Raw genomic sequence first — 57,425 nt, 5'->3', positions numbered from 1 at the left:
CGACACTGCTGACACTGCGGTTAAAATTCCGCAAAAGAATGCGAAGCCGTTAACACTAACTGTTAGTAAATCACAGTATTGATAGATAAGCTATCACTTCTGTTCCTCTCAACCTTAGAGCATTTAAGAACAGGAGCTGCCCAGAGTACAAATCTCTATACGAAAAGTCCGTCTGCCAGAAATTGCCACGCGGATGCGAGGCAACACAATTAATAGTGAGAGCCCACTATGCGTTTTCGATCACATTGTTACTAACGCGCAATGCACGATAAAATAGACAAACACAACCATAAACTGGATGCACACATCTATCTACATATGAGCGGGTCTCTCGTAACTGCCAGAGGGAAGGCACCGTAATGGCGTAGGTATCCAGTAGGTTCAATTCTCTAAGCTTTCAGCTAATCCTTTCCCCACTTCACAAAACGGTAATTATAAGGAATTCTTCTTAAGATCGTTTTCCACGGAACTGTGCCGTCTATAGGTAATTGATCCAGCACATTCTAGCCACTTTTAAAAGGTCAGCTACGCCTAGCATTCCTTTAGTATCTAGTTTGCGATCATTTGTATAAATATCTGTTATTTTGTGGAGCAATAGAAAAAGGAATAGGCGTATTGCGTCATATAGGATCTAAAGTCGGAAAAGATTAGCGATAGACCAGAAATACCTCAAATCGGGCAGTCTTGTCTTCCTTCATAGATCTTTCCACTTCTTTGATCCTAATTCATAGGTACTACCTAGCAAAAACAAAACGGATAAATTGTTTTTTTTTTATTGTCATCAGCTGATATTTTAAGTGCCACTTTCATCTTTCCGTAAAATGTTAATACATTATCTATAGTCTATACCAAACCTAATATAGATAGATAGGTACTCTAGCTAAGTGTGTAGTTCTAAATATAACTTCTTAAAACAAGTAAAAAGATTTTAACAATATAATTTTAAAATTCGCAAGCACCCATTTATTACCAAAACAAAATTACAATCCGAAACCTCATTGAGATGCAGCGCGCGCACTCCCCGGCCTTGAGCCCCACAGCATACAGATGAGGGGAAACGACTCCAGATCCTGGCCAACACAAGTGAGCTCTCGCATCAAGGTCAAAGAAACTTCAGGAGAAACTAGTGAAGTCATCAGGATGTGTCCAACACTGAGGAATGTTAGAGAAATTCGTAAAACGAGGCCTTATCTGCAATCTGATGAAGATACACCTTGACGTATGTGTACATAAGTGCAGTTTTTGAACTTTTTTTAGAGGTATGACACAAATTGGAAAATTAAATCTTAATCTCATCTACAAAACGAGCCATTTGCCCATTCAAAACAAGAATGAAAAGTTTTTGTTTCGATTGGACGTTACATGGTAATGCACAAAACATTTTCTGACAAATGCTAAATGGCATTAAAATAAGAAGACTTTTATCGTAAGACCGTTACTAACTCAAACGAACACTACCGTATAAAATACTACAAAAACGTACTGAAAAAGACATTTATTTCGACCATATTCGGTAAGGCACCCCGTGACTTCGGTCACGTTCAAAATTGGGTATTTTTGAAAAAGCTCTCGTTTGTTCGTCACGGCTATAGATCCGTTTTTGATTTATCATTTTCAGTGGACGGAGTACAGTTTTTTGGATTAAAAACTTTGTGTTTTTGTATTTCAGCTCTTTATTGTGGCATAGGTAATGGAAACGATTTTCATTGTCTCCTGCTAAATCAATCAAAGAATAAAGATCTAGTACCTAATATCTCTGAGCAGCGTAATCGTAAATCTACCGCCTTCTCTACTTCATCTTCAAATTGGTCACCATTCACCAACAATACGCATACAAAAATCTTCCAGGATTTTATCGTAATAACCCTTTAAAGTTATAAAAACAATCAAATAAAACCGACTCCTTAGATGGGCGATACGTTAATACTCTCGTATAAGATTACCTACAAAAGCTGCCTTATCAAGATGTAAATAACATTTGCATTACATTACAATACAGATAAGAAACTATGTGGCACTACTTACTTCATAAATACACTTCGATAATGATATTTAGGGTACCAAGCCGCGTGGGACGCGCTTCATAGCCTGACTCAGTCGAAAATGTTCACTTTACATTCAGTACCATCAACAGTAATGAGATAAAACAGGAAAAACAACATATTCGAAGTAATCGCTCCTTAAAAGGATTCTGGTAAAATTCTTGGCTAGGTTTCGTAAACATTATAACGTGTTTTTAGGAGATTAGCCTATTTCCCGTAGTGTTAGGTAAGGCTTTCGTAAATGCATCGAATCGCCTGTAAGTGTCGCACGCTGATATTTTTCTTTTACGATTACATGTGGCACAATTAATTTACCTATACCTATAAATAAACATGGAAAAGAAAATAGTAATTTTGAAAAATTTGTGATTAAGTTCCTACAGTAGACATTGTATACCTATACTTGTAAAATCGCGTGAAAAACCTAGTAAGTATTTAAAAATTCATGTAATATCTTATTTGGAGAGACCAAGCCTGGACATGAAGCATGTGATAGCGGGTCAATGGTCGACTACAGTGAATCAAAGGGTATTAAAATCATTTCATTTAGACTCAGGTCACTTCACCACAGATTTTGGGATAATAATGGTACTTTTGTAATCGGATTACAGACTCACATCGCATCTTACATTCGAACTATTCTCACCAATTAAGAATGTAATAAATACTTCTAAACGCTATGATAAGTGCGTTTAATGAAGGCTTTATGTTAATAAATACAGATTTATCATTATAATCCTGTAAGCCTAAACTTACTTCATTCTTGATGTGTAAGAGAAACTTTTGATGAAGTTCGTATGAAGGTCGAATCTTGGGTTATAATCCCAAGTATCTCATGGCCTGTAACTTTCACATAGATCAATGAACTATTATTTCGGGATCATTTTCGGATTTAAATATGTTCTAAGCCAATCATAACCTTCAGACAATACACCAAGTTACTATGTTTTGGCCCACAAACATTTCTGCACAAGAAAGAGGTTTTGCAGTCATTTGCATTTTTTTCTAAAAAAAAAGTTTTTTCCAATAACGGTATTCCAATTACCAACAGAACAAAATTAGCGTTGCACTTTCTGCTCAGCCATGCTTGTCATAATTTAAACCAGACAATAGCCAGACGAATAATTCCGAAATAACTAGATCTACCTAGTAAAGCTCTGCCCTCCTACTTAATGATTGTAGTGTAACTTGACCTCTGCCACCCCTATCAACGTCTAATTGGCATCGATCTCAAATTACCGTTAAGTCTTAAAAACATTTCCTGCAGCATCGTTTGTCTTCCAGACCATTTGGCTTCAGTGTTAATTGGCATAGCATAAAGTGATCGTTATTATAACATCGGCGCAAGAGTCGATTGCGTCACCGCGCCGTTTCCGCGAGATACCGCTAGGGCTGCTAGCTGCATAATTAATAACGGCATGCTCTTGTTTCTTATTCAACTCTGACTTAACTTGCAAATGCGACGGAAAACTTCATCAACAACAACATTTTACTTTGGAACTATAGTTTTATTCCCAAAATTGGAAGAACTCTTTAAAAGTTTGCCTCAACAAAGTCCTTGACCCATCGAAATGCCTCAGTTGATTAAACAGCTACTTCTTATTGTAAACTTAACTATAGCTACTCCAGGTCCAGTCAGCCAACCCTGAGGATATGACAGTAGACACCCACATAGTCGATAGCCGATCTGTCGCCCGATGTCTAAATACGGAGCGACCAGATCAACAATAAAAATAAAATATCCTTTATAGCACTGTTTGTGGGTGACAACTTGTACGCTATGGCGTCTTCTCAATTTCTTGATCAATCGCTTCCTCACTGCTTTGGGCTTCGCGGGATGAGATAGGACGAAGATGGGTTTATAGTTGTGAAATGGAAATTAGTGCCATCAATGCCCTACCAAGGTTCTTGTTGAACTCGGGGCTTAGAAAATGTCGAGTAAGCTTATAAAATCTTCTTGTCTTGCCAGCTATGAATATAATAGGTACTGCAGCATTATAGGTTCTAAAGTAGTGTCAGCATTAGCTTTTAAAAAGTCCTCTGAGGAACCAATAGTCTCTCTCTGCATATCAAAGGCTTTTGAAAGAGCTATAAGAAATGTATCTTCTGTAAGCAAAAAGGTCACATTACCATCGTAATATTTACATTACAACGTTCCGTTTACGCGATGCATTTCTCTGAAACGTTACCCGATGTTACACCGTCCTTACATCACGGATTACCAATACTGGTGCATAAACGTAACGTTACTCGTCACTGCTAATCAGACGCACCGTAATAACTGCATTTTAACATGCATAGTTGATGACGTAGGAGATGGGATAGGATGGTTCATTAGATGCGAACTTTCACCACACTTGCACAAATAGAGGTTTGCGTTCAGTGAGAAAGACAGATCCTTTGGCAAGAAGGACGCGAAACATTGCCTACTAAGAAATAACTTACCATAATACACAATTTACTAATCAGCATAAAAAACAAAAAAACATCTAGTACACATTACAAAACAATTTCTTAAGTCAACAAGCAGAACACATGAGCCAATTTCCTTAGAGCCAGCCAACATAACTAGCCACTAAATAAGCCGCGTATCTCTAACAAAATGTTGAAATTCCTGCAAGTTAGAACAGTAGAATTTTTCCCCTACATCCATAACTCGGGTTGCCTGCACAATTATGTTTATGAAGGTCTGGGAACAAAGGCCCAGATTATCAGGCGGGCGTAAACGGCCGAATTATATAGTTAAAGGAGTTAGGAATGTTAGGAATGCGCCGCGTCGCGGATGGTATGTGTGCATGAACGGGTACACACTCCGGATAGATACGGAGGATTTGATGCACTAGGATAGAAACATTTGCAGTTCAATTATTTGAAACATTATGAATAGAGTCAGAAAACCCATATGTCGCATAAGTTCGAAGATTAACCAATTTTAGACCAGACAGGTTGTTTAGATGGAGTCGCAACGGATGAAACTTAGTTGCATTTTAGATTTAGATAGGTACCTATGTTGATGGACCGTGGGTTGCCTAGCTAATTGCGCACTGTGGAATGTAGCTTCTTCAAATGTGTAGAAATATGTCCGTCCATCCCAGTATACCTCAATTCTCATCGCGTCTGTCGCAATACCTGCAATCTGCTTTACCTTTTCTAGGGCATCGATCCATTTGCTTGCTTTACTCATTAATATTGCCCACACCGTTCTCAAGCAACGATTATAATCACAATTTGGGAATAAACTTGCTTCATAATGGGAAAACGTAATACCCATTACAAGTATTACAATACAATACATTGGTTCATTCTGTACACGAAAGTATTTACCAATACCGACCTCACAGTTTGCGCATAACTGCGCATAATTTTTTGTCAACTTTCCATTTGTATAGGTTATATTTCCTAATGTCTTTTGCATCGTTAATATGTACTAGATCTTCATAACTTCGATCAAATGTCTTTTACCTCAATACCCAGATACAATCTAAATAAAAAGCCCATAAATATTCGTTGCGATTTATTATCTCAGTTATGAAGAGTTTGACCGTTTCCATGTCACAGATCTCGTTCTCACATAATCCGTAGCATGCATTTCACAATCTAGATAATTTTGTAGAACATCATTACCTAATGTTTTAATAACTTACAAAAACGTCAATTAGCACGAGATTAAATGTGAGAATGATCTCATCGCATCCAATTTGATAAAATCTGCAAAAATGTGTAATTCTTTTAACACTTTGCCTCTTAGTCGGAATTTAACACTTTCGATAAAAGAGTCCGAAATGTCATAATAGGATATGGGATTGTATGAATATTTTCGCTATGGGTGCAAATTGAGAGTGGCGTGTGGTCGAATGCGCAGGCGTTAATGAAAGGTGAAATTCCGTGTGTGCGCCTGCTCAGTGTAGAGCGCGCTAAGTTACGCCGCGCCGCCATTATCGAGGATCTGCGCGGGAGTGTCGCAGATGCTCATTGTTCATCACACCATCACACATTACATCGCCGGTGCTAATTGGCACCACGGACCCCAATCGAATTTTTTAGATAGTTGAGATATTTTTTTCTGTTTTGTTGAACCGAGTAAATAAGGCTTTACGGTGAAATAAATTAGATTGCTTTATGGGGGCTGTTTATAAGTATTTATGAGGTAAACTTTATTTAAGAGCTCTAATGCAATCATCGACGCATTCTTTTAATTTTTAACAACATGTATGATGAAAACATCAATTAAGTAAGTATACAAGAAAAGATACGAATCTAATGAATATTTCATGAACAGCAAAGCTACTATCTGAATTACTGTTGAGTCAGTTTTATCAAGAAGTGCTAAATCTCCAACAATCATAAACAGCTGAACACTGGCATCTTTCATGTTCAGACAAGCAATAACGCCAATAAATCTAAGAGCAATCGACAAACGGTACATTGAACATTATAAAACCAATAGTTAGTTACAAACAATCGGAGATCAGACAAGCAATGCAGCATGAAGTGAAACAATGAATTTGAGCTATCTGAGTTAATGAGTGCGAGCTGCGCACGCGTCGCCGCGTCTGCGTCGTATCGCACTCGGCACCCGGTGAGTGGAACCACGCGACGCGAGATTTATTTGCCGCGATTTTCCATTAGCCGGCCAGCTGCGGCCAATTTAATTAGCCGATCACACGGAAGGATGCAATGGCAACAACAAACTGAAATTTTTCGATAAGGTTGTATTCATGTTGGAGGGTGAGCTTTCTGCAAAGGCAGCAACACAAAGCTTTAATTTTTAGTAAAGAAAGTGTGGTTCTGTTTATAATACGACAGCTTGATACGATTCTTTAAAGATACGCGTCTTCTGTAGGTACTAACTTTCAGCTGCTACTATTTCTACTACTAATCATCTGTTTCAGAGACTAAAAAATCTATTCAAGACTTCTGTCCCTCCCATGGCTCTAATATTATGCTATAGTCAACCATATACTTACCGGCAGATCTGCCGGGTTGGTGTGTTTGAATTATTTTTATTAAAGAGGTATATTATGGATCGTCGTTTGACTGATACATCTGACCATATATACCTACATGAATACTATCTCAAAGAGAACAATGTATCACTAAGCCATATCGGTAACTTTTCTGTTGGAAATGCAGACCCTGTAGTTAGAAAATTTAGATGAACTAAATCTCAGTCCGTGTCCACTATGAACCCATCCTAATCTAACAAACAACACACAGCATTACCTGTGTTATCAGCGAACAAATGGTGCTTCTAAATTAATTGTCGGTCGTCGGCGCGGGCGCTCCCGCCGAAAGCGATAGCAATGCTGTATCGATCATCGTGCCGGCCCGCGCACCTGCGCGCGCGCCGCTGTAAATACAACGTTCACGATTCTTATAAATTAAACTGTATAGTGTTAGATTTGTTAGCTGAAGTTACATGCAATGGCTTATACTGTTATTGGTTTCTTTTTATCGGAACAGGTACGAAGCTAGGAAATCTGATACTTTTAAGTGATCGTTTTGTCTTCGGCTTGGTCGTAAATAATATTGCAATGATTGGTAGTCGAAGGAAGATCTATACATTTTTGCGTGAGCTTGTATTATACGGTTATGCTTCAATATAAGTATTCGCAATACTTCTAAAGTCAGGCACTTAGATTAAAAAAAAATCGAAATGACCAAGTTCTCCAGAAAGGTGACCTAAACACTAACATAAATTCTGGTAATGATTGCGTTAATATTTTAGCAATTACAAGCATAACAAAACTCTTGAAAGTATTACACTGCGTCGATAAAATTTTCGCAAACAATGTCATTCCTAAAACCGATACGGTTTCGTTTCAGGTGGACATTGCAATGTGAATGTAATAAGTATTGAAACACGAGACTTGCAAAGCTGTCAGTTGACACAATGTCGCTATATGATCGTCAGCCGAGGTATTTACGACTTGAGCGAGAAATGATTATCGGCCAGCTGAGAAACTAATATGCTAATTAATTGGGTGGGTAGACATCACATGAGCAGTGCTATTAAATAACATTCTAGAAGCTCGAAGGCTCTATAAAATTGCCTAAGGGCATTCTTGACCAGTTTTTGCACTTTCTAACTAGTTAGTAATGACAACAAGGATATAATGTGTGTATGATGTAATCAAGGAAAATAAATAAGTACAAAAATAAGAAATGAAATGAATTCCCAAAAAGTAAGGTGTCTCAGAAAAACATACACGAAAACGTACCTATAGGTATTTTGTCAGTTTGAACAAGATATAAGTTTTTTTTTGGAAAATTGGAAAACTAAAATATTCGTAAAGGAAGGAATTCTAAAACTCGATTTCTACAGAAGTGGCTGAACTCTTGAAGTTGGCAGATCGTGGGGTGGGTGGTTCTTAATATTTGTGTTTATGTAACATGAAGTTTTAGTATAGCTTCCGTTGGCATTATTCAATCGATGTGGAGATCAATACAAACAACTCGACTTAACTCGAGGCATGCAGGCGGAGGAGTAGCCGAGAGGCTAATTCCGCAATGTGAGTGGACTTATAGCGTATAGTCAATACTTACCTATTACTAATACTAGTCAATAGTGGCATAAGATTTTTTTGTAAAGTAAGTCTAGATCAGTTGCAGATATACCGTTGTGAGCACTGTCATGTGGACATGCAACAACCCTGAATTTGTGACGTCACACATCATAGTTTTGCTCTAAACTGTAGCTAGCTATAAATACTTCCCTTATACCTCTAATATAAATATACCTCTATATATACCTCCAACATAAATATCCTTAATTATTACCATTTGTAAGTACTCCCTTATTTTCTACCTATATGTACTCCATTATGTACCTACTGCCATGGCCCTATGTATTTATAATCAATCATTTTTTAACTCACTTTTTAGTGCCAGTAGCGGCTAGTGCAAGTAAAGCCAGGGAAGTAAGTCGGGTAACCTATGGGTTTTTTTCTTTGCTTATTAGTAATTGCTTATCCTGGCAAACGTATGTAATTTATTATTAAAACACTGACCTGTATACGTTCTGCTTATTCTTTTGAGACATTATTGTCGTTATAATAGAACTGTTCGGCATGAAAATACCATACCTGTAGGGAACAATTCCTTCGCTACTATTGGCTGCTTAAATATCTAAGGCATTTGTTTACCAATAGAATTTAAGTGCAATGACCGAACACATTTTTTTCTGCAATGGAGAACATACTGCCGCTTGGCGCGATCCAGACAGTTTGATCGCCATTAAGCGCTCTGTTCTTCTGTCTTTATCTAACCGCAACCAAACTTCATCGATCTTTCTCTGTCATATGCAGTAATCATGTATGTATTTGTGAAAAACTGGAATGCATCTGACACTTGATTTAGGAAGATGTCTACTAGTTGTTTAGACATTAAATTTGTTAAATTTATTAGAATTTATCAATAAATACGGCTTTGTATAACTTAAAATAGGTGCAGATTGTTCAAAACAATCTCCCTAAAATGGATGATATAGAAAAATTAAGTTGTAGTGAGTAAAACATACCGCCGCGTCGCGTTCTCGTAACTCAGTTTACTTACCATGCTAATACGAATTTCTGTTTTACAGAGGAAGAATTGGAAGCCAGTGATGTTGAAAACTCTGCCACTGACGACCACAAAGATATGGACGAGAAACCAAGTAATAAAAGGAAGCGGAGACGCCGTGAAATTGACATGGTAAGGATCGATACTTCCGCCAACGTAGTCCTCACTTTTGCAAACACATTTGTTTATTGATATTATTTATAAATAGTCTGTAATTCCACTAAAAGACCATTCGGTCTTAAAACTGTCCACTCATATAACATAGTTTCTATTTGGCTAGCCACATACATCACAGGCAACACAGTACCTATCTACTTCTTACACTAAAATTTTAACATCTGACAACAGCATTTATTCGGCTTCAATTAGAGCTAAGCTCCGATACATAACACCAGTGTGAGCTATCCAAATCCACTTTTCACCTATTAGTATTCTTTCTGTGACAGTATTCACATACATCTTTAAAAAAACACAATTTTTCACTTTTAAAATGCTACCTTTGTGATGGTCTCTTCAATCTGTGGGATTGTTCCAGATTAAAATGTCCGATGATGATGATACGGATGATGAGGGCCTGGCTAAGAAGCTCATTCGTCGGCTCAGTCCGGGCCCGGGGCCCAACTCTCCGGCTTCTCACAGGGAACCTCGCACTTGTGTGCTGAAGGTAACTGGTGAAACTATCAATTTTGTAAGGGTGATTTATTAGCATAGTTAAATATTTCCCTCTTCCTCGGAACTCTGTCTTTGAATGCTTGTCACAGTTCATGAATTTGTGCCTTTTTTATACTTTTCCTGCAAAGTGGCTTTTTATTTCCCTTGCTTATTTGTCAGATACATACTTATGTTCTGGTACCTACCTACTTCCAGAAAGTCTGCTAATCTTAAATCTCTTTGAATGCTGCAATAATTTTGTTGTGTGTAAATTTAGACAAAACTCAAACAGAAATAAGGAATTTAAAAACCAGAATTCTAATTTAAAACATAATTTTGGTCCATAGAAATTATTTATCATCTAATTCCATTATAATTAATACAAGAATCTCTCCTCACAGGCAAGTCAAAAGAGAAGACCACTATCCCGCCTCCTCGAGCAGCTTCTCCGCAACTTAGAAAAGAGGGATCCTAATCAGTTCTTCGCCTGGCCAGTGAATGATAACTTTGCTCCCGGGTACTCAGACATCATCAGGCGACCAATGGACTTCTCCACCATGAAACAAAAGATTGATGATAATGAGTACAAATCACTCAATTGTTTTATTGTAAGTGATCTTTTATAGACCATTGTTTATACTCATTTTTAACCCCAACTCAAGCAATGGGTTATTATGAATATTGTAAGTTTAATCTTTCATTACCACCAAAAAATCAGTTTTATATACTTATCTACATGAATTCCATAGAAATCAAAGTAAATAAATAAATGTAGGTCTTGAGATTTCACATTATATGCAGAATATATATGCTCTCAAATGTGCCTAACCTTTTCATTAACTATTAACTCACTGAAGGTCAACTGACCAATTGTATTCTGTGATCTTTACAATTTAATCCTTTACCAAATTAAAAATTACCAAATACAGAGTGACTTCAAACTAATGTGCAACAACGCAATGAAGTACAACAAGCCCGGCACGGTCTACCACAAGGCTGCCCGTCGTCTCCTCCACGCTGGCCTCAAGCAGCTCACTCCTCAGAAGCTCCGTCCCCTTGGCAATCTCCTCACGTACATGTATGAGATACCCATTAAGGAGCTGGGCTTTGATATCGGGAAAATGGATGTGGTAAGTGTGTTCTGTTGTTTGTTTTTTGTTGTGAACAGCCTCGCAAAGTAACATTGCAGGTTTAATTTTGGTATACCCAAAGAAGAAAAAAAAATAAAAGAATAATTCGGTGGTAGATTCTGTGCTAATATTGGAGTTTGGTTAATGAATTTTGACTTATTTTAAGTATGGGATTTATAACTAAAAAGTGTCTTAAATGTTTCATTGGTGAGTTTGGTGAATGATAAACATATACTGCAACTTTATTTTGCGAGGTAAAAATAAATGTTGTATCAAGCCAGTCCCAAACGCGCACATAAAATCCTCACGTAAAAACAAAAGAACAACATTTACCTGTCATTAGCTTAGTTCGTAAAAAAGCACAACTACCTTCTTTTTTATTATTTATATTGAAGTTGTAACTAAACATGTTGATAAAATGACTTTTTGCATCGCAGCCTCTTAGGACGTACGGCAGAAAGGTGATAATTTGTAATAATTAATAGTTTAATAGGAGCGTAGTCGTGTATTAGGCGTAGCGACATTTTGTTTGCTTCTGTCGGTCTGTTCGCGAGTGTTGTGTGTGGGTAGGACGATCGCGCGTGAGCATATGCATGAAATACGTCACAACGGGCCACTGACTAGGCGGAATGGAGACGAGAGTAAGTCATTATGAATCTTACGATGATAAAAAACCCTTGTTAATTCTTGATTAACATAGTTTTGATCCCCAAGAAATCCTTAATTTCCTATGTATTATATTCCTTCTTTATAATTCAAAGGCGTAGTATACATTTCAAAATAGAAACCGTTTTGCGTTAAAGCTAAAATAACTGAGAATGATGCTAATGACATTATATTTTTCTAAAATTGAGGAGCAAATGACTGCGAAAACATCACTATCAGTCCTAAAATAGATAATAAAACCAGAAAATGCCCTTTAACTTTCGTGATTCTCTCGTCTCCAATCCCCCCGACGTGGCCATCCCAGTCTCGGGTAGTAAGGCATGTGTGTGTTCAGCACAAGGTGCTGAAGCGGTCCAGCCCCATCAAGAGCGGCGGCTCCGAGGCCGAGGCTGCCTCGGACGGCGGCCACGACGCGGGACCAGATAGCTTGAAGATGCAGATGGAGGCAGCTAGGGAACAGCATAGGAGGAGGCTGGCTAAGAAAGGTATTGTACAAATGTGGTATTTTTTGTGTAGGGCTCAATCTTTATCTGATTTTGCTTTTTTTATGAACTTCTTGAAATTATTAAATTTTTGCATTTGACTATAGAATTGAATTTTAAATTTTACTATAGCACAAAATAGTATAACTTCTCAAATTCTTAAGTTTATGGTGAATGTAAATATTAATTTCGCACTTGACTCACTGCTAGATGAATTATTATTTGCAAAGATAAAGCAATTTCTTTTCCTTTAAAAATTAGTTCAAGAAACGCTCATTTCTAAACGTGTTTTTAATGAATTGTAATTAAGTTTATTTCCTTGTTCAGCGTTCCCGCGCATGGACTCAGAGGGCAAGACCACACTATGTTTGGTCACCAACACAGTGGAAGGCTCAGGGGAGGAGAAACCGCTCACTCTTGGCCGGTACATCGGCAAGCTCACACAGGGCAGTGGCACATTACACAGTAAGTATATACAGAACTTATAGCTTTTTTACGCATCATGTATTTTTTTATTTAATTTTAATTTAATTGTCAGTTTGACGCGGATATTTTGTCATAGACGATTTTTACTAATCTATATTGATATTCCAGTTCTACCTATGGCATTGCTTAAATGGTTAATACCTTTTAGTTTCTCTCATGCTACGTTTAGGGCTGTTTAAAGAGACTGTCAGATAGGTCACTCATTCTCGGTTTACCCAATTCTGTACCATTGTTCTACAAGTTGTCTAAACACACAGCTCATCTATATACCTACGTAGTAGTATATAGGTTATTATATGACCCCACAAACACGTATTTACTAATTGTTATTTATTTTCTTTCCCCAGCACCTCGCGAGGACCGTCGCAACGTGGCGAAGGGCGTGAAGCCGCTGAACTACGGCCCCTTCAGCTCGTACGCGCCTTCATACGACGGCACCTTCGCTACCCTCACCAAGGAGGAGTCACATCTGCTGTATCATACACTGCGTGAGTGTCTGTATCTGCATCGATATTGTGTGATGACTGTGACATTAAAAAGGGTGTCAAAAACGTAGATGTTTGTCTACAAAAGTCAGGTGGTTATTTTGGGACTACCGCAGGCCTAAAAATGTTGTGTGCATTGTGTCATGACGGATGTCTATCTATACTAATATTATAAAGCTGAAGAGTTTGTTTGTTTGTTTGAACGCGCTAATCTCAGGAACTACTGGTCCGATTTGAACAATTCTTTCGGTGTTAGATAGCCCATTTATCGAGGAAGGCTATAGGCTACTTTTATCCGGGTTCGTGCAGAGGTTCCCACGGGATGCGGGTGAAACCGCTGGCAGAAGCTAGTGTCAAATAAAGAAGCAGCAGCATATACATATATGTAAAACCAGATGGAGAAGAAAACAGTAGAAACGATTTCTATCTGCGCTCTCTATACTTCTATATATCTTCTACTTGCTCCATAGGAATTTCTTATAACCTGGATCTCAACAGGTATATAAATGATTGAAAACCTTAGTTAATGAAGCCTTTCTCACCTATCCAGCATATGAAACGGGTCAGTCTACAGAGGAGCCGCTCCGCTTCGCCCCCGACTCGCCGTGGTCGCTCATATACGACATGGAGGCGCTGTTTCCCGACAAGAAGCAGCAGGAACCACCGCCCTCGCCTGACAATGTAAGTTATTACATTATTACTAATATAATATACTAATAAAATAATAATGAGTATATTCCAACAGTCCCCCTCAAATATTCAAGTATTTTATACAATCATAAGCCAAAAATCTTGTATTCAAACTTAGCTGCAAAACAGCACTTTTTGAACCTCAGAACTTTACAAAAGACAGCCCCCAAAACGCCCACCCTTCAACACTTCCTATGTGTTTTTGATCGCCCAAGTTTAACAGCGACATAAATTACAGTTCTGCGAGCAACAACTGTTTACTTTGAAACAAAAAAGCTAAAGTTCATAGTACACAATAATTGTTTTAAAGAAAACTGGTGTTTGTTATGACAGTGAACTTGGGCCACAAGGTGGGCCTAAAAATGATCCAATAAGCAGTAAGTCTTGTAAATATAAATAAAACAAAGTTTTTACTTCCTGTACTTATTCTTTTGGTGATAAAACTTAAAAAACTTCTGGATAGAAGTGTTGGATCAAAGACTACAAAATTGTCTCTTATTGACTAAACGCCAATATTACCTTTGCAGGACCTATCAAAAGTGAAGGTGGATATAGACCAGCTCCGCACTCTCTCGGAGCTGGGCATCGACGTGGACTACCTGAACGACATCGAGGAGGAGGTGGCCGCCTCGCAGCATGACTACGGCATCTCCGCGCCGCTGAGGCATACGCATGAATTGCTGCTCAAACTAGAGAAGGAGCAGAAAGACAGGTATGTTATGTAGCCAACGGTAAAAGTATGTAAATATTACAATGTAAATATGACTATGGCATATTTATGATTTGCGGCATAAGCTAGGAGAACGAGTAAAGAGAGAAATATGTATTGAATAGCATTGAGATTGAGACTCATCTACATTTAATATGTACTTGTTCCAATCACATACACATCATCTGCCAAGCATTTTCCCAACTATCCTAAGGTCGGCTTCCAGTTTAACTGGATGCAGCTGAGTACTAGTTTAACCTCCTTTATCCAGTTACTGGGGCAACTCGGACTGCCAAAGTTGTTCAAATGACAGCCGTGACCCATCAATGTTATTTACTTCTTAAACACAACTCGTCATAACAAGATGGTCACCCATCCACGCGAAGCGTGTTTAATATAAAGATCTATTCGCGCGGCTTTGACTTAAGATGAGCTCTTCATCACCGTAATGTCATAACAACTCACATAATATACCATAATATCTAATTCTCTAACTTCCTCCTCCCCAGGTTATCAGCGCCGCCCCCCTGGCACCTGTCCCTCGCCGCTCGGGCAGGAGCCCAGGAGCGGGAGCTGGCGCGGCTGGTGACGTGCTGCCTGCGCGGCATGCTGCAGCGCGTGCCGCCCAGACACGTGGCGCCCGTGCCCGCGCTCAGGAAGGCCATGGGCGTCACGCTCGATCATTTAGGTGAGGATGTAAATGTATAGGAAATGGTTGGAGGATGGTCAAGTGAAGGGAAGACTAAATACCTAACAATATTGTTCACTGTAAACTAGTGACATAAACAATGCTGAGATTTGAAAACAAAATAGTAGAAAAGACTTACAAATAAAACCGAGCTTTGTAATATACCAGACATCTTCTACGTCTGACAATACTGTGATGAAAATCATATTAAAATCGATTTAATTAAATGTGAGATACTTAAGGTTTTTACATTTGTCCTTTAAATGCGTGAAAAAGGTCAAAATTACAAAATAACAACGGACGTATAAAAGAACTAGATATCATTTTATAGAACAAACACTTTACATAGTGACACTCTGTTATATATTTTTTTTGTAATATTGTTTTTCTTATTTCCATGGCTTCTATCAATTACAGACACCCCCATGGCCGTGGATGACTTCGAGCTAGAAATGAATGAGCATCGCGACGTGGCGTCGGACCCAGACTCGCGGTCCAGTCACGACAAGTGATAGCAGTACTTACTGATTGTTATACTAATACTAAGTAGGTTTAGGAAATATTAATAAATCATAAGACTTACTATTTTGTTGTTTTATTCCGAGTAGCTGTGTCTGCCTGCCGGTTTTGCTGACATTTCTTTCCTAGCTATTTTCTGGAGAAAACTTCTACCGTAACAAAATAGGTGAAATAATAAAGCCAATAATCCCAGCATCATCAAGAACGGTTTTTTGTAAAAAACGTATACTAATAATTGTGTGAATATGTTACTAGATGGCGTTATCATTGCATGACATCATACAAAAAGTTTAACGTAACAACGGCAGATGGCGCTTGTTTAGTTATAATAACTACATTAATGTGGCACTAGATGGCGAAACCGGTCTTTTTTCTTTCGGACGCTGTGTACCTACACCATTTTTTTATTTCTAATTGATATTTTACAAGCTTTTATTTAACTTGCAATGTATGTATGTATCTATGTGTGTTCGGGTGGAATTTTACAACTCAATTTTAAGGCATATATGTTATACTACCTACTGCAGGTTATATCAAGAATTTGCAATGGACGTACAACTAAGCACACTTAATAATTTGCTTTAATGAGACTCCGTAATAAATTATTTAGGTGTCATTCCTAGCTTATTCGAGTATACTTTTTCTGATTCAGGCAAAGCAAAAAAAAATTGTAAACACCAAATGGATTTCTCATAACTACCTACCTACCCAATGACTAAAACCAAAAATCCCAATACAAGAGAAATCACAAAACCTAAACACCAAAATCTAGCCTTCTAACCTTATCAAACAATAATCCACGTATCTATCTATATCCCCAATCCCGTATGCCCTCAACATTGAACCTGCATGACGTTACTTCCGATCATATCCGAACACTTCCGAGCGCTGGCGGCGCGTGCGACCGGCGGCGCGATGCCGCTCACACGCGCCGCACGCGACGCACTTGACGAGAGGAGGACGTCATAATATGCAATGGGTAATCGATCAGTGATTTGAAGGATTTTGGTGTAGGTGTGCTTTTTAGAGTTGTAGAACTATAGACAAAAGATATGAAAATCTTGGTAGGTAAACTCGTGAAAGATTTACTTAACATCGTAGATCGTTCATCGGTTGGAAAAACTTGTGAACTATCAGCACACAGAAAGAAGAGAAACCAATAGTAGATGTGATAAATCAAAACCTATGTAAACAAACTAACTTTAAAATGTTTTACATGCTAAAATCGTTGGAGCTCCTTTTTATGTGAGTAAATACCTAGATCTGTTGCATAATGTTATTTTGGCTTGCTTGTGTAGCTAAAATAAATTCAAATTAAAAGCACAACTTTAACATAATGTTCATAACCGAGTTTAGATCACTTATTGACTAATGCTAGCCAAGTTACGATGCTATAAGCTTAACGTAACTTCATGATCAATAAATAAACATTAGATAACAATAAAGTTACCCCCAAATCTCACCGGACTCGCCAAATTAAATCTATGAATACTAAACACTATGACAACTTGAGAAGTTAAATTGTGTCCCACGTTGGGCGCCAACACCACCCCCAACCATATTCACACGGGAACCAAACCTTACACAAAGTTACCCATGCAATCAAAACAAGGGGAATTGATCCTTATTGCTTTGTAATAAGGGTGGTGTGAGGGGTTCAGGTAAAGTGGTTGTAATTGTATACGGTAAATAAGTACGTAGCATAGTGCTTTTTATTGTGTTTGCTTTGTAAAATGTTAGTTATTGACTGTGTGTTATTGTATTGAAGTTGATTGATTAAACCAATGGATTCAATTTAATAAAACTCGAATATCGGTCGTCTAACTGGTGTTTAATGATTGCTCTGTAAACAGCCTGTCATGTCCAAGTATATATAGGTATTAAGGTACATAGGTACTCAAGAAATCACAAACTTTATAGAAATCGTAAAAGTAAAGTAAAAATGTAAAGAATACCTATCTACATTAACAACAAAAAATGTGCAATTATTATCTCTATCCAATAACATTTTCCAGCAAAAATACAAAACAAATACCCAGAGACAATAATGTCAAATAAATATGCCTTGAACAAATTGTTCATATCTCAGAAGACTTCGTTTAGAATCAATTTCCGTGGTTCAGAGAATAACAAGCCTACACAAACATTGTCAATTCTATCGTAAAACAAATGAGAATAAACTGGAATTGTATGAAGAAATAATATTTGATGATCCTTCATTTAATTTCTCATTTCTGTACTGTAAATGTGTAGGTAATTGTGTTTTTGCTCAAGTTAGTATAAAGATAATTGGATTTCAGAATAATTCTTGTAATGGATTAGTTTCTTATTTAAGTTTCATTGCATTTGCAGTGCAGGGCTAAGTACTTGTCGTAAAATGATTTTCATGTTAAACTTCTTATGAATCTAACCTACAACTTAGCAATTTGATTTTTAACCGACTTCCCAAAAGGAGGAGGTTCTCAATTCGGCCGGTATGTTTTTTTTTCTATGTATGTACATCGATTACTCCGAGGTTTATAGACCGATTTACGTGATTCTTTTTTTGTTCGACTCGGAATAGCTGCCAGTTGGTTCCATAGTCATTAGGTCAGGATCTGATGATGGAAACCCTGAGAAATCGAGGGCAACCTTCGAAAGTTGTAGGCATACATAGGGTACTATGTAGGGATACTGTACACTCAGGTGTACGCCTAAAAGCACTATTCAACCGTAAAGATTTGGAGCTGACCTAATGATGGAGACCAGAGAGGGCCGAGGGAACTCGACAACTGAATATGTAAACTACCTCGTGTTTGGGCTTAAATTATTTGTATTGACAAGACCTTTGCAACAGTGAAGGTTTGGAGCTGACCTGATGATGGAGACCAGAGAAAGTCGAGGGAACTCGACAACTGAATATGTAAAATACCTCGTATTTGGACTTATATTCTTTGTATTGATGAGAACTTCCCACTTATATGGATAGTGACAACTATTCGTATCACTGAAAACCTGAAAAAAAAACTTTTTTACTAAAAAATTAAACCGACTTCCCAAAACATTAAAAAGCAAAAAAGAATACTAATTTTAGGTGCATCGGCCTAGAAGTCGTTGTCTAATGGATGTTATTAAGTTAATTTTGCCAATTTTTGGGAAGTCGGTTTAATTTTTTTGTAAAAAAGTTTTTTTATATTGATCGAAATATGTATTTCTAACCATCATCATCCTCCAAGCCTTTTCCCAAACTATGTTGGGGTCGGCTTCCAGTCTAACCGGATGTAGCTGGATACCAGTGCTTTACAAGGAGAGACTGCTCTATCTGACCACCTCAACCCAGTTACCTGGGCAACCGTATACCCTTTGGTTAGACTATGTATTTCTAACCATTTCATATAAAAAACTGAACCCAGGAATCGATTTTCTTTGTAGTTAGCCGCACTTGAGACAAAGGAGATATTATACCAATAACAGTCTTATTATTCTTTTATTAAATCCTAGAGCACATAAAAAGAAAGGTCTCAATATTCTTGTAAATTCTCGCTAGGTATATGAAAACCAATAAAATATTATATTGTTTGAAGTAGGTTGTAGACTTTGTTTACTTTCTTGGCAATTACCTATAGGTAGGGATTTGCCGCGATTTCACAAATATTCCGAGGCTCAGACCACACATAAATAAAAAGTAGCCTATAGATAAGTTATTCTGATATACCTACCTACTATTAACCTTCAAAGTTCCTTCAAAATCTGTTGGTTAGATTTTGCATAAAAGAGGAGCAAATATCCATGCATACAAACAAACATCCATGTTTATAGTATTGTAGGATTTAAAATCCATTTGGTTATGAACATTTCCTGAAGTAGTTAACCCTGAGGCAATTCTTTAATATAATAAAACCTTAGAATGTAAGCACAATGCTACCTTAACCTGAAGCTTAGATTGACAACAACCATGAAAGGTTTAATACGTTATCAATGAGCTTCACATTTATGATAACTAACCACGGTATTTTCTGTTCTTTGTCAGCTACCAACATTTCTGTTTACCAATCCTTTGTGCAATTTTTATTGATGTTTGCGTATTCTTTGCGAAAATCGTGACTATAGGGTTTTATGTAAAAGGGAGCTCAAGTAAGCACGATTTGCTTAGTTTCATGGCAACGATAGATTCTATAATATAGAGACAGCATGCAAGGACGTATCCGTACCTTAATAAAGTTCCTAATCACTTTTAAATAAGTTTGTTTGTTTGTTTTTTCATTTCCGTGTTACATCGCGTGGGGTAAAACTTTTAGTGTCATTAAGGAAGGCATGGGTGGTTTTCCAGTTATTGGAATACCACCCATGTCTCGTACCAGGGAGAAATACCATGAAGTACTTATGTAGGTATAAAATATATGTAAGGTAAATATATTAGGGTTCTTTCCCAAAGTTCGCTTCCCAGATTCTTAGCTTTTATTGTGCGGACGTAAACAAACATTTCACATGACCATTTAATAAGCCAAAGCCCTACTGAATAAACTCTAAAATAAACAAATGACTGACAAGAGCGTACTTCCTAAACTGCCCCAAGGCTGACAAACAAAAATATTTGCCAAAACCGCAATGCAAACACGACCAAAATAGCACAAAAATAGTAGAAGGAACTAGGTACATCGATCTCATTGACAGTCAAACTTGCCTTGTAGCCCAACAATGGGATTACAGGCCACCAGCACCTGTCCAAAAGTCCCATGGTACCCCACGCCCACAAAAAACGGGTTAATACTCCAAAAACTAAAAAAAAACGACTCTCACAGTTTTTGCTTTGATTTTTTGAATTTAACAATGGCCGTGACGGTTCTTTGAAATTGTAGATACATGATCGTGCGTGGGCGCAGTTTAATATGTATGATTGTTGTACCTTATAGCTTAGAATTTGATATTTGTTCATGTTTTTGATGTAATAGATTGTCCCGTTATCATGTCAAGGAGAGAACAAGTTGATGTCCCAGATTATTTTCACCTGATCTCACAAAGCAAGGATTATTTTTGATTCTCATAAAAACCATTGCTGGTTAGTGGTTATTTAATTAAATCGAGCAAGAACTCATTGTAACTGATTTATTTAGAAATTACATTATGCACAATAGGTAAACATCAGTAACTTGGAAATAAAGATTGGACTTTTTGTAGGTCTGAAAAGATTTCTTTAAAATTAAAAAAATAATAATCATATTGGCAACATACTCTTCTAGATTTTTGCCTGATAGAAAGCTTTATAAACCTTCACAATACCCGTGCAATTGTAATTACAATTACCTCTCAAGGTTAAGTTCAGCAGTAAAACTTATTACGTTCGTGTTTACGTATTACACGGTAAGTATGACGGAAAGACGTCATGACATCGTGTTGTAAGTAATACTTTCACAGCGAGGTAATCATATTAGCTGCCAATAAGGACTTGATGGCGTAAGCTTATATGATTGCCGAAATACGTCAGCTAACCCTTATTTCATTTGTTTTCTGGGTCAATAAACAAAAGCTATCTATGGAATGTTGTCTCAAAACTGAAATAAGTTTGGGTTTTAAGCAGCATACTATGCTTAGTTTGTGGCTCAACGTCATTGTAAGCATAATAATATAATAAATAAGCCCCGCAGGGCATCTGAGGCGGATGACGGGGAGTAGCGACCCCGCGGGGCTATATATCCGAGTGCTCCAGGGAGAGTATACTGTCCCCCATCTCCGGCTTGCCGGAGTGAAGCATGACGGGGGATAGGTCTCCCGCCTCTTGGCTTGCCTTCACCGGCCGGTCAGAGTGGAGTCGCTAGAGCAATGCTCGGAGGGTAGGTGCCTCGTGGTAAGTGGCGAGTGGGCCGGTGATGCTGGACCCACAGGGAGCGCGTGATCTGCGTTTAAAGTCCGCCGAGGTATCCTCACCCTTCTCAGCCGCTCATGTACCTGTTGCCCTCTTGTTGCTTTTCAGTGACTGATTCCCGGGGGCCCAGTAAGTGAGTTGGCGAGTCTCCACCTGCCATTTTTACGTGTATTTATTACATTGTTATCGGCAGGTGCCATAGTTCCCGTAGTTTCCCCATTCCTAGTCCATTAGCATCCCATCACAATAGCCCAAGTAGTTTTCATCCATAGTTAGCAATAGTTTAGCACAGAACCGGGGATTGTCCTTGGGTACATTTCTATAGTGTATACAGGGATAATCGTGGGTTTTGTGTCACCATTTCATTAAAGTTGTCTCAAAAGGGCTTCAGCGTGTTGGCTTCGGCCCCACGTTCGCCTTCCAAAAATCCGGGACTCTGTAGTCCCGTGGTCGGAAAGAGACATACAAGATAATAAATAATAAATAATAAATAAATAAATCATTTATTTCAGACACAGTCCATACTTATTACAATAAAGGACAATGGGCGATTCCGGTCCAAATGTCCACCACGAACGAGACCTATATGGCTAGATAGCCCGTTAAATGTAGAACATTTTTTGTTATGAAAGTAAAAAAAAATATAATGCCAGAAAAAAGTTATAGCAAAATCAAATTCAACGTTTTACAGATTTTTTCCATATCATTTTTTCAATTTCTTTTCGTGATGTTCGATTTTCGTACTTTCTGTAACTTCTGACAAAATAGAATTGTTCATTATTCGAGAGAAGACACCACCAGTTACCGCTGGAACCAGGAACCGCTGAGTATATTCAAGCACTTCTGGCGCCTCAATTGGTTAGTGATTCGTACATCCATCGGGCAAAAATATGGACTGTTTATATGCAAATGTGTCTTACTCATCTTAGTTTTAGATAAAGTGCAGAAATTGAAGTGGAATAAAATAAAAAATTATAATGATAACATACAAAAACTACCAAAAATTAAGAATACATTTTTGGCTATAACTTTTTTTTGGCATTGTTTTTTTTTTTACTTTCTTAGTAAAAGTTACTCTAAATTAAGTGGACCATTTAATTATATAGGTCTCGTTCGTGGTGGACATTTGGACCAGACTTCATACATTCTTGCCCAATCTCCTTTGATCAACGAAAGATAAAAAATTGTCACGAGATTTACAAGAACATAATATAAAATTACTTTTACTTAATAAACATTATTCTATTATTTAATAGCCTATTGCATGTGTGAATATTTAATGTACCTACACAGTAAGTTCAAACTTTTTCAAAAATATACATGCACGTCTTGTAAATTTTTACCTCGTTATGCAGTAATCGTAGCTTCGACACCCAATTAGGTTAGCAATTGCGCCACTCGTGTCGTGTGCAAATGATGCCAATTCTGATTTGTGTACGTTTCAAAGTTTATAATAGCTTTTTAGCATATGAGTCATTTTACTATTCACAAAATGCCTGACGACCCTAGAGAGACGATATACATGTAAATAACCACACACTAGCCCACAACTATAATATAAGCAGACGTCACTGGTCACACGAATATTTCTGACGATATTGATCCTTTGAGATTTACACTTCAAAGCCTTGATTTCACAGCTCAGAAGATTGCTGAGACCATACATACATACATACTTGACAACACAAAGATATAACAAAGAATCTTTTGTAATCTGTAAACGGATTAAAGCACAATGGGTTACATTTTGACTGGGTGACGTTTAATCTGATCTCGAATCGCGACACTTTTTTGGTAAAAAACTTTAAAAAATTGTAGGTAAAGCCCGTTTTGCAAGGTTTGGTTCCGTATCATTGATAAATTACCTCCACGATCGAATCGAAATTAAATTATAAATTACCATAGGTTTCGTTAGAGGTTTGTATTATTTGTCCGATATCACGCCCTAATTTGGCTAAAATCACCCTGAGGCGCGTTTTTCCATTGTTTCAGTAAAGTTCTTATAAAATATTCCGACAAGCCGACGAATATTAGAATTTTAAATGTTTGCAGTCGGCGTTTGTTTCGAATTCGCAATTTCTTTTTAACATCTATCTTTAACTTTAACGTTAGCATAAAACTATAATATACGTTTCTCACCAGACTCTGATTATATTCAAGTCCAAATAATCCTAACCATTCATCCATCAGCCTTAAAACCATCGAAGTTTTAATATTTACAAGGATTTTAATATTGTGCGAGTATCCCTTATAAAGCCTTACATCTGTGCAGTCGGTTTGTGTGAAGTTCGAGCGATTTTCCAGCGTTGTGCTCTTAGATCCTATCTCATTAGATCGCACGGCGCCCGAGCGAACGGAGGATTACTCTAATCTTCTTTCCTACGGTTTATTGCATCAACAAGCCGTGTAGTTGTATAGTAACTAGTAAAAGCTTTTGTAGCGAAACATCAGTTATTTTGAGCGTGATGTGATAAGATCCTTGTTCGATGGCAGCCGCTTTCGGTTCAGACTGACGTTGGACGTATATTTTTTTGAGGAGGGAAAATATATTTCTAAAGTGTTATTACTTTAAAACCGACTACTTCTCAAACTACTATGAAAATCGTATAGATTTTCACGACGATTTTAGCGTATGCCGCTAAAAGAAACACGCCATACTTTTATTCAATGTATTCAGATAGTAAATGAAATACTGTAGGTAGACGGCAATGAGACACAGCTTTTATCTTAAGCTGCATTACTAATGAATGAGTTTAATTACTTGTAGTAAAGATAAACCCTTTATAAATAAAACAGGAGCTTCATAAACTGGATAACCTTATAGCTAAAGCTGCAAATTATTCCTCGCGTACCTACACAAAGTACTTAATTAGGTAATTTATAAAAATCAATAGTTCCACGACCAGAAAATTACATTACTCGACATAACATACAGTTCTTAAGATAGAACATTATGAAAGGACAGTTAATGAGTATTGACCCCATAACGTCCATGTTATGACCATCGCCTTACATAACCGTAATGATCACATTCAATATTAATAGTTATTGACGAACATATTCTTAGATTACTTATGAGGACCAAATTACACTGATTTGTTTTGCCAATCTGGTAATTTTGTGAGGTCATCGGCATGGTCAGATTACCTGTAGAAAATGGTTCTGTTCTGTTACTATTACTCTTATCGACCGATCAATTGTGCTTATATGTTATGAACCAATTATTTTAGGTTCTGTGGTAAACCATTCAAGTTCGCTAGATTCGCAATATACCTACTTGTAAATCAATCGCACCGCTGAATACGTATAGATACCTAAGTCTGAGACCTAAAAGCAATTGCAATCTAGCGAGTTCATACGCAAGAATAATCTCTTAGGATTAGTCTTTTCCAAATAAACCGCTCTGTTTTATAATAGAAACGATTGAGAAAAACTATATTGTCTTTTTTGAAATCTATGGAAAACTAAAACTATTTCTCTTTATTCAAAAAACCATGAACAAATCGGGATTCCCAAACATCAAAAACAATTACCTTAAGCGCTGATTACCTTATCGCTCGTTAAGCTAGATTAATTAAACACCACTTAAGGAGATACCATCAAACCTCAGCTGACGTCCGTCCGGTCGTGTGTCGGACACCGTCCGGCGTCCGGCCGCCGCACGGCTCGTGCCCAGCCGGCCGCCGGCACGCGTGACGTCACCAGTGATTATGAAACAATTAGCCAACGGATTCAAGCCCTAATTACTTAACAGTCGCCCGTTACGTGACTGAGTTTTGAAAGCAATTTTCACTTGAAAGGGTGCTGAAAATGTTCTTTTAATCTCGGATTATGTTTTCAGGATTTTCGTATTTCGTTTGCGAATTTTTTGATGTTGTAAATTGTATATTTCAAGCTTTATTTCTCCCTCTTTAAGTAAGAATAAAATACTTGAAACTAAACAGTCTTAGCTAAGTGACTCTTAAGTCGTGAAAAAAGCTTTTCACGGTGTAATCCGGCACTCTATTGGTAATGTTTTTCACTAGTTAATCCCCGCGGATCGTCCCACGCTTCCTTCACCCTTCCCCTATGAGAAATACATTCACACCAATATTGGAGCGAATAAATTGCGTTACCTAATTGTCTGCAGTTTCCCACCGTGCGCCGGCCACGCGGCCTTATGATACACCCTTAACTAATAAACTAAAAACAATTTGGACCTTATCACCTACTCCCAAAGTCCATTTTGCGACTAGATATAGTAAAGCTAAAGTTTATGAATTTTAATATCGCTAAGTGACCCATAAATGCAGTTGCTGTGTTCTTATTGCAACTGTGTAATGCATAAAGTTGCTCATCAAAACTGCAACTTTTAACTTTGCTGTCAAAAAAATCACCAAGTTATACACAACAGTTAGCAGACCTTTATACGGGAAGCAATAAAGTTGAAAATTGCATGGTCAGATAGCAAAAGTACGTGTATGATAGATAAAGTAAGGTTTGTATAGGGTGGGTCGCTTAGGGCGGCGGCACACGAGGCGACACGGGGCGCCACGCGGCCACACACTCCGCGCCAGTCGCCCGGCGCGCGCGCACGTGACTGACGCGCACATCTCCTCAACTGACCAAGTTTCCGATGAAAAACTAGTGATAACTGGAAAATTAGGACACGAACCATCATACAAGAACCTATAAGTGATTTTTTTGCAAAGTGATTATTTTCATCTGTGTTGACAATGGAATACCATCATCGTCATATGGAGCAGCCAGGTCCTCAGCTGCAAGGCCAGGGGGCCCAGTGGGGGTACGGCTGGGGCCCACCAGCGCCGGCCCCGGCCCCACCTGCGCCGGCGCAGCGGAACAAGAGAACGCACTCCGAGAGTGAAGACGATGCCTTTTCTGAGGAAAGCAGTAAGGATGCGACGTGAGTACCCACTAGCTATTTATTTTTGGAAATATATAGGTATATATATTTTCTAAATATAGACAGCTTTATGAAGGCAAAGGCTTAGTTTGTCTAGAATCTAGATAATCTAAGTAACTTTAAGGCTGTTTTTTAGGTACTAAATCTTAGTATTCTAAAATTTAATAAACACTGGCTAAAATTACCAATTTTGTCTTAATTAAAAACGTAATTTTAGACCTAACTACAATATTAATATCCAGTGTGTATTGAACAAATTATTTTGCCTGTTAAGTTATTTTAGTGTTAGCTAACATAGACAAGAACTTTGAAACAAACAGACAAACATAATATTATTACATTAGTTCTGAGAACTCTGCTCTAATACCAATTCATGTTATATTAGGATAGTAAGTATATTTAGAATACATAATATATTTAGCTCCCTTACATGTTATGTTTATTTCATAAATAACGGATTTTTGAATGATAATACCTCGATTGTTTATGTCTTGTTTAGATATTTATCCAGTTGCTAACGTAACGTTGAAACATTTTGCGTTCTATTATCATAACAAAAATAATTATATTAACTTACAGCTTAGAAGGTAATTTTCAGGCCATAAAAATAAGTCAAAAAACACGTAACATCTACATATTAATGTTCTTCTTACACATAATATATATTCCAAAGTAAAATAGTAATATTTACACGACTTGTTTCATATCATATAAGAATCTAATGAGAACGGTTCAATACCGTAGAGGCTCGTAGCCGCTACGCACGTAGCGAGCGCTACGCAATTACACTGAATTGATTTCACGCGTAGCACGTACTTACCACGCTTTTCTTAATGCTCAGGTGTTTTTAAAGTCACGTCAATAGTTTTTCTAAAGTTATTTTTTTTTATATGTTTATTTAATATTTTTATGTGTAATTCCTTCGTTAATAAAAATGAAAACAGCAAAAAAATATTTCGCATAAATTGTTCATACATAAGGTAGAAAAAATATAGGTACTGAGTAATTTTTACTTTCATAAACAATGTTGAATTATTCTTCCTACCTTGTCAAATATTTCCCGAAGGGCAAGAAAAAATCAGGAAGGTTACATACCAATGTTCAGTAAAACAAGGCCATCTTATGTTAAAGGAAAATTTTCCCAACATTCTGGTAAAATGATATTTGTTTAACGTACTCATAATGTCATGCTTTAGGCCTAATTCATTATTATTTCAGTAGGTTACCCAGACGACACGCTGACATGTACAAACATATCACAAAACGTATTATCTTGTTACATGTAATATGAAAACATGTCATTGTGTCTAAAACTAGGACAATCCTTAATTTCTTGTGTCCGTAACAGGTGTTAGTTGGAAAATAAATCTGGCCCACTTTGAAGTTAAATATATAAAAAAAAACAAATTCTCTTTTTTTAATACTCACTGAAGTCAAGGTTTCTTAGCGGCTAAACCAAACCTAGAAGAAACACCCTCGAATACCCTTCTTACAAGCAAGAAAGAGCTAATAAAATACCAAAGCTACTTTAGCAGATACATTTGTCTTTACTACCACATAACAGCATTTAACCCAACACAAAAAATAGCACATCAATTCCAAAACATATCTAGAAAACCTAACCATTTCTCCCATATTCCCTCCATATTCAAACCATATACCTCCTTTTGCTCTTGTACTAATCTTCCCATCTTCATAACCTCCAGGTCTCCCGGCGGCGACTCCTGCCAACTGATGACTCGCAAGCGACGCCGCGGCGTGATCGAGAAGAAGCGACGCGACCGCATCAACACCTCACTGACGGAACTCAAGCGGCTGGTACCAGCAGCCTGCGAGAAGCAGGGCAGTGCCAAGCTCGAGAAGGCCGAGATACTGCAGCTCACTGTGGATCACTTGAAGATGCTGCATGCTAAAGGTTGGTAGATTTTGATAAGTTAGTTAACTAAGGATCCACCCTTAGTTCTTATTCCATATAACTAAGTATAACCAGACGTCATATCGGTGATATGACTAATTGGTGGACCCTTAGATGCTCGGATTTACTGGGATTGTTTAAAAAATGTGTCTAAACATGATTAAGGGTGTATTGGAGAATAAGGTTGTACCTACAGTTTAAGTGAAGGAAATCTATTCCAAACTAAGAGCGTTTTAATAACGCACGAAGAATGAACTAGTGTTCTATGAAGTCAACAACTATAGGCTCATAAAATTAAAAAACAAATGTAATAAACTTATTTTTTCCAAAAAATATATGTAAAAAATATTTAACATGAAAGTAAGAACAACACGAAGCCCAGTAAACAAGTTAAAACTCGGAGTGTTTACAAACAGAATCCCTAATGGCCTTGTTAACACAACAGCACTGTTTACGTCTACTTCGCTAAATATTTTCATAAATTCACGTAAACAAGTTGCAAGTTAAAAAGCCCCCTGGCAACGGTAAATATCATGATATACTTCTTCAAAGCTACAATATCTGTCCATCATCATCTGCCTAGCCATCACCAATGCCCCTAGGTAAGACAGTTTGTCAGTCTTACTGGCTTCTGAATACCCGCAACCACCGTCAAAGACGTTCAAATGACAGCAGAGACCCACGGCTACAATCTCTGTCTATCGTCAAAAAGTAAAATTGCAAAAAAACAACATCCGTTATATCCTACAATTAAACTGTCAGAAACCTGTTAAAACGTTTCCGTTTCCTGCAAAATTAATAAAAGATGCAACCGTAACGGTGTTTTGCTAAAAAGTGAAATAATATTAAAAGCAAAAGCTATACAATTGATTCACTTTTCCTGTCTTTTGTGAATCTTGTGGTACCCCTGACGGTAACTTGTGAACCGAGTTCTACTTTCCCTAACTATGAATGACAGTTACAATAATAATTAAGTACTTTGGACCAGTTTGATTTTACTTTTTCGTGTTCAAGTTTATTATGTTTCGCAAACCATTTCAAATACCTATTAGATGTATTTTTTTATGTTTTTTTTGAAGAACACAAAATGGTTCTTACTGGCTATAGCACATCCAGGTTGTGGCTATTATGTTCAAACCCCAGGCAGCTACAAAAGAGATACTGAGAATTTTTCCATAAGTCATCAACCTTATAGTATTTTAATTAATTATTTTCTCCATTACATGACCTGTAGCTAAGACTGAAACATAGTTAATTGGCTCTTAATTAATGTAATGAATTGATCGTGTTCAGCCCGCGGCTACAAAGGGATGGTCAGATTTAATATCTGAATTTACAGACGATAGCACATCAACCTACCTCAATCTGTCAAAACTCTTCAATAGAATTTGAACCTTATCACAATAGTGAAAGGTTGATGTTCGATTGGTCTGACAGCTTCGGGTAGGTTGACCTGCTGGCGTCTGTACTTTGTATTCTCGAAAAAGGTTAATGAACTCATTTCGTGATGTGAGTACTGATTTGTTAGATGTTGATTGATTTATATTCTGAAAGAATGTTGTAAAGTATGAATATTTCATAGATTGAAAGGAATATTGCTTCCGAAATATCGCTATTTAAAATTAATCCGATAGCTCTGATCTCTAGATCAAAATGGGCTTAGTACTTAATTAAAACTTTATTATTTCGATCAAAATCAGATTAATAGTTAAATACTTTATTATTTGCCCGACAAAGCGACGCAAAAGAGGATAATGTTTTGTCAGTTTAATTATCTTCATTCGTTTGAATAGTTTTTAGACTACATAAATTACAAAGGACCCAAATCTCTAGTTCTAACATAATTTTAATTTCTTCACCATACACTACACACAAACATTCTGACCCACCTAATAATCTAATATAATATCAAGGTCTATAAACAAAATAAGCTGTTCCCCAGTTCGCTATCTCGCTCATCGCCAAAAGGTCCCGCTCCGAGTTCCCAGTTCCCACGCCCAGCTTCCGGGTCCAGGCGGCAGGTGGACAAACGGGAACTTTTTGTTACAAACTGACTCAATGATCTCGCGGAGATTAGAAAAAAATGGTTTGCTTTTGGCGTAGTGAGAAATTGATGCCAATTTTGTGGGAATGCTTTAATTGATTTTGTATTGTGTGGTAAAAAATAATTCCAGTAACTTAGGAAAATAGCTTTTTTGTATAAGGGAAATAAGTGTAGTTTTAAACTTTATCATACAATATTTTTGTGCGTGCATTGAAAACCGAAATCTCGCAATAATGCGACCCGTAAAAATTTTCGTTATGGAAATAAAAACCAGAGCACAACACAAGTACCTAAAAACACAGTGATCCATATCACAAACCGTCTATTAATAAATTTAACTGCAAAATGACTACCGTTGCATCCTTCCGGACGCACCAGTCCAAATCAATTTGCGGTCAGACTTCAACAAAAGTAATTCACAATACTGTAACCATATAACTACGAGTAAGTATGCGAGAAACCGCATCCTCTTCGGTCGTAAGTTTCCGGCCACTGTGGGCTACTGGTGCCTACTGCTGAGTTAAAAGGTCACTGTCAGTTAAACGAGGCCCGGAACTGCAGCAAACGCATTAAAACTTTTGTCTAACCGCACGTTTGAACCAATTTTAAGTAGTAGGATTTATTTGAAAGTGGCCTAAAAAAATGATGATTGAATATCTTGATCTAAATTGTTTTGTATCAAACCTTTAACAGTTAATAGACACGTATTTTTCTCAGTCACATTTAACCCAATTTATTTCGTGACCTTTATAAAACGTTAACTTAATATACCGCAACGAAACAGTCTGGTTTTTATCACCCACAATTTTATCACTTCATTAAATTCATATCGATTTCAAAATTGATACCCTATCAAAAACATCACTGTTCGTTTACCCGTCTCTTTTCCCCACGTGCTGCTAGAGAGAGATAGAAACTGGACCAGCGGGATCCTGTTAGGGACTTCCTGAGTTTTTGTAGGCGCCAGGTGTGACGTAAGCGGTGCGTGCGCGCAGCTCGATGCGCGGTCAGACAGTATGGCCGGGTGGCGGGCTTTTGTGTGGTCAAGTTAATGGCTTTTTGAAGAAGTTGTGCTTTTTGAGTGGTATTCTTGTTTATTGAAAAAAATGTTGGATATCAAGTTTAGAATGATTACCTACTTTTACTCTTAGATATACGTGAAACTTAATTAATTACTCAACTTGTCTGATAATGTCTAGGTCTTAATTATAATTGGGGCTTCATATTTATTTTCTTTTTGAACTGAATTTGAAGGCACGCCAACTAATTCCAAAAACAAAAATCACTAAACAACACACAAACATCGGATTAGCGCAGATAAATCAATCAGTAAGCGAATCATGCGCAGTGTGCGTGGGAACCCGAGAGCCGCCCGATCTCATCGAGGGACGGTGGCAACTACCCTCCGACGAGGGTTGAGGGAGTTAATCGCAACTTATGCTACGGTGATTGGGGATTTGTAATGGGGTTTGTTCAGTGGCGACTTTATAATTTACCCACGGTTGCGGGGTGATTTTTTGCGGTTTTTATGCGTTGAAAATCTCATAGTTAATAATTATTTCTAGGTCTCCATACCTTAGGTACAATATGAAACAATACGAATAAACTAATATCACCACAGAGTTCTTATGATTGAAAGTTAATACAAAAGACAGACCTTTGTATTCATAGAATTTTATAATAACAATACGCACCGGATTTGCCTACTACATAGGTACACAGCTTATCTTCACTAACCAATAATTATATTCAAAAATTCTTCTACAAAAAACTTCCAAATCTATATTATTTCGATCAAATCACGCGTCCATTGTGTCACACGTGACAAGCGGAAGCGATTCTAACGCAAAGGGTTGTCGCACCTGCGTCTGAGCAAAAAACCTGGTAAAAAACGCTCCGGGAAGGAAGGAACGATAGAACACAATTGTACGATAGATCGGGGTTAACATATCTACTTATAATTGATAGATTCCATTCAAACGTGACATGAGCGATGACAAAAAACGTTGAATATTTAATCTCTTAATTTTACCTTGTAATAAGAAAGTAATTTTTCTGCGAACAAAAGTTATGGCTTTCCAAAGTCATACGAAAATTAATTAAAACAGCACCTCGGGCTAAAAGAAAAAACTGACATTTCCCAGAGCTGCCTTTAATTAACAGATAACATTATTCCTCCATTTCTTTACCTCTGTTTTATTAAATTACGAGACACGCCAGCGGCACACAGGATCAAAGCAAAACGCAAACAAAGAATAAACTTCAAATGAAATTAAACTGGTTAAACAAATGTAAAAAATTACTTGTACAGACAGTTTTCTTTCACCCTTCGGTCCGTGGCCCGGTGGCACACTGACTGGACCAACCAGATTTGGTCCCTCACTCATCAATGAATCATCGAATTCGCGAACACTTAGCTCAACGTACGCTGGGGTCTGAGAGCTCATCTTATATTTGTCTCCTTCCCTATCGGAAGACGGCCGGAAACTTGGGGTTCCCGTTACCAATACTACAACTTACATCCCTTACGCACTCAATCAAAACACTATAGACCCATCCCTTTCCAGTTGCACAACCAAGGGTCGCTTCCTCAATGAACTGAACTTTTGTGTTCTTTACTTCGCCTCACCATTGTCTAAATCTTATTTACATGCAAAACAACATCTGCATCGTCGGCTAGCTTGCTTTAAAAGACTAGAGAAAATGCGGGGTTTCAAATCCCCCAGTGTGAGCTTAAAACTTTGTAGAAACCTTTACAAATGTCGTTAATTATTCCGACTCAAACATACCGCCCTTCACAGCGCTCCCAGTGTATTTAAATTTTTAACTAAACACGGAGCTCTGAATTAATATCCTTCTATTGCGTCACACTCGAATCAATATGGTAATGAAAACGTTTGTAACCTCCTTTTCCCTTTGTTGCAGGACTGGACACTTTCGCGTACGACCCTCAGAGATACGCGATGGATTACCATAGTATTGGATTCCGGGAGTGCGCAGCAGAGGTGGCGAGGTACCTCGTCAGCTGCGAAGGTCTCGACATCCAGGATCCTTTAAGACTACGGCTCATGAGCCACCTCCAATGCTTCGCTGCTCAAAGAGAACTAGCGGCGAAGTCTGCGAACTGGGGCTACCCTCAATACCCAGCGACGCCTGTACCTCAGCCGCAACACGGCTACACGGAGTTGGGTGCACCTCGGCAGGACATACCTGTGACGTCAGCAGCGACGACGGTGGCTGCACCGACAGCCATGTCAGCGATCGCCGCGCCCCTCACCGCAGCTCCAAGCTATCCTCACTACCCCGCCCCTCCCGCGCCGCCGGGGCCCCCCGGGCCTCACCCAGCGCCACCAGCCCCCCACTACCCCACACCCTATCCCCACCATCCTCCTCACCACCAGTACTCACAGAACAGTTCGAAGCCCTACAGACCGTGGGGTGCTGAACTAGCCTATTAAGTCTTACTACTTATACATATCAGAATTATTGTCTTGTGGCTTGGCGACACGGAAATACGGAAGGAAAAATATAACTCATTATGTAATAAAAAATCTATTGAAAAACATTTGGAGGGCACTTCAACGTCCAATGCCTTTCAACTTCTAATGTTTTGACCCCATTGTTTCAAAGGAGCGTTGGACGTTCAATGGGGTCGGATTCGGTCCTCTCTGCATAAGATGACGTGTTCCTTGTCGCCTAGCCATAGGATGCTGTTGTATCGATCTCAGAGTTTAAAAATATCTAAATTATATTTTTGGAGACTGTACTGTTGTAAAATATAGTTTTATATAAAGTAATATTTTGTAAGTTGTGTGATAGCTATATATTATATTGTATAAGTTTATCGAAAGTCACTAGATGTATTTCGGGACCAAAAAACTGAGCTTTAAATATCGTCGAATTATGTTGTCATAACATGAATTTTCATCACTTTGATGTTAACGTTAAAAGAAATTCTATTTGATCATCAATGGAATTTACTTTGATATTCTACAAAATAATTGTAAGGAACGAAATGGTTGTGAGATTACCAATAATAATTGCTTTACTTATAGTAACAAACTGTGTTTGATGAATAGCTTATTGGCTAAAGGATAGAAATCCGACATTGTAAACCAATTGAAAATAATTGTACAATCAAACATCACAATTGTAAATATTTCCATGTAAATACCGTCGCTTAAAGACAAAAAGAAAATTAAATTATTTTCATACGCTACACCCTGTTTAATTGCTAACACCTGTAATTAAAACGAATTCACCATTTGTCGCATAAATTAGCGATAACCATCGCACAGGTGTCTGGTCCGGCCGAACGTACGGACATATGCGCAGACGCAGGGTCAATACGTGCCACTTCAATGACTGTATGGGATATCGCTACCCCTGCGGTTCCCACGACTTCTGTTTCGCTCACTCCTGGGTATAATATATGTTCCTCTCTCGTTGCTTCCGTAGGAAGGCCCGGGGTGCAAAAACGTGAAGTTTTTTTAATGCTCGTGTGTTCGCCGTGTGGCGGCAGTTTTTAGGAAGTAGGAGTGAACTTTGAGAAATATAAGGAAGGGATTTGTCTTGTATTTTTTGCTCTATTCTTTTTATAATTACGATTAAGGATTGAACGTAAAAAGTTTTTGTTACGAAAAGGGAAGAGGTGATTTAATAATCAATTGGGCATTGTTGTGCAATCTGATACTTTATAGTACTGTGGTCTGGTACACTTTAGTGGTGGTTTATTTTTTCGTTGCACTATTGTGGACAAAGTCCGATAAGGCTAAAAAATCGTCAGAAATAAATAATAAAACAATCATCTTTGTAGCAGATTAACAGCAAGTAAGCCTACAAAAAATATTTGCAAACCAGAAATATCAATTTTTACATAAGTATTTTGTTTGCATTTCATTACACTGGCATTCCTCACCTAATATTATTAATGCAGAACTTTGACGTCACAGCATGGCGTCAGCATTTGTGTCGTTAATATGTAAATAGTGTAAAACGACGTAGTTTGGCTGTATAATGAACTAACTGTGAATACTAGGCACTGCGCTAAGAGGCTAGAAATGGTGATTATGCTAAAAAGGTACTTATCGTACAAATACGCCATTAATACATACATAAATAATAATACATTTGAGTAGGTTCTAAACTAGAGGTAAACAATGTAAACGAAAAAAAATTGTGGCTAAAATTCAATCAACTGAATTATTATTTTGGCGATTTGTTGAATTTGCGGCAATTAATCACATTGTCTAGTTATAATTTGATTGTTTTACAAAATCCTTCAACGCGTCCATGTGCCATTCTTCGCGATACGCTCAAATACTATTGGACCGATTTTTATTCAGTTTTCGCTGATAGATATAATCGCTGATTGCTCACGAAAGTTAAAATGTAATAAAATTACACCACTACAAAGCCGAGGAAAATGGAACCACAGTTCGTTCAAAGAGGAATAGAATCTAAAAAGTTTTGTTCCCAAAGTTAAATGTCCATGACTGTAGAGTATAAGCCTTGGCTCTAGATCTAATAAAATAGTTTTCAAACCACTTTGGACTTGCCACTTTAGTTTAAATCGACGTTTCCAAACTTGGAATTTACTATCTTACAACGGTTCTTTTAGTTCAGTTTTAGTAATTTTATTGACATTTAAAAAAAGTTTAATTTTAATCGCAACAAAAATTGTAAATATCTGGCTTTTGCCACATGGTTTCACCCCCTTACCGAAGGAACTAATTTCCGCCCCCACTCAAAGAGAAGCCTACTTGTTATTTTGATAATAAGTTATAGGTATTACCTACTCCCAAGTTTCATCAAAATCCATCTAGCAGTTTTTGCGTAAAAGAGGAACAAACTCCTACATACAAACTTTAGCATATTTCACTACCTTCTGAACATACATGATATTTGATTAAATCACTTATCTTCCTTTTGAAAACCTGTACTCATTATCTATAGGCAGGCGGCGCCAAGCTCACAAATAAAGGCTAATACACACGATTAACTAACGAGCGTCTACTCAGATAGTGTCAACGTGTACGCACGTAGGTGTCCACATGTGACGCGGGGCACGCTGCCGGGAGTAATTAGTGATCATATCTACGTCTGTATCATCACTGGAGCTTTACATTTAGTTGTTAAGAGCAAAAAAAATGTTTGTTCCTAAGCACAATAAGTTAAGAAAATTGTCTCGCGGAATTAAAGCTATATATTTTTTCCTAACATATTTTTATGTCATGGATTTCGGTAACGCCTCATTTCATAATTCTGATCCAGACAGCGAATACATTGATTGGTTCAGAGGTATCCTCTAACTAGGTAAGGGTTTTCTAAAGCGGTTTCTTCAAATTTGTTAGGTGAAAATTATCAAAGCTCTCCTTCATCTAAATTTCGGATAATTTTGAAGGCCGATGTTGATAAGTATGATATGTTTACGTATAAAAATTGTAATTGTGTTAACAATGGAAATGTGGTCCACATTAGGTCAATTTCAGATCCACTTTGCTTTTTAAAAATATTTATCTTTATTGAATACAGTGAAAAAACCTTGGTATATCTCGAATCTAACATTTAACAACTTCTTTTCGTGATAACAGACTTCGAAACAGTCCTTGACATTTTTGGAAATACCTCTGATGACGTTAGTACGTCGGAAAGGTATTTGAAAATGGCAAGTTTTTCTCATTCCAATTGGAAATCTAACTATATTATACCTAAATCATATTTAAATCTAATTATATTTTACATGATTAAAAACCAAAAAGCAGCTTTGACTACGATCTGACGTCGGCTTTATGTTATTTACAACATAATAACATTTCGCTTTATAAATCTACTGGCTAGTTTTAGAATGAAATAGGATCAACCTCCTATCGTGTTTATAATATTCCTAAATCTCTAAACTCGCAAAAATCCCTAATACCTCAACATTTCACAAGAAATTAGGTGCCTATCTCAGATGAAGGGTTGAGCTGAAAGAAGCTGATTACTCAGCCGGATCCACAAAGTTATCTATTTGTAAGGAAGTTAGGTATTTACCTTTTTGTTCGCGACTCCTTTGAAAATAACCTCTTGGGTGCCTTGAGGTCAGGCAAGGAGATGACTCAGGAAGTGAATTTTACTGTGGCCTGATTACAAGAGTCATTTATCATTTTCATAGAAAATATTTTGGGGTAGCTTACCGATACTTATCAGTTGACAAACAAATTACATATTTTTGAATATAGCGCAGTCACTTATAGTAGAAATTGGCTTATTTGGAGATATAAAAGTTATTTAATAAGGGATTTACGTAGGTAGGTAGGTGAGTTTATACCGTATATGTAAATAGGTGTAATCAGATGTAAAGCTATAAATAACTTCGGCCTAAAATGTCCTCACTACCCGGAATTGAGGATCCCCATTTGTCAATGAGAGTGCCCATATTTTCATAATAATATGAGATTCGTACCTACGTACGATTTATTGTGAATATTTTTACAAAGGCAAGGCTATTTTCGGCTCTAAGAAATGTTTTTCAATGTATCACCGGATATAAAACTAGTGACCATATAATTTCTCCAAAAAACCTACAAAAAAAAACGATACTTTCGAAATTTTTATTCAGATACGTAAATGCTGAAATCGCAAAAACAAAAATTGACAAATTATTTTACTACCCTATAATACACAAGTGGGCACTTATATTATTTCGGAAGTCTCGAGGCGTAAGCAAATAAGGTTAGTCCGTGAAACATTATACTTCAGCAAATATAACGCTCTGCTGCCTTCACGAGTGTACCAGTAAGCACCAGTAGCTTGCCAAGTCGTGTGCCAAGTGTCATAAACACTTCAGCACTGCACCTACGTGGATAGTTCTTTTATTCACCTTTCGTGAGGATTTTTCTTGAGTAGCATAAACAAGTTTTATACAAAAAATAAGAAACATATTTTTGTTGTTGCATTTATATTGTACAACCAGAAATATATTTTTCCTCAACACCTTTTCAACAAATCAAAGAGAGTGATTTCCTCTTTTTATTTTATTTATCCTTTCCTTTCAATACACAATACATAAAGTGTCGCCTTGGAGGAAAGTAGAAAACTACAAACGTATTGGACGTAACACATTTAGAAAAGTGATTTTGATGCGATGTGATTTTATTAAATTTACAAAACAAACTCAACTATTTTTGGATCCTTTCGACTATCTAATCCTAATTATTACAAACAAATAAGAGGTAACACTATTACACTACACTTCACCACTTCTTTCGTCCGTATTCTTTATGTATGGGTTTGTCAAATAATGTAAAATGAAAACAGGTTATGGCTAACTACCCCATCGATGTCTTCCGATATTCTCTCGGCCATCCCTCTTGCGAACAAAAACTGGAATTTCAGGTTTTCTTTCACTTGCACTACAATAATTGCCGTTTCCATACAAAGTGACTGTTGTAGCTTATATTTTGACAAACAAACAACACAAAAAAATTAAACCGACTTCCCAAAACACTAAAAAGCAAAAAAAAAACTATTTTTAGGTGCATCGGCCTAGAAGTCGGTGTCTAATGGATGTTACTAAGTTAATTTTGCCACCGACTTCTAGGCCGATGCACCTAAAAATAGTTTTTTTTTTGCTTTTTAGTGTTTTGGGAAGTCGGTTTAATTTTTTTGTAAAAAAGTTTTTTATTTAAAGCTTTTCAGTGATACGTATAGTTGTCACTATCCATACAAGTGGGAAGTTCTCATCAATACAAAGAATATAAGTCCAAATACGAGGTATTTTACATATTCAGTTGTCGAGTTCCCTCGACTTTCTCTGGTCTCCATCATCAGGTCAGCTCCAAACCTTCACTGTTGCAAAGGTCTTGTCAATACAAATAATTTAAGCCCAAACACGAGGTAGTTTACATATTCAGTTGTCGAGTTCCCTCGACCCTCTCTGGTCTCCATCATCAGGTCAGCTCCAAACCTTCACTGTTGAATAGTGCTTTTAGGCGTACACCTGAGTATCAAGTTTTTACCCTATGTATGCCTACAACTTTCGAAGGTTGAACTCGATTTCTCAGGGTTTCCATCATCAGATCCTGACCTGATGACTATGGGACCATCTGGCAGCTATTCCGAGTCGAACAAAAAAAGAATCACGTAAATCGGTCCATAAACCTCGGAGTAATCGATGTACATACATAGAAAAAAAAAAAAACATACCGGCCGAATTGATAACCTCCTCCTTTTTGGGAAGTCGGTTAAAAAATGAATGGTTTTTGTGTAAAAAGCTTTAGGTGTTAGGAACAAAACGGCTTAGTGAAGTTCAGTGATTGTTAAAATACAAATTAGTGCTATTTCCAGTTTGTGCTAAGCTGCAAACTGGTTTAATATTATTTGTGCGAATTTGTTTAGTGATGCGTAAAAAGTGACTATAATTGCAGGATTGGTAAGCCTCCTGTGTATTTAACAATAACATTTTTGCCTATTAAAAACAAAGACCTTTGGAGTTTAATGTACCTTGATTACGATCTAGATGTTAGACAATGATGAACCTAGTTTAGATTCCCTAAAATAATGCAGACAATCACCATTAATTTTATTAAATATTAGCTACTCTTTATGGAAAGAAATAACCGAAAAATAGGAAGCACCTTAAGCCCCTTTCTAATACCCATGTCCCATACACTTATATAGGTATTCAGTACCTACATAAATTAATTAAAAGACCTCATGTGGCCGGATCTAAATCTGTCGTGAGCTTAACTTCGCTTTACGTACAGTTTAGCTGTAAACCTCAAAACTTTCACATTAATTTGTAATTAAATCTTGCGGAAAACTCAACTTTTACTGAAAATAAAAGCTGCTCTTTTCAAGTGTGGGCGGGAAACTGACAAACTTCGCGTTTCTACGTAGTTAGTTATATTTGAACACCTTTGCCATGGTAGAAGTATTAAGAAATAAAAGAAAATGGTATTGAGTCAGCTTCAAAGAAGTTTTTGATTGAAACTGAAAACCAATATTTGCAGTCAACATGTAGTTTTGATTACATCTGTTTTCATTGAAAGTTTGTGAAAACTCTAAATAGTAGGTAACTAAGGTTTAAAGGAAGGTTTCCCCATTTTGACTTTTATAAGTTTTCGTTATTTTTATCCATATACTAGTACTAGCACAGAAATAACGAAGACTCAAATCTAGACTATAATAGCAGACAAACATTGTATTGCGTCGTAAATAATTCTGTAATCAACATAACAAGACATTAACCTATGTCTACTTAATTAAAAACTGTTTACTTACCTAACTTAGCTTCTTCACTGTCCACGATGTAGATCGTGGACAGTGATTGTATCTACACACAATAGTTCAACTAACTCTGTGTATCACATATAACTCACTGGATAGGAAAGTTGTTAAAATTGCCAAACACACAAACACATTTCCGACACTTACACGAATATTAGACACTAAATAAAACTACTACGGATTTATGCCTGTAGCACACCTCCGCTGCGAAACCCAAAGGGCGAAACCGCCATAGTTTCGCTGTGAGTTGTGAGTTGTTGGGCGGCGAAACAATAGCGAAATTCCCTGCTCTAACGTACAAAACTGACTATGACGTTATCTCTTTCTAACATGATTTCGCTCATTTGCTTAGGCGCCGTCTACATCTCCGCCCGTTGTTCGCCAGTTGTCCGCCAGGGCTAACTATGGCGGTTTCGCCCTTTGGGTTTCGCAGCGGAGGTGTGCTACAGGCATTAATCGCGGTTATCCCTCCTCCGAGCCTTTTTCCCAAACTATGTCGGGGTCGGCTTCCAGTCTAACCGGATGTAGCTGAATACCAGTGCTTTAAAGGAGCAACTGCCCTATCTGACCCCCTCAACCCAGTTACCCGGGCAACCCAATACCCCTTGGTTAGACTGGTTTCAGACTATAAAATCCATGGTTTCAGAATATAAAAAGGCGATAAAATCCGTAAAACTAGTTTTATTTAAACCTACAAACACAGTTTAAATATATTTTGATGATACAAACCTCTGAGCATTTCCCAACATTTAGTAATTCAAGACCTGTTTGAACAGCTTATTACCTATCGTCTCACTAGGCCTATTGTGTCCCGCAGCACCCCTGCCAACCGTGCCATTGTGTTGCCATAAACAACTTACAAATTCGTGTTGAGTTGCTCAACTGGATTCTTTGCATTAATTTAGCTAGAATTGTGAATGGATTTGCGATGTTGTTTTCTAAATATTTAAATAATAAAGAGCTTCGGGAAATAACACCATGCTGGTTTTGCACTGGCCTAAGTAAAGGGGAACTGATAACGCACTCATATTTTAAACAGTTGCCCGAGTACCAAAACAAACTTTTCAACTACTTTGGTGAAAAAGGTGAAACCTAATTGTATCGCCATTATCATATATTAAGAATACTTGATTGATACATCTCGTTACTTGACCTGGGAATCGAACCCACAACATTCTCGCACATAGCATGTGCTCAGTAACTAATGGCTAACTAACCTATTCATTTATTTAACTAGCTTCCTAACCAAACAATAGGCCACTCAATTTGGCCCCTAATCCTCGGAAGATAAGGAGAAAGCATTTACTTTCCTCCATTGTTTAATGATCCTAAGTTATCTGAAGTATTGACACACGAATTAACTACGACCTAGAAGCTCCATTACAATTGGGTTAGCGGGCTAGCTGCTCAAATGTGGGGCATTCCAGGATAGTTGGTGCTTCCAGCATTTGGGGCAGGTCAGGCTTGCAGGTCATTGACATTCCGATGTTTCAATTGCGAATTCAATCATTGTGGGTATCTCGCATAGTTAGAATTTTATTGTTTTGTTTACACCTTTTCTCTCACTAATAGGTAACAATTTGATATGCTAAAAAATACCTTTTCTAGTATACCTGACGTCAACAAAACCCGAGCGATACCTCCTTATCTTAATAAATTTATAATTCGCACGCAAACACTCATTAAAACGGCAATAAACACCAAAATGTCAATTAAAAGGTCAAAAATAAAAGAAAAATGCCATAATTAATTAAAAACTTTAAATTTTATTTATTCTAATTTATGAAAATGTTTCTGGTACATACGTTATTTGCGTCACAAGATTAGCAAAAAATAGTTGCCTCTGACGTCATACATGTAGATATTCTGCATAGCCAAGTGACGCGTCTTAATTATAATTTACACCATTGAGATCAACAGACATAATTAACTAAATAATTTTAATGTCTTAACGTATATTATAATCTTATAGTATCACATTAACTTTGGTAAACACTTTGGAGACAAATCGTGAGCGATAGATAAACACTTGTATTATGAATTTCAAAAAACTTTGGCAAAAAATATGACTGACATGTTCCGATAAATAAAGCATTTAAATTTAAATAAAAAGGCAATACAATGTTGAATAAAGTGCCATATTGTCAAAGAAATCACTTTCTTCTTTAATGATGAATATACATATGCTAGATTAGAATGGTTAGATAAAGTGAGTATTTCATCATTGTTCAATACATAAACAAAAGCTAAATTAATATAGAATAGAACTATTCCAAAACTGTTTAAACTGCTTTAGAAGTAAGAACACGTGGTTTCTCCTGACCACGTTCAAAACTTATTAATTATTTCGTTCTCTGTATCCATCGCAAAACTCCGAATATTAATTGAAATTAAGACAAGACTAAATCTCAGTTTGTAACTAGCTTAAACTTCAGCCACTTCAATCTAAAGTTTTCTCATGTCTTGTTTGAGTTAATTCGAGGACAAACGACATCAAGTCTGGATCATAAGCTAGGTATTAACTAACTTTATAATAAATTGTACAGCGAAGATACTTAAGCCATACTTAAATGCAAAACATAATGTAGAAAGTAAACATAAACTAAATTGTTTTCTTCCTACTTCAAAGAATCTCTTTAACTAAATAAAGCTAACACATGTCGCTGTTACAAATAAAATCATATTTCAGAAAGCGTACATAAAAATAGGTATAAAATTACATAAAGATGTCAATTCCGTTTTCCAATATGAAACGCTGTAAGCGCTGAAGCGCTTGAGCAATATCGTCCGGAGAAAATGTTTCAATAAAATCGTCGCGGACCAAATTCGCTGAAGCGTCCCTCTGATTGGTCAATAATAGAGCTTTAAGTAAAAGCTGATTGGTCAATTACGATAATCTGTTCAACATTTGAAATGATACGAAGCAGAAGAGATTTTCTTTCAAGCGGAGAATTACCATTTACCAGAATGCGATGAGCTTATCAGATTTTTGTGACTCTATAAAAACAAAAGTGTATTCAATTAACTTACTTTGCAAAGTAAAATTAGAGTATAAATATACACTACACTTGTGGAAGAAGAGTTCATTAACGACAATATTAATTACTCGCACATGTCCATCAAAACTGCATAATTTCATCACATGTTATCGATCACGCACCGAATATCACACACGATTCCAAATTCGGAATAACTTGCATCACTATCCTAACTAAAACAAGCTTACGAGCAGTAGTACAGTCCGAGGCAGTCAGCTCATAACGTGCTCACCAGCTCAATGCTCTCGTTGATCATGTTCTGCGTCCGCTCGTCTTCGTCGACGTGCTCCATCTCGTCCAGGTCATTCATTCGGTCAGCCTCTGCGTCATCGAGGAGGGTGTACTCCGTCCTGATGCTGCTGCTGTCCTCACTGTCGTTCACATTGAAGTACGTGACGGTGGCGTAGCAGACCCTGGCGTGTTCGGGGCTGGAGCGGGCGGAATCATAGGCGGAGTCTGAGCGAGCACTGCCGCTGTTGGATTCATTAGTGCCATAGCTCTCAAGGCTGTCGATCCTGGAGCTGTTGTAGCTGTTGTAGCTGCTGTAGTAGGAGTTGTTCTCGTAGGACTCGTTGCTGGAGATGTGCAGGGGCGGCATGGAGGCCCGGCAGGCACAGAAGCGCTGGATGTCGATGTCGGAGCGCGCGTCCACCGTGCCGCTGTAGGACGGCGACCGCGACAGCTCGGGGGATATTCGGTTGCGCGTGTTCTTACGGCTCTTATTCCTCTTGAACAGTTTGAAGGCCTGCAACCAAGAAAATACAGTTAATTTTATACACGCTAACAGATAAGCAAGGAGATTAATTAGAATATAATTAATTTTCTATGTAAATGTTGCCTACTTAAGCTACACGTGTAAATAAGAAAAACAGACTTTAGTTATGATAACCTCAATTTATCTATGGAACGAGGTTAGTAAGGCCAGGTGTTTGTATCCTAAAACGCTACACTTACAAGTCAACCGCACAATTAAAGTAGAACATCAAAAGCGTTGACATGACACACAACGCTAGCATTATATTATTATCGACTTATCGAAGCAAACTTATCACGTATTAACATCCACTACACAACCATCGTCCTTGTGACCAAATATACCAGCATGTACTGCAAATTTATTCAAATTCTAGTCTTTATTATACTTGCGTTGGTCGTAAATCCGTCTTAATTCTGTCGTTGTTCGAGGAGTATTAATTAAGTGGTGATTATGGGGTATTAGCTAGAGATAGTGGGAGTGAGTGGTCTGAGACTCATTAGCGTGGCGGGTTTGGTTTCTAACAGGGGTAGGTTCATAGAACGGTAATTAAGCTTTCTAATAGGCAATTAATGTCATAAAGGTAAATCAAAGAATTTATTTAAATTTCAAATAATACATGGTATATCCAAAAATTGATGATTGTTGTAAAAGCAGGTTACTGTTTGATTATTTATTCGATCAAAAATTGAATCTTTACTGTCTGATTTTATTTTCATTGCTACGGAACTCGTAACTTCAGTTTAATTTCAAAGGCAAGTTATACATTTTCTATACACAGACATAAATTTTTTGAACTATGCATAACATGTCAGGTCAGTAACAAGTGCTATCGACATCACACGACCTTCATATTCCACCCCACATGCCCTAAAAGTTCATTTGGTTTATTTGAAATTATTCTTTGGATATTTTTAAGAGTTTTCATTATTTTCTACCAGACTTTATTTTATCGGATAAAAACATACTATTAAAAATATTCTAAGAATATATTTCTCATTATCGACATGTAAACAGACTCAGAAACTAGCTCAAAGCTCAACCAAGCACATTATTATTAATATTCAGGTTCATACTATTAAATTAATCCCACCCAAAACAAAAATGTGAAAGACTGCCAAGTTCGATAATATGGGAATGCTTCGCCTATAAAAGAAGTGAGATCTGAATAAGTACCATGTTCCATACACATACCTCAGTTAAAAATAGTTACTTTTTAATGATTTTACATGGCAAGTTTTCATACATCTTGTTATAAACCTACTAAACGCAATGAATCAAGTATTTAATTTTCTATTAAAACTTGCCAAGTAACATCATTAAAAAGTAACTATTTTTAACTGAGGTATGTGTATGGAACTTGGTACTTATTCAGATCTCACTTCTTTATAGGCGAAGCATTCCCATATTATCGAACTTGGCAGTCTTTCACATTTTGTTTTGGGTGGGATTTCATTTATTTTGTAAGGTTGTTTATTTTTTTCTTATGATGAAGTTAGTTAAAGAAATGTCTCATTTATACTATCTTTTAGATTTTTTAATATGCACTATGTTTCTTACAAAGAAATGAAGTAGATTAACTAAATGGACTAGATTTACCAACTGACTGACATGACATGTTATCACATATTATGTTCGTGGATCAAAGTTACACATTCGTTATTTTCGAAAGAGATTCACACTTGGCCGTTTTCAGATTTTTACTTTACTTTGACTAAATACAAACCTTTGTACCATTCGAAGATATATTATATAAATATAGATAAATTTAGTTCGTTTTAGTTCCTTAGTGGTATAAATTTACACCGGGTATAAAACACCTTCATTATTTTGAAACCGACTCACACTTGGCCATTTTCAGATTTTTCCCTTTACCTTGACATAAAGACCTACCTCCATGCCAAATTTCAAGTCAATACGACCATTGGAAGTGGTCTAGGTTTTTGATGAGTGAGTCAGTCAGTCAGTCAGTCAATCAGTGAGTGTATAGTAAAAATAGCGATTTTCTAACGTCAATATCTCAAGACCTACAATAGGTATATTAGTGAAATTTTGTATTTTAGATAAGTGAGGGAGACTCAACAGATACTAGAAATTTGATATGCGTGAATAAAATAGATTTTGAGTTACAGGGGGGTCGAATTTGGCCCGAAATGGTTCGTGTAATATAACCCACGGCCGGTGTGTCGCTTTTTTTGCTCGAACTTGGCGGACACACTGCCGTGTGTCTAGATTCCCCGAATCCATCAGTCAAGGGCAAGATAATGTTCAGCCAAATTAATTTCCAATGCCACACACACATCGACCCCTTCTTATACCCAATATATATAATGTCTCAAATAATTGGGCAGCTTTGGGCACGCCTGATAACACTTCGATAATACAGACTATGTCAGTTAATAGCTGAATTACGTATGACCGCAGGGTGCCACATTATTGTATTATACATGTTTTATCACACGAAAGCGGGTGAGCCACGAAAGTGTGTGTGAATGTACATGCACATTGTCTTTGTAAGACTCGATGCCTCGACCAATACTGACCACTCCTGAGCTTACGCATACAGAGACAATGTACATCCACAATTACGCACACAAGTGTGGGTTATCCGCTTTCATGAGTTAGAACAATGGTGACCAAACACGTGTTTCTTGTAACTCATCCATAAATTGGTCACCGAAAGCTTCAATATGACCTGTCGCTAAGGACCCAAATTCGTAATAAAATTGGTCCTTTGATCTTTTTTGGGGCGCGATATTTTCAGACAAGCCTTATCCCTATCTAATATCAAAAATAATAAGGGGCTTTTGATCGAGAGATTATTTTACAAAAATTATCGATATACCTAAAATCCGATACATGTTACATAATTCAGGTCTTTCTATTTGTAGTCCAGGTCAGGAATAACTAATCGTAAGATAGCCTGGAAAGTAGAGCGATCATTAATAAATAATTTAATGCTACAGATACACAAATTAGGGCAATCGGCCATCACAGAGGGAGATGGCTGCTCTAATATTTGTTTGTGATAACGAGAACTGTGATAAGGAAGGCATTTCAAAAGAGCTGTGGAAATTATTTTCAGGGTTCGAGAAATTAAGGTGAGCACTTGGCAATGATAAAAACAACATCATAAAGTATGCTATTTAGGATTATGACACTTAAGTTGATATCCTTATCTAGATTGTAAAAGAAGTAGCAAATATGCCAAATTAAATTGAATAAGCATGATAACTAGTTCATACTGGTTTTGCGATAACTATTCCTAGGTTAGACAATTTGTTAGTTTTACTGTGGTTTTACTCTTTTTTTCCTCGAGTATGAGTTATGCGGTTACAGGTAGTTTTAACCACGAAATTTAAAGATACGAGTATGTTACTCATTGTTTGTTTGTTTTGAGGTATAATTTTATTGTAAAATACTAGGCTGAATTATGACAAACATGACATGACCTGAAGCAACAATCAATTGAAGGAGTATAGTGGTCAAATATTGCTGAAAAAAGGGCATACTTTATTTATAAGACTATCAATAAAGAAGCCATTGAGAATTCAAAGTTCCGTTCAAATATTATTTTAATTCGATCCTATACTTAGTACGGACAATATATTCGTCATCAATATGTCTTTATGAATAAATTAATAGATCTGTCCTTTGAATTTACATACCCATTATATCAACTAATGGTACGATTGTTACCGATATTATGAGTTATCGATAGTTGTATAAAAGCTATTGCCATGTTCCTAATACTTAATGGAACTTTTGTGGGCGTAATGGAATACTACCTACATGAAATTAATACATTCATTACTTAGGTAAAAGTATCTTACCTATATCCTAATCTATCCTACCTATACATCTCAATCTAATTAATCACAAGAAGATCACACAAAAATATTTTGGAGGTCAAGACCTCAAAACACAGCATCATTCCGCGAAAAAGACATATTTTATGACAGCGAGTTACCTTGGCCCTAATTAGTATCTAGCCATCAGTTACCGCAATCTGTTAAAACAAGCAAATGTATCGAAGGACCAATTCTTGCTTGCCATACTTTTTACATAAGTTCATCATCATCAGCCTTTTTATCGTCCCACTGCCGGGCTGTGGCCTCCTCTCACACGGAGAAGGATTGAGCGTTAATCACCACGCTTGTAGTTTTTTTTTACTTATATAACTTTGATAGTAATGATGACATAGATATTCTGCAATTATTCACAGGTTTTCAACTTGATCCGTCACGTCCTATTTTGATAAGCCAATGATGAAATAAGGGATAAAACAAACGAATAATGACCGCACAGCAATCACAACTTGAAACAAGTACCTACTATCAATGCAGATAAGATACAAGTTCAATTGAAGCACTTTACTCGTGAATCAACTCGCGTGATGGTGAAATATCCCATTGATAATATAAAGCGAGCTGAGGCAATACCTGTTTATTATTAACTAGCCGTTTTCATGCGGTTTCACCCGTGTCCCGTTGGAGCTAACTGCATAAAATATAGCCTATGTTACTCGGGAAAAGTGTAGCCCTCTAACAGTGACAGAATTTTTTACATCAGTTCAGTAGTTTTGAAGCCTTTAGAGAGTATAAAAAATATTTGAAGAAAGAGTGTAGCTTTCCAACAATGAAAGGATCTTTCAAATCGGTTCAGTAGTTTTGGAGGCACCAGGGCACAAACAAATAAAAATGTTTCCTCTTTATTATATGTATATTTTAGTATTAATGGGATTTCGCACGTGATTGCCAACATAAGTGGCCGCCTACAGACTAGAGTGCACTTGCAAGTTGAGCGACCTATGCGCCGGGCTATTTAAAGGTAAAGGGTGCATTATATAGCGCGTGGTATCTACCTACAGACTATAATAAACAAGATTTATGTACCTACTGCATCAAAACATGCCTTGTATACCTACCCTTTTTTGCACTGTTATACTTATAGGTACATAGGTCCCGTGTCGAACGAAACGTCATTCCGGCTCTATTTACATATCAAGTTTTTTTTAATGCGTCAAGATTTTGAAATCCACTAAACTTTATGATACAAGTCAAATGTCAAAAAACAGCTAATATTTACGATTCGAAATCTAAAAAAACCGTTATAAATAACAGAATAATTGAATCTAGAAAGCCGTTTGGCGAAAGTCTTTGACGTCAAAACCTAAAAAAAAAAACAACGTAAAAGGCAAGTGAAAGTAAAGAGTAATAAATTCAATAAGTCAAGTAATGCAATAAACTGCACATGTGCAGTAACTGCTCGCTGCACGCTTACTGCACCGCGTGGGAACGTTCACTGCGCTGGCGCACCTGCCCACTATAACAGTTATTTGCATATCGGCTTTTACTTTACTGGAAGTCTTCTATAAATAGAAATGAAAAGCTTAAATACTACCTAGTCTGATTGAATTTATTCTGAGTACGCTAAGCTGTGGGTCTTAATATTTACATATTAATTTAACAATCTACTCGAAAACATAAATATGCAAATAATATTAAGTGTTACATTTAGAAACTGTCTTTTAAAGCATTGTTGTTTAGACTATTTCTTTTATAATAATTTCACATTGCTTAATAACATGAATATTGCCATCAGCAACTTACACAACTTACCAAAAATTCGAAAAGAATGTCATGGGTTTTCGCAAAGTAACGCCTGATTCCAAAATTTAAACAAATCTACTACAATCACTCAAACAAATCTACTACAACTAATCACTCAAAAAAACAAATTAATAAAACCTCCCCAAAAATTCAAAATTAGCAAGGGTAAATAAAGTCAAGTCCCTATTATTAACACGAATAACAGCACTAAACACAATACGAGTACTCCCATGTGTGACCACGTGTGTCGACGCGTGGGAACGAGGGGGCGTGCGCCCGCGCACCTGTCCGACGCGCGGCGAAGTGCGCTACAGTTATTTGGCATACTGATGTATATGAGGCTGAAATTTGTTTTAGAGTTTTATTTATTTTTAGGGAACTTTACGGCCAAATTTTTTTTTTTGGATTTTAATGTGGACAATGAAATTTTCGTTCTTCATGGCGAATTTTCGTGATTAAAGAAATTTATCTTTACAACGGAAGAATCTTATAAATTATATTATTGGTGAAATTCTGCGAAGTTATTTCCTCTAGATCAATCAACCGTTTAAATAAAACACGCCACGGTGTCGTCTTGTTTTCCTTTCTAAGTACTTACGATCCAAAAATATCATGAATTAAACGCTACTCCCACGCAATTTTCGTCACCTCCGATATTTTTACGTGTCTATATCTGTTATTTGTACCGTAGCCGAATAACATGTATTTCTACTAATCACATATCCTTATCATTTACGTCACAAAGTTATAGCGGATTGCCCCGATACCCATTGACCAATTTTCCTTACCCACCAATGAGGAAATGTGGTTCTCATTATTACTAAATAGTAAATACCTGACGTAGTTAGTTTACTAGAACATGTTTGTTTAGTCAGAATGGAGGTTCCCAATTAATAGTACCTGCACACTGCAAACCAAGCTACAATAAATCAGCCGACAGTTGACAAAACAGTTGTAATTTTTTTTTAGTAAATTTTGATTCCAATTAATATTTTCAGTCGGTCTGATACCGGCGAAACACCTGACTTTTGTAATGAGCGTGCTATCATTCCTCTTCATACCGATTTATGAGCCCCAACAAACTATCGGCCGACTAAAAGTTTGCAGTGTACGGGAGAAATCGTCACGTGGCAACATGATCAAAAGGCGTACCTCGAAGGACGAAGTTAAGAAGACTTACAACACTTCATTGTTTGACGATTCTATTGTTCATTAATTACATTTTACCGAATCATTTTCAAGTTATTTTTTGGGAAGAAAATTAGTCTTGTATTTCATGTTGTAAGATTTTTGTGGGCTAAACGTAAGATCTGTTTTTAAATAATAAACTTTCAGTTACTGTTTGAGTACAAAGAGACTTGTTGCTAAGTCGGAAATTATTATGTCGGATATAATAATAAGAAAAGAACTGTCGATCAAACTTTGAAAATTCTTTTGTCTATAGAATCCTTCAATCCACGTTGCTCAGCGTTTCTATTTTGGAATCTAATAAAGTCTGTACGAGATAAAACCATTTTCTTCTATGTTCACAATTACTTATTCATACTAAATAACATGTGTTCATACTATTTTTATGAAACAGCAAAGACTGTTTTCCCGTCGATTTCTAAGAAGGAAAATATACTAGAAACGACTCCTTTCAACGCTTTGAGTGAGAAATACTCGATAATATTGGCGACACGTGCCGCAGTTACAATTAATTTTTGTTTACCAAAACAGATAGGATAGTCTATTCGAAGAAACGAATTCTTACAAAACATAAATAAGACGATACTGATAAACGCACGAGGAATTTATTTGACAAGGCTTTATATGACAGTACGTCGAAGTTACGCTAAAATTCTAGTTAAATAAATAAACATCTTTAAAGATTGTAGATTTTATCAGCCGCTTGTTAACAAACAAGCTGTCATCTTACCTGTTATGAACTTGAAAACATTCATAAAAAACTATCATTGTCAACGTAATGAGCCAGTTATTAAGAAATTACAACGCTGTTTTTTATTCTCTTTTGTAATCGTTAAGAAAAACAATTTATGTGACAGGTCTGAAATCTTTAAAAAAACAAGAAATACGTTTATTTTCTTAAAACCTTAAAAACGTTGTTCTGGGGGAAAACACGTCGAAAGTTTTGCGTCAAACCCATAAAAGGTCACCGTGAATACAGAAGAAAAAGTTTATTTAACGTTTCTAAGGTCAGAGGGCAAATGAGCCGAACGAGAAATATTTCTTTCAACGACATAATTATACACAGCTATCGCGACATTTTTCCCTGAATCCATTAACATCCTAAAGATGCCTAATTACCAGTATCATAGGAACAAACATGTTATCATAAGGACGTGACATTTCACTCCCATAACAATAATGGCGGCCGGAACAAACAAATCTTTCCAATAAATAAATAATTTATCAACGAGTATTGTTTGCGTAAAGTACATTAACACCGCAAACTCGTATATTTAATTATATGCAACAGATAGCGAGCATAAATTACGTCCAGATAGTTGCAACTGGTATTTAATCAGGTTGCCTACTCAACTTTGAACTGTGAATGTACCAGGCGCTCAGAAGTGACTAGGAGACTGCCTGACCACTTATACAGCTGGGCTCTCATTTTCTGGGAATGACCAATAAGTACCCAATTCGCAGAAGAGAAAGTTATCAAGCCTGTCTCAATTCGTTGGAGGGTTGTTTTATTGAAATAACTTTTGATTATCCTTTGAAATTCGTGAAAGGAGTTATGAATGTCTAATCGGAAGGTATTCCAAAAGTGGTAACGTTGGTTACGACGCATTAAGAATTATTCGCACTCCAATTTGTATTCATAAATTCTGAGTACATAATTAAGCTTCTTATTACAACGTAGTCCATTTGTTTTGATGGTAAAAGAACAAGATTTTAGATAAGTGTTGGCAAAGTATTTGGATTGTTTATTCAGCAAATACTGCTAAGGAATTGTACACACTGATTTATTTTTATGAGAGCCGTCAAAGGTCGCGCGGTTTCGTCGCGTTTCGTTTTACGCTTCAATATTGCTGTTTGGATAGCACTTACGTTCCGATAGTGCGGAATATCTGATACCTATTTGTATTTTTGGAAATTGTAAATGTGATCTTTTTAGCGACTTCTGCTACTTTTCTCGGCATTCATTGTTGAATTTCGTATCATACGAAATGATAGTGATATTAAAGTTGGTTTTCCCACAACTTCATATTTTTTATCTTAATAGACGTTAATTAACAGTAGTTAATAAACAAATGGAAATAAAACTTTCTAAGTACCTTCCTATTATCTTAAAACATGTTCTGTTTAATTCATTATAGGCTCAGGGTTTATTACTTCTCTTATCTTGTTTTTGTTAAAACAGTTTTAGAACTGAATATTAATTTAAGCATGCCATCATCAAAGTGGATTTTACATAATTATACATATTGAACTTTAATGATCTTTTAGACTTTCGCTTAAGGGTCTCAAATATCATAATCATTAACGAAATTACAAATTTCATTTGGTATATTTTTTCTTGTAAGTTCGTTTAAAATACAGATTACACCCTTAAATCTTTCAAAAACAAAAGCTGTTGATGTTATAAACAACTTTATCCTGGTAATAAAACCCACCCAAAAACTCCCCCTCTTACCCTTATCATACATATTATGTCAGATTACAAAACAAAGAAATCAGTAGCGACTGCCTCAACTAATACACACCACAAGTCATTACCGTCAGTCTTAGATAACATAGCCAACTGGAGACGTCCTTGCCACGTGCCTTCTCCTCTGTCAAAAATATATGTCAAGTGCACGCTCGATCAACATTGCATGAGTCAGCTATCACTCTTAGTTCATCATTCTTCGAGCCTTTTCCTAATCATGTTGGGGTCGGCTTCCAGTCTAACCGGATTCAGCGGAGTACCAGTGCTTTACAAGAAGTGACTGCCTATCTGACCTCCTCAACCCAGTTGCCCGGGCAACCCAACCCGATACCCCTTGGTTAGCTATCACTCTAAGTTACGTTGCCTCAATTCCCGTGCGCGTAAATTGCCACTATTAATTATTCTTTAATTAATTAATTATTCTTTATTGTACACAAAAACATATAAAAAAAACACACACAACACAGAGAAGACATGTACAAAGGCGAGCTTAACCCAGAACTGGGTTCTCTAACAGCAAACCTTAGAGCGATAGAGAGATGCGATAGGGAAGAGAAAATTTAAAGTGCACAACATTAAACAAAACAAAGATGAAACTACATAACATAAAATATATACCTATAAATAAAACATAAAATATAATAAATAAATAAATACATACATACAAATAAGGTCATGTTGACAGGAAATGTTCTTTAGTTCGTCTCTTGAAGACATCTAACGACTTGCTCTCACGTATACTGTGAGGCAGAGCGTTCCAAAGCCTCACAGCGCGCACAGTGAAGGGTCCATCATAACGGCTCGAAGTATGAGGAGCACTATTCTTACAGACATGGCGGTTCCCGTTGGTTGAATACTCCAAGCCATCAGTAAACAATCCCGTAGTAAAACCGTCACTATGCCCATGCGCACGTCCACGTCGTTATCAGTGTACGTTAATTATTTACATACATTATCGAGTGTATGTACGTGCGGCGCCTAATTTGTCCTACTACATAATGATGGTGTAGTACAATGGGATCCTAGCCTTATGTGGTTAGATTTATGTCTTTTATGACTCCTGTTGAAGTTGCATTATCATGTAATGTTTTATAAACTATTGGCTATTCGGTAGGTCATCTAAAACTGTATTATTTTTAATCTGGTTGATCAAGGGTTGATGTATAAACACATGATGAATAATCATGATTGCATTGTTCAAACTTTTTACTGATAGGCACTTAATCAAATGTATGAATTTACTATTGATTTTATAAATAGCTGTATGGCTAAAAGCACTGATGTTATAATAAGTAAGGATCAAATGCATATAACAAAGCTTGACATAATAACGTGTAATTTTCACACGCTTTCTTTAACCTTCACACGTGTATTAACTTTAATCAATAACTTGCATAATTATGTAGAAAGCTCGCAAGCTCCATTAAGTAACCATAGCATGTATTACTGGCTACTATTATATTCATATTAAGTGCTAACTATGTTTATTGTAACAAAGTATATTTGTCCTTCTTTCAACCGGTAAGGATCGATAAATCAATAGTGGGTGAATGTTGACATTTCTTTATTTAGTAGGTGAAACCTCATTCAACAAGTATAAAATATAAGGTGGTTTTAACTTTGAGCGTTTACTTCTCTGTGTGAGAAGAGAATTAATATGAGAAGGATGAAGTCGTGGTGGACGAGTGGGTAAAGAACCAACCTCTCAAGCATGAGTGTGGGATTCCAGGTTAGGCAAGTACTGCAACTTTTCTTATATTGTATGTACTTTCAAAGTGTGTCTTGGACACCATTGACTGATTAAGGGTGAAGTAAAACATCTCGACAAAACCTGGACTTACAATGTCTGAAATCACCAAACCGCATTGAGCAAGCGTGGTGATTAACGCTCAATCCTTCTCTGTGTGAAAGACTCCATGATAAAAAATAAAAAGGCTGATGATGATGTTTTCGTAAATCAAGTTTTACATAATACGTAGTAAAGTCAAGAACCTCATCTGTTTACGGTTTACGAGTTTGCTTAGATTATGCAAAGAATAGTAGTCTATTCTACAGTTAGTGCGAATCCATCGACCCTGTTTGACACAATATTGACAGTTTGCTTATAGGAGCGGCCATATTTAATGTGTGTTTAGTCTCATGTGAAATTCGGCGTACGCTTGACAATCTAGCACTTTGATGTATCTGTGGACTGATGTACGAGAAACCTAGGACTATTGGTAAACATTGGCTTGAAGATTATACATAAATTACTAGGTACTTGTAGAATTTAGCGTTAAAGGCAAACGTCTTATGTACTAAAATACTTGAAACTGTATGCTTAGGCAGTCTGTTATCTTTGAGTATTTTAGTATCTATCACTATGTGAGGAACGAAGATAGAATAAGATTATAGTTAGAAATGTAGCGTTTAGTTAGATATGCAAAACTTTCACCTGAAGTCAGCCTTAATAAATATGAATGTAAATACTCGTCGATATTGGATATCCAAATACTTTTTAATCTCTATTTATTGCTTTCTAAGTTTCACTTCCAGAGAGTTTAAAGACACGAAAAACTGTGTTTACATAAAAAAATATAATTAATCAATCATGTTATGAAATATACCGTATGTACTTAAACTCTCTCTTAACAAAATTACCACAAATTCCAGCTGTCTGATAAGAAGCACATTTGCTAATTATATGTAACATCAAACAAACTGTAGTTTGCCGATTTAATTGTTTACAAGTAGCACACTGACACTTCTCTAATTTATTACATAGCTGATTATATTAATTATTAACTGCAGCATTATCTTGAGTTGAATATTTAATAATAACATGTGTGTAACTTATAAACAATGCACAAACTATTGGAACTATAAATAAAAACAAAAGCTCACCTTAAGCCATCGCCTTCTGGTCTCCGTCAAGAAATCGGAAAGCACCATCTTCGACACTGATAAGATTGATAACGTTTATTTAGTAATATTTACGATAGCACGCGTGCGAGAGAACTTAGCGCTGCGAGCGACGAGTGGGTATGAGCGCGGTCACTGAGGGAATGTCGCGTCGGAGGGCCGCGCTACGGAGCTACGCGAACTCCTCCCCTCCCCCGCACACCCCCGCACCTCGCCACCCTGCACCCTGGTCCTTCCCGATCCCACACTATGGTCCTTCGTGGCTACGGTCCCAAGGGACGCTGCGGTTATGATTGCTTAATAATCAAATTAAAAAGGGAGAAAAATACAATCAACTTAATGGACTCAGAAAGGGGTTCGTTTTGAGAACTCTGTTTT

The 57,425-nt window shown here is 36.9% G+C and overlaps 3 protein-coding genes across 5 annotated transcripts; 2 read left to right on the top strand and 1 right to left on the bottom strand.

Moving 5' to 3' along the window:
* Positions 1-9,367: 9,367 nt before the first annotated feature.
* On the top strand, positions 9,368-16,174 carry LOC110381701 (bromodomain-containing protein 7). 3 transcript variants are annotated; one of them, XM_064043499.1, is made up of 13 exons: positions 9,369-9,546; positions 9,625-9,734; positions 10,138-10,266; positions 10,655-10,861; positions 11,183-11,383; positions 11,821-11,844; positions 12,384-12,534; positions 12,859-12,996; positions 13,365-13,505; positions 14,053-14,183; positions 14,720-14,904; positions 15,411-15,589; positions 16,007-16,174. In XM_064043499.1, the coding sequence occupies exons 1-13, from the start codon at positions 9,519-9,521 to the stop codon at positions 16,099-16,101; spliced, it is 1,719 nt and encodes a 572-aa protein (XP_063899569.1). In that variant the 5' UTR covers positions 9,369-9,518; the 3' UTR covers positions 16,102-16,174. The 3 variants fall into 3 exon arrangements, with proteins under 3 accessions (XP_063899571.1, XP_063899569.1, XP_063899570.1); XM_064043501.1 differs by lacking the exon at positions 10,138-10,266 and having other exon boundaries at positions 9,368-9,546; XM_064043500.1 differs by lacking the exon at positions 11,821-11,844 and having other exon boundaries at positions 9,370-9,546.
* A 10,334-nt stretch (positions 16,175-26,508) lies between these two features.
* On the top strand, positions 26,509-35,024 carry LOC110381699 (hairy/enhancer-of-split related with YRPW motif protein). The gene is made up of 3 exons (XM_021342082.3): positions 26,509-26,853; positions 28,560-28,768; positions 33,738-35,024. The coding sequence occupies exons 1-3, from the start codon at positions 26,666-26,668 to the stop codon at positions 34,268-34,270; spliced, it is 930 nt and encodes a 309-aa protein (XP_021197757.1). The 5' UTR covers positions 26,509-26,665; the 3' UTR covers positions 34,271-35,024.
* A 7,806-nt stretch (positions 35,025-42,830) lies between these two features.
* Positions 42,831-57,220, bottom strand: LOC110381700 (uncharacterized). Its single transcript, XM_049836256.2, has 2 exons — positions 57,030-57,220; positions 42,831-44,867 (listed from the first exon to the last, which is right to left on the bottom strand). Exons 1-2 carry the CDS (start codon positions 57,075-57,077, stop codon positions 44,340-44,342), a joined length of 576 nt encoding a protein of 191 aa, XP_049692213.1. The 5' UTR covers positions 57,078-57,220; the 3' UTR covers positions 42,831-44,339.
* Between the last annotated feature and the right edge of the window lie 205 nt (positions 57,221-57,425).

Source organism: Helicoverpa armigera, chromosome 3 (assembly GCF_030705265.1).
Source record: "Helicoverpa armigera isolate CAAS_96S chromosome 3, ASM3070526v1, whole genome shotgun sequence".
Lineage (NCBI taxonomy): Eukaryota > Metazoa > Arthropoda > Insecta > Lepidoptera > Noctuidae > Helicoverpa > Helicoverpa armigera.
The sequence above is the reverse complement of the archived record's forward strand: the minus strand, read 5'-3'. Positions and strand labels throughout refer to the sequence as shown.

Excerpts from the sequence above, each read along its gene's own strand:
- LOC110381701 (XM_064043499.1), top strand. The coding sequence starts at position 9,519 with ATGGATGATATAGAAAAATTAAGTTGTA. Across the intron at positions 9,735-10,137 it reads GACGCCGTGAAATTGACATG|ATTAAAATGTCCGATGATGA; the intron begins GTAAGGATCGAT and ends GGATTGTTCCAG. Across the intron at positions 10,267-10,654 it reads CTCGCACTTGTGTGCTGAAG|GCAAGTCAAAAGAGAAGACC; the intron begins GTAACTGGTGAA and ends CTCTCCTCACAG.
- LOC110381699 (XM_021342082.3), top strand. The coding sequence starts at position 26,666 with ATGGAATACCATCATCGTCATATGGAGCAGCCAGGTCCTCAGCTGCAA. Across the intron at positions 26,854-28,559 it reads GAAAGCAGTAAGGATGCGAC|GTCTCCCGGCGGCGACTCCT; the intron begins GTGAGTACCCAC and ends CATAACCTCCAG. Across the intron at positions 28,769-33,737 it reads GAAGATGCTGCATGCTAAAG|GACTGGACACTTTCGCGTAC; the intron begins GTTGGTAGATTT and ends CCTTTGTTGCAG.
- LOC110381700 (XM_049836256.2), bottom strand. The coding sequence starts at position 57,077 with ATGGTGCTTTCCGATTTCTTGACGGAGACCAGAAGGCGATGGCTTAAG. Across the intron at positions 44,868-57,029 it reads CCAGAAGGCGATGGCTTAAG|GCCTTCAAACTGTTCAAGAG; the intron begins GTGAGCTTTTGT and ends TCTTGGTTGCAG.